The 72,089-nt window shown below is 34.5% G+C and overlaps 1 protein-coding gene and 1 long non-coding RNA gene across 2 annotated transcripts; one reads left to right on the forward strand and one right to left on the reverse strand.

Moving 5' to 3' along the window:
- The first annotated feature begins 30,451 nt into the window (after positions 1 to 30,451).
- LOC142628868 (uncharacterized) lies at positions 30,452 to 32,713 on the forward strand. Its single transcript, XM_075802903.1, has 3 exons — positions 30,452 to 32,052; positions 32,143 to 32,328; positions 32,488 to 32,713. Exons 1-3 carry the CDS (start codon positions 30,452 to 30,454, stop codon positions 32,711 to 32,713), a joined length of 2,013 nt encoding a protein of 670 aa, XP_075659018.1.
- Positions 32,714 to 65,696: 32,983 nt separating this feature from the next.
- LOC142629618 (uncharacterized) lies at positions 65,697 to 71,677 on the reverse strand. The gene is made up of 2 exons (XR_012843087.1): positions 71,302 to 71,677; positions 65,697 to 65,955 (listed from the first exon to the last, which is right to left on the reverse strand). It is a non-coding gene; the product is annotated as an uncharacterized LOC142629618 (long non-coding RNA).
- Between the last annotated feature and the right edge of the window lie 412 nt (positions 71,678 to 72,089).

Below are 72,089 nucleotides of genomic sequence, written 5' to 3' on the forward strand. Positions count from 1 at the left end.
ATTCTTGTTCTTGAACTTGTACCCTAGTGGAAAACCATGCAACTTATAACATTTGTCCACCGTATGACCCAATTTTCCACAATGAGTACACAAAGGCCTTTCCTTTCCCTTGGAATTGTTTCTAGAACTCTTGGTTGCGAAAGTAGTTGATTCAACTCAAATTGGATTGCCAACATACCTCTGCATTTCTTCTTGGATGAACAAAGAATAAGCCTTGTTGATTGAGGGAAGTGGATCCATCAACAATATCTGTGTTCTCACTTGAGAGAAGGATTCATTTAGGCCTATAAGGAATTTCATTATGGATTCCTTAGCTTGAAGATTTGCTAGCCTCTACTTAATGTTGCACACATTTTCCACAAGTGCAAAGAGGAAAAGGGCTGAAATTTTGTAGTTGTTCCCACAAAACCTTGTGCTGAGTAAAGTAATCAGTGAGTGATTGCTTTCCTTGATGAAACTCAGCAATTTGTTTCTGAATATTGAAAACTTTAGGTCCATTCCCTTGGCAAAACGTATCTTTAAGGTAAGTCCAAATTTCAAGTGTTGTGTCTCAGAATATAATGCTTGCTTGAATCTTTGGTGAATAATTTTCTCCTCCAATCAATGGTTGAAAAGTGAGAACAACACCTGGATTCTCTCCATGATGCAAGAACAAAGGGTCATTTTGAATTATACAAATCTTGTGAGGAAGATGAATGTTAGGACATATGTGAAACTTGTTAGAACATATGTTATATTAGATTGGTTAATCATTTGAAAAAACGCACTTTACTTATACTTGGGTGGATCTAGGATGGTTTAAGACTTCAAGAAACATGTTATTCAAGCCAAGTATTGAAACCATGAAGATTGGACAAAGAAATAAGTGAAGAAAAGCTGTTCATTAAAACTCGACAGAAGGTGGATAGAAGCTAGACAGAATCTTGACAGAAGCTCGACAGAAAATCTATCGAGATTTACGAAATCAGAATTTCCAGATCTGATTTTCGCCCATGTTGACATGTATGTGTAGAGTTTCTTTTCTCACAACCCTAGACATATATAAGACTTATTTTAAAGGCCGTTAGAGAGTAGAATACATAGAAAACACATATAGAAAGTGACCGAGTATCTGATTCTCTAAAAGAAGCTACTGCGTCTTTGCGCCAAAGGTTTTGTAACCAAGTACTTCTTGATCTTCATTGTTGATGAAGTGAAGAACTTTGCAACCAAAAATATCTTCAAGTTCTTGGAGTTAGTCATGTACTAGGAGCCGTGCATCATTGGTTCGTTACTTACTGAGATTCGTGTAAAAGGGTGGCATTCATATATTGAAGAGTTTAGAAGTTTTGAAGCGGTAGAAGGTTTCTGCTGTAAGTTCATCTACAGGGATTATAGAGTCTAGGGATAAGAGTTTTGTACTAGATCTGAAACTTCTCTTTACTATAGTGAATTGCTTTTCGCAAAGGTTTCCCCCTAGGTTTTTAACTGTGAAACTAGTTTATTTCATTGGTTTTCCTAGGTCATCATATCTTGTCTTATTTACTTTTCTGCTGTGCATGATATTGACATGATATTGATGTTTATTTGTTTTAACAAGGTTTATTTATAATAAATCTAATTAACAACTTGGGTTTAAAACTTGTTAATTCTATCAACCGGGGTCTAAATTTTCCAACAAGTGGTATCAGAGCGGGTACACTCTAATTGGATTAATTTCCTGAGTGTGATTCTTGACCCCCGTTGTCATGGATCGTGGACAATTTTTTTTGATTCCTCATTTATTTGATGACACTAATTATGCATATTGGAAAGTTCGTATGATAGTTTTTTGCAAGCTCTAGGTGAAAAAGTATGGCAAGCTGTTGAAGTTGGCTGGATTAAGCCACACGAAGCTTCGGTGGATTGGGATGAAGCAACAATCAAACCGGAAAATTTCAATAGTAGGGCCTTGAATGCTTTGTTTTGTGGGGTGATCAAGGAGGAATTCTAAAAAATATCATCCATGGAAGTCACCAAGGAAGCATGGACTATTCTTGAAACTATTTATGAAGGTACCAAGGCGGTAAAGACTGTGAAGCTTCAAAGACTCAATAGTAGTTTTGAAGAAATAAGGATGGAGGAGGATGAGACATTTGATGAGTTCTATGCTAAACTCAAGGATATTGTAAATTCTGCCTTCAACCTTAAAGAATCTATAGCATAACCCAAAATTATTAGCAAAATCCTTAGGTCCTTACTTGAAAGATTCCATGCCAAGATCATTGCCATTGAAGAAGTGAATGACATTAATCAAATTTCTTTGATTGAGCTTGTAGGGAACTTTCAAACCTATGAGATAAAATTAGATTTAATGGGAAAAGGTGGAAAGAGTAGAAACTTAGCTCTTAAGGGTATACAGGAAGAGATTGGTGATTCTGAAGAAGAAGATGAAAGCAAAAATGATGATGAGGATGAGGATGAGGATCTAACCTTTATAGTTGATGAGATTATCAAGCTTCTTCAATATAGGAAAAAAGATAAGGCCAAACCTCTTAAAAAATCTAAATCCTCTAAGAAGGGCAAGAATGAGAAATCCCTCATCTAATGCCATGAGTGCAAAGGTTTTCGTCATATGAGGATGGAGTGCCCAAACTATCTTATGAAGGAAAAGACCAAGAAGTCAAAAGATAAAGGTTGGTTGCTACCTGGAGTGATACTGAGAATGACTCTTCTGATGAGTATGTGGATGAATGTGATCACTTTATGGCCTTTGCTGCTACAACCAATAAGGTGATTGTAGAGAGTACTAGTGATAGTGAGGATTCTTTTGATGATAAAGTACTTAAGAAGTTGACCTTTTAGGAAACCTATGATAAGCTATGCAATGAATTTATAAAATCTGAAAAGACTTATCATATTTGTAGAAAAGAGCTTAATGAGGTAAAAACTGAAAAAACTGTTAGTCAAACTAGATGAGACTACAAGGTTAGTTGAGACTCTTGTTGTGGAGAACAATTCATGAGAAGAGAAAGTCAAGAATCTCGAGGTTGAGCTTAGTTAAGCTAGAACTAAAATAAAAAGGATGTCTAGTTCAAAGCTTGATGAGATATTGAGTACTTAAAAGCCTAGTTCTGATCAGATTGGCTTAGGATATGCTGTTTCCTCTGGCCCTTTCTCTTCCACGGCTTCTGGATCAAAGACTGCCTTTGTGCCCCAATCTGAGAAAGGTGACAAAGGTATGAAATCCATAACTATTTTTGTAATTCTAAATCCTTTGTTATACCTCACTCTAGGAAGTCTACTAGTCTTAAAATTGCTTATGTTTGTCACCATTGTGGTGTTTCTGGATACATTCGTCTTAATTGCTTTAAGTTGTATCCTCAAAAGTAAGTGTCCAAATAGTCACAGATTTTCTCTCAAGGAACTACATCTTTGTTTGGAAAGTTATTAAAAGTTTTAAGTTTTTTAACTCAATTTCAGGAGAATTATAATTCTTCTATGTCCTTTAATAGACATACTAAGACACATGCCTTTTTATCTTCACGACCAAAGACTCGTGCTGTGTGAGTGAGAAAGAAGCCTAAGACTTAATTGTCTTTTCTATTTGTCATCTTCTTTAATTCTTTCTATCTAAAGTAGGACTTTCTTGCTTGATTTCTTATCTGTTTTTGGAATCATTCTTTTATGCTTTTATATTGTTTGTTTGTTTTTGTTTGGTTGTTTAGTTTTTATTTTGTTTTGTTTTAAAAAAAAATCAGAAAAATACAAAAACAATGTGTGTTTGTATGTATTGGTACTTGCGTACTTTGGATGGCCATTAAAACAAAGATTTTTAAACTTTGTATCTTTTATAGCTTAGATGAGCATTTTAATGCACAATTAAGCAAGTTAGCTTTGTGGCTTGTGTTTGTGATGAGTATGATTAAGTAATCTCTTATACTTGAACACTTATATTACTCTTTTTGATAGGAAGGACTAGAATATCCTAAGAAAAATGTATAAATAACTATCTCACCACTAAAACCCGCCAATCATGAATAACATTGGTATGCTTGGGCATAGCAAAATTGTGATGTTTTGGCTTGCATAATTGGGTATTTCTTTTTTCTCTATATATGCCCATGGATGATATGCTCAAAAGAAAAAAAAATATTCAAAGAATAAAAATAAAAGCAAAAAGAATCAAAATGCTTTTAAATATGGTTGCAAGCGTGTTTCTAAGAGATGTGGGAGTTATAGGATTTACTTCGAAGGTGATAGTCCCCATCAAGCAGTTATGATTGTGTGTGAGTTAAATTGATTTTCTCATATTTCAAATTGTCATAACATGAAAAACTTGTGCAATCTTGCAATGTTTTCACACACAACACGCAAATTCTTTACTACTTTTGATACATGTGCAAGTACAATGTGATTTGGCCATCACAAGAGATACATGTGTTAATGTATACTCACTGAACTACCTTAACTTTTTTTTGAAATATAAAATTGGTTAGACTTGTTTAGTGCATGTGTGTGTTTTGGATCAATGAATGCTTTGCATTTTTTCTTGTTGAGAGATGCTTTTGAAAGCTTAACATGTTGATTGAATCTTTGGTTGAGTAGCTTGCTTGTTTACATTCATCTCTATGTATTTTTCCTTTCTTTGAAAAACTATTTTTTATCAAGCTCGACAATTTCTCGACAGATCTTCGACAGATTCTTATCTATCGAGACCCTCTTTCTTCTTGTCTTGATAGAAGTTAACGCAATCTCGATCCATCGAGCTTTTTGGACTTTGTCTCGATAGCTTCTTGATCCACCGAGAAACATTCTATTTGGCCGATATATCCTTGATAGTTTCTCGATCCATTGAGGTTGGCTTCTGTTTGATAGCAGCTTGACAGCTTCTCGATCTGTCGAGATTCTCTTTTATGCATTGTTTTTCACATGTTTTGCATCTTTCTATTATTTTGTCATCCATAACATCTTGTTTCATTACATTCATGCATTTATATGGATTCTTGTACCCCCTTAATCATCGTTGATCATCTTTATGTTTCTCAGGAGAAGTTTTATAGTTTCTTGTACCCTTTGTCAATCATGACAAAAAGGGGGAGTAAATGTGGTTTCTTTTTAAAATTCTATATGTTAGGGGGGAAAATACATGCCTTTGTAAGGGGGAGCTGTGTTTTGTCTTGTTAGGGGAAGTGTTTATCTCCTTATTGTTTTAGGAGCTTCTTTTAGCTTCTTGTATGCCGGTCTTGTGACTATATTTACATACATTGTGCTTGTCTTATATATATATATATATATATATATATATATATATATATATATATATATATATATATATATATATATGATGTTGTATGTTTTCTTCACTTATCTCTCCATGTGTCATTTTTTTTTCTCTTTATACATATGTTTTTTTTATGTATGCAATCTTTTATTTCTGTTTCACACTAATATGCCTTGAAGAGTTTTGTTTAAAGTGTTTCAGAAAGACAGGTTGTCAAAATCTATTATGCCATGAACTCTCTTCTTGCGAAGTTTTTCAAGAGTTTGTGTTAGGATTATATTTTATTGTATTCAACAAGTGATTATGAGTTTAGTGATTTATGACTTCTCTCATACTTCATTTTTTTTTTTTTTGGTGTGGTTTTGTCACGAATTACCAAAGGAGGAGATTGTTAGGACATATGTGAAACTTGTTAGAACCTATGTTATGTAAGATTGACTAATCCTTTGACATAACGCACTTTACTTGTAATTAGGTAGATCTAGGATGGTTTAAGACTTCAAGAAACATATTGTTCAAGCCAAGTATTAAAGCCATGAAGATCAGACCAAGAAACAGGTAAAGAAAAGCTGTTCATTAAAGCTTGACAGAAGTTTGATAGAAGCTGGACAGAATCTCGACAGAAGATCGACTGAAAATCTATCGAGATCTACGAAATCAGAATTTTTAAATTTAATTTTCAGCCCATGTTGACATGTATGTGTAGAATTTCTTTTCTCACAACCCTAGACATATATAAGACTTATTTTAAAGGCTGTCAGATAGTAGAATACATAGAAAACACATATAGAAAGTGACCGAGTGTCTTATTCTCTCTTAAAGAAGCTATTACGTCTTTGCGCCAAGGGTTTTGTAACCAAGTGCTTCTTGATCTTCATTGTTGATGAAGTGAAGAACTTTGCAACCAACACTATCTTCAAGTTCCTGGAGTTAATCATATACTAAGAGCTGTGCATCATTAGTTAGTCACATACTGTGATTTGTGCAAAAGGGTAGCGTTCATATATTGAAGAGTTCAGAAGTTCTGAAGCAATAGAAGGTTTTTACTGTAAGTTCATCTATGAGGATTGTAGTGTCTAGGGACAGGTTTTGTACTAGATCTGAAACTTCTCTTTACTATAGTGAATTGCTTTTCGCGAAAGTTTCCCCCCTAAGTTTTTTACTGTGAAATTAATTTGTTTCATTGGTTTTCCTGGGTCATCATATCTTGTCTTATTTATTTTTCCGCTGTGCATGATATTGACATGATATTGATGTTTGTTTGTTTTAACAAGGTTTATTCATAATAAATATAATTAACAAATTGGGTTTAAAACTTGTTAATTCTATCAATCGGAGTCTAAATTTCCCAACAATGAAGATTCAATGGTGGAAGTATTAGCTATAGCTATTGTATTTGCCATTGAGGAGCTTGAAAAGCTTGAAGAAAACGACTATGGTGGATGAAGGAAAGAGATTGAAAAAGCTTGAAGAAAACGAAAATGGTGAACGAGAGAAAGAGATTGAGTAAAATTCCCAAATTCTATCTGATGAACCCTAGAATTGGAAGAATCTAAAGGTTTAGCTGTGATACCATATTAGAAAACAGAATTGGGGGAAAGTAAATTATAATTAATTGAATGGTACAAGCCTTATATACAGTATCGGGTTAAACCTAGAAGAGAGGAAAAGCAAAACTAACTAACTAACCAAAACAGAAAATCCTAACTGACTCAGGCACGTGTGTACGTGTGAACACTTATGCAGAAAATAGAAATAAACCAAAGCTACATGTCGTATTTTACAAACTCAATAGAAAAACCTAAACTAAGTCAATTCTGATCTAACTCTTTCTCCTCCTTATTAAATCTGCTATTGCTACACTCTGCAATTGATGCTTGAAGGTGTTAAACTGATCTGCAACTGCAGTATGTAATTGCTAAAGCTTGTTTACTTTGCTCTGGTTCATGAACTTGCTTTGTATGTGAGCTATGTTGATGTAAACTGCCTTAATAGTAGCTGACACAATAATGCAGTGATGCTTTATCAGGCGTACATCAACAACAAAATTTTAGATGCTGAATAATGCCACAATTGAAGATTGCATTAAGAAGCTCCAGTTCACTCTCTCCATCTCTTGGTTGTGCTATCTCCAATCTTTTAATTGCAAACTCATATCCAATTACTAGCTACTACATACTTGTGAGGCTACCAATGAAAGCAGTGAATCATTGTCATATGAAAAGCTACACCAAGATCATATAACATTTTGTAGGATGAGGCACTTTGGTCAGTTAAAATTGGTACCAAACAAAAACAATTGAGTACTCATTTGTTTTCTAGGGAACCTCAAACTTATAGCACTAATTCCCCTTCTTACGAGCCAAAATTTTGATCACATTCATCTTGGATTTATGAAAAATACAGTAATGATTAGCATATACTAAAAAGATTCATTTTGGGTAGGAGTTGTCTTTGTTCAAACAGCTATATTTTTCCACATGAACATAAGACATGTGATGGAAAGGCATGCAAGAGTCCTAGAAAGCCTTAACCTAATCCTAATACCTGACTAATCCTGGAGATAAGAATAACGAGAGTCTTGTTGCCGTGCAGGAGAAGCTGTTGCAGAAATCTTAGGAGTTTGAATTCAATCTTATCTTTAACTTTAATTTATCTTATCCTTAGTTTAAATGTTGAAGTACTTGATTATTTAAATAAACGACGTAGGCATTAGGTTGATCATTGATGAATTTAGAATTGTCTTTTGGTTTGTCTTCCACCAAAAGGAAGTCATTTATTAATTCCATCTCTGTTCCATCAACTTGGTATCAAAGCATGGCCACCAACAAGGACTGAATTGAAAAATTGGAGTCAGACATACAAGAGTTGAAGGAGAGTTTGCAAAAGATCGATGACGACTGAGTCTCAAGATCAAGGCTCATTTGTACGTGAACTCAAGGAACTGTTGTTGAAAGTTTGAAAGGCTTGCTAATCTGGTTGATGGTTGGCCATAAAAGGCATTGGTGGGGGCATTTATGGGTGGATTGAAGGAAGACATTGCTTCAAAAATCCAAATGTTCAAACCAAAAACACTGTTTGAGGCCATAGAGTTGGCTAGAATCAAGGATGAGAGCAAGAACAAGCAACAGGCGACAACACAAGGTTGGCAACCTACAAACAAGCTTAACAACCGAATTAGTACAGAAGACCATATATTCTAGCACATTTGGACTAGCGGGGTGAGCAACTAGGACTGGGGGTATTGGATCTGGAGGTACTAGAAACATTTCTTGGGAAGAAATGCAAAAACGAAGAGAGAAAGGGCTATGCTTTAGTTGCAATGAGAAATACACACCCGGGCATCGTTGTGCAACCTCACAAGCTCTCCTTATTGAATTCTGTCCATAACAAAAATTCATAGAAGTGTCCTTTGACAAATTGGAGGAAGGAGTTGTGGAGGATCATGAGGACCATAAGGAAGAAGCTCCACTCATTTCCCTACACGAAATTGTAGGTTGCTTGAGCCCTCGAACCATGCGAGTCAAGGCTAGGATCAAGAAGAGAGAGCTAGTTGTCCTTATTAACAGTGGGTCAACTCATAACTTTGTGGATCAAAAGCTGACCCATTCACTTGGATTGGCTATCACGCTTATTACAGAGTTCAATGTGAAGGTTGCAAGTGGAGAAAGCCTAGTCTGCAAAGAAAGGTATGAACGAGTTTCCATTACTATCCAAGGATTTAAATTTTCCACTACTTTGTATTATTTACCACTCAATGGACTAGATTTGGTATTGGGTAAGGTTGTGAAAATCGGGATTTTACGTAGGATCATGAGAGGTAGGTGAGATCGTGGATTGTAGGATTGGATTACAAATTGTAAGATCCTACATATTTTCATATTCAAAGAAAAAAAATACATTGATAATGACTTTGTATGTTGAATAATCACGTAAATTGTGAATTTATCCATAAAAAAACAAAGATTTGCATTATATGATGTAATTTGCATGTCTTACATCGCTACGTCTGTACTAACAAAACAAATATATTTACCTTTTGACCCAATATATCTAAAAAATTCAATAAATGTTTAATTAGCAACCAATTACCAAAATATTTATCAACAATATGGAAATATTTTCCAAGTTCTAAGTTCCAAGTTCCAAGTTTAAAATCCAAAATAAGTAATCAAATGGAAACTAGCTAACTAAAATATGAAATCCAAAAGCAAGATTAATATTAAGGTGAAGTGAACATTTAGTTATTCTCATTATAGGGTTCTTATGACCACCGTTCTAATCATCATAAACCATTTTATCATCTATGTAGACATTGTATATTTGTATACTAGAGCTGCAAAAGGGATCAAGATACAACTTCACACTCAACTATTCAAGTTATACCATCTAGCAACAATTACAGAGCGTGCTCAAAAAAATCGATCAATTAATATACAAATACAAGCATACTAATAAAATTATAGATATAAGAAATTTTTTTTAGTAATATTATAACACAAATTAGTATATTGATCAAACAATTTAACAACATTATAGATTAAAATGTAGCAAAGCCAATATAAATATTTCATTTAGAAATAATGAAGCATTCCTTCATTTTTATTACAAGTGAACTAAAAACTAAAAAACATTTGCTTAGGTTAACATAATTATATAAAAAATAAAATTCAAAAGCCATACCATCACAACATAGAAAAACAAAAACCCTTCAAGCTTCATCAAAACCAAAAATGTATCCCATTAAAAAAAAAACAAAAACTAATGTTTTCATTGTTTTGGTAGGATTGGTAGGATCCCATACAACCCTACAATCCTACATGATCCTACATACGATCCTACTATTTTTATGATCGTAGTGCGATTCTATACGTTTTGGTGAAGTGGGATAGTAGAATCGTGTGATCCCACGATCCAGATCGCGATTTTGACAACCATGGTATTGGGTATACAATGGTTGGAGTTGTTAGTACTAGTAGAGTGTGATTGGAAAAAAATGACAATGAAATTCCTATGGGAGGGTGTGTCATATGTCATAACCTGTTAATGAGAAGTTTTTGCTAGTTTTCTTTGATGACATATTGATTTATAGCAAAGGGTGGGAGGAGCATGTAGCACAACTTCAAAAATTTCTTGAGGTCCTTAGTAGCCATCAATTCTTTATTAAGCCATCCAAATGTGTATTTGGAGCTCGTGAAGTTAAATATTTGGGTCATGTCATCTCACAAGAGGGTGTGCACGTGGACAATCAAAAAATTGAAGCCATACAAAGTTGGCCCAGGCCATGAAACATCACAGAGCTACGTGGGTTTCTTGGTCTCACCAAGTATTACCATAAGTTCGTATGGCATTATGGACTTATTGTAGCACCATTGACTGACTTGTTGAAGAAAGGGAACTTTGGTTGGAATTCAAAGGTAGATGAGGCATTTGAAAAACTCAAACGTGCCACGATGACGACTTCGGTGTTGGCTCTACCGGATATCACTGACACTTTTTATGGTTGAAATAGATGTCTCTGATTATGGGATTGGAGCTGTGTTAAGTCAAAAGGGATGACCCATCGCTTATTTGAGCAAGGCATTAGGTCCATGGTCGATTTATTCTAAGGAGATGCTGGCAATTATGGCGACAGTCAAGTTTTGGTGACCTTACTTGTTGGGGCATAAATTTCAGATATGGACTGATAAAAAAAACTTGAAGTTCCTATTGGAACAAAGATTTCGTACACTAGAACAACATAAATGGGTAGCAAAATTAGTGGGATCAACTATGAAATTAAGTATCGGCTCGGTAAAACCAACATAGCAGTAGATTCACTATCAAGGTTGACCGATGGACCGTTACTCGCTGCTATTATTGATTGCTATGAAGCAACCCAGCCATAGTTTGATATTTTGGAGAAAATCAAGCAAGCCAACACTGAAGAACCATACTTAATAGAACAATTTCGTATGTAGCAAGAAGCACCAGAGACCATGCCACACCACAAGCAATGAGCAGGAATCTTGTTCTACAAAAATTAAGCGGTGATTGTACCAATATCTTCACTAAAACAAGTGCTCTTAAAGGAGTTTCATGATTCAAAAATGGCAGGTAATTTTGGAGTGTTAGGAACCTATAGAAGATTGTCACAAAATTTCTATTGGGAAGCCATGAAGCAGGATGTTTGAGATTATGTTGCAGCTTGTGACTTGTGCCAAAGAAACAAGAGTGATTCACGTTCGCCCGCGGGCCTACTCCAACCTTTACCGATTCCATCTCAAGTATAGGAAGATATTAGTATGGACTTTATTGATGGCCTACCTGTTTTTGTAGGAAAAACTTCCATTATGGTAGTAGTTGATCGCCTAACAAACTACGCTCATTTCTTTGCTATAAGCCATACCTATTCAGCAAGTCAGATAGCTGATGCTTTTGTCTCTGGGGTGATGAAGTTACATGGGATTCCTTGATCTATTGTAAGTGATAGAGATTCCATTTTTATGAGTTTTCTCTGGCAAGAGTTCTTTAAGCTGCAAGGTACCTAGTCGAAAACTAGCTTGCCTTATCATCCCCAGACCGATGGGCAAACTAAAGTAATAAATTGTTGCCTTGAGCAATACCTTCGGTGTTATGTGAGTCAAAGTCCAAAGAAGTGGGACTAGTTTTTAGCTTGGGTAGAGTATTGGTACAATACAACTTATCACCACTCTACCATTGCCACTCCCTTTTAAGCATTCTATGGTCGATCCCCATCGGTATTGGTCAATTATTTAGTTGAATCATCTCTAGTGAATGAGGTTGATTGGAGTTTGATTGACCAAGACTAGCTGTTGAAGGAGCTAAAGGGAAAATTTCAGCGAGTAAATAATAGGATGAAGCAATATGCAGATGCCAAGCGTAGGGAAGAACAATTCCTAGTGTTTTTCGAAGAGCACATCAGAAGTTGGCAAGCAAGTATATTGGGCCATTTCAAGTCACGGCTAAGGTAGGAGCTACAGCATATTGTCTAGCACTACCTGTGGACTCTAAGATCCATCCAGTGTTTCATGTGTCATTGTTGAAGAGGAAGGTGGGCGACACCAGCATCTTGCCTCCATACTCTGAGGAGCACGGACCTTTGTGAGAACCTCTATACATTCTGGACTACAAGTGGGTGAAGCGAGGAACTAAGCTGTACACAGAAACATTGGTGCAGTTGAAAAATATGGTAGCTAAAGATTCAACATTGGAGGACGTTAAACAACTCTAGGAGCAATTTCCAGCTATTAACCTTGGGGACAAGGTTCCACTTCAAGGGGGGGCGAGTGATGGAAAGCCACACAAGAGTCCTAGAAAGCCTCAACCTAATCCTAAATACCTGGCTATTCTTGGAGATAAGAACAACAAGAGTCTTGCTTCTGTGCAGGAGAAGTTGTTGCAAAAATCTTAGGAGTTTGAATTCAAATTGCTTCTTATCATTTATCTTTAATTTATCTTATCCTTGGTTTGAATGTTGAAGTACTTGATTATTTAAATAAACTATGTAGGCATTAGGCTGATCATCGATAAATTTAGAATAGTCTTGTGGTTTGTCTTCCACCTAAAGGAAGTCATTTATCAATTCTATCTCTATTTCCATCAACACGCAAGATCCCTAGAGGCTTGGACGAACACATATTCTGTGACACGAAGAACCTTGAAAAGTTAGGACATGATATAGTTGAGATGCAATAACTAATTAATTTTAGACTCAATCAAGAACATTTTCAATAGTAATTGATACAGTAATTTTAAGGCTACTTTTATTCAGTCAACTTCTTCGTATGTATTGTAAGAGGAAAGGATAAAGGTTTTTTCCTGAATGTTTTTAGTCATGGCATTTTTCAGTCAACAACATGATATTAATTCAATTTCCCTTTGAGCTCAGCTTGGAGTGGAGGTGGACATTGAGTACGACAAGCACCGCATATGCATTGACCGTCAACACAGCAGTTCTGGTTTATATCCTTAACACACACAAGTGCAGTTAATCATTCTAGGCCACCGAAATTTTATTGCTTCCACCATTGGCACCTCCAAAAATAGCATGCCTGCGCAATGGTGTTCTACTATTAGTCAGCTTAAAGAAATGAATAACGTCTAGCTACAATTAAATGAGAGAGAGAGAGAGAGAGAGAGATACTAACTATTTGAATGAACAATACAACAAACTTGACTTGTTTCAACCCACTTTTCTCAAGGGTTGACTAAAAAGTGTCGAAACCATCACTAAAAAAATTTGGAGCGCATGGGCAACTTTGATTAGCTTTATTCCGAGGGTCATGAAAATCCTTGAAATAAACCTATACAACCCTCGGAATAATCTATTAAAATTAGGTAGGCTAGTTTTTACACTCCAGCGCTAATTTTACCTCCAAATTTAAACATTTTTCAACACATCCTATGGCAACTTTTGATAGAAGATATCTCAAAATTTCCAACCCTTTGAAATAAAGTCCAAAACTAAAATACAAAAGGGAAAATTCTCTCAAAATCGGAGCTCATCTCATCTCCAATGGGCTGATTTGCGGTGGTCGGCTATCTATCTCCGACGACAAGCGAGCATTTTCCGATTACAGGTTTGTCTTTCTCTGTTTATTTCCTGAAAAATTATGGAAATTACACTTATATTCGCTTCTACTAGGTATGATTTTCTACGGCTTTTCATTTCATTGCATTTCTATAGATTTACTCGGATTCTGTATTTGGAGAAATTGTTTGGAATGAACAGGCTTTGTTTGATTTTTTTATTTATTTTAATAGTTATATTTATTTCAGTTACTTTGAAATTCTAGCTCAATTCGTTAGCTTTGTGGTGGAATTTGAGCTCGATTAAATTTCTTTAGACTTGTTTAGAATATGTTTGGTTGTTGAGAAATCGTAGGAAAATAAATGAGTTTGCATTGTATCGGTTTTGTTGAGATTTTTTTTGTTGAAAATTTTTAGTTTTTATTTTTATAATTTTATTGTTGGTTTTTTCAATTGGTAAATTTTCTAGCTCGAATCCCTAAATGTTAACTTGTGCTGAAATTTGAGTTCTATTAAATTTCTTTGATTCATTCGAGAATCTGTTTGGTTGTCTAAAAATTGTAGGAAAAGAATGATGTATTATTGGAGAGGATTTTGGGATTGATTTGTACATTCTAGTTTGATTTGAGCTTAAATTATTGGTTGATTTTGCTATTTGGATTTTGGATGAAAAATAACATGTTAGAAATTGTTAGCCTAAAGATTGAATTGTCAATAACTGAGTTTGTGGCTGGCACACCTTAGAATGTTTTTCCTCCAAGAATATGTGTGTAGTCATTAAAGCCATCATCTAGGATCCTACAAGACGCACGCACACAAAAGGAGGAAAGGGAAACAAAGAAGAAAAACTTTAGACTCCATACCAATTGCACTCTATTGTTCTTGTTGGCCATTTTATTTATTATGTGGAGATGGGCAAAGGGAATTGTGTCACATAAAAGTATAACCTGTTGAGAGATTATAGTAGTAAAAAATCTGAAGAACAGGACAATGTTTTACTCAATGGAAGAGGGGAAAGAGTTTGAGTCATGACAACTGTCAAGTACATGGTGTAGACATGAGAGATCTCTAACATAAAAGTGTTGGTACCACTTGTAATGTAAAACTAATGTCAGTGACAGTCATTTTAAGTAAAACACTAACCAAGAGGTCCCAAGGAGGGCATAAGGCTACAACACCAGCAACAGGAACATTCTCTCCCTCCTCCCCAAGATATTTTACCTGCAAACAAGTATCAAATTAAAGGATTAAACCTTTAAAGTATAATGTCAAATATATATAATAAATTTGGCTCACAAACTAATGCTTCCAATTGTATACAGTTTCCAAGAGTGGCTATGCAGCACGTTGTCTATTACAAATCTATATTAGCAACTTTTGAGCAAACAGTGCCACATAAAGAAATTAAAACAATTCATCAAAACAACAAACAATGGTTAATAGACAAAACTCAATTGTTATATAAAATAAAAAGCAATTCAATTCCATATTGTAGCGAGCAGTTCATCTTGCAAAAGTTATAAATGACCAATCAAGAATATAGTACTTTCTTATTTCATGGATAAAGTAAGAAAAGAAGAAAACAACTATGACTCTCAATGAACACTTCTAGTACTCTTAATTGGTTTTCTTCGCATATTGATCCATGTTCTGCTATATGCATTCAGGAGGCTTTTGCAAAGAGGATTTCTCAGGAAAGTGCGAGGAATATATTGAAAGAAATGGAAGGAAGCAATATACAGCCTAGTTCGTTCTTGTTTAGTAGGATTTTAGCAAGTTATAGGGATGGAGGGGAATGGCAAAGATCGTTTCAGGTTTTGAAGGAAATGAAGAGTAGTGGAATAAGGCCTGATAGGCATTTTTACAATGTGAAGACTGATACTTTTGGAAAGTACAATTGTCTTAATCATGCCCTGTCCACATTCGAACAAATGTTATCGGAGGGGATTGAGCCCGATACTGGTATGTGGAACACGCTTATTGATTGTCATTGTAAGTTGGGATACCATATAGGGCAGAGGAGTTGTTTGAGGAAATGCAGCAGAAAGGGTATAAGCTGTGTACTACGGCGTATGATATTATGATCAGTTGTGGGGAGTAGCAGAGGTGGAAGGATGTGAAGGGCTTGTTTAGGAGGATGTAGAGTCAGGGGTTATTGCCTAATGTGGTTACATACACGACATTGGTTGATATTTATGGAAAGTCGGGGAGGTTTGATGACACGATTGAGTGCTTGGATGTTATGAAGTCTGCGGGGTTAAAGCCGCCTTCCACAATGTACAATGCCTTGATTAATGCCTATGCACAGAAGGTATGTTGCTTGTTGCCTTGATTAAGAAATTTACTTTGAGTGAATATATATATATATATATATATACACACACACACACTCTATTGCTTTGGCATGGCCATAATAGGATAAGATTATAGGCATCCTGCGTTATTTGTGTCCTGCATATATCAAAACGTGTTCATATTGTAACAACATCTTCTATACCTGTACCCTTTTGAGGAAGTGCTAGTAACCTAAGTCAAGTCAAACAAGCAGTAGCATTTGAGGTGATCATTGACACTCTTTGCCTTACAGTATTGCGTAAACTATGAGATGGCTTGAAGTCTTGACAGGAAGATTTTAATTGCCAATGTTGGTGACTCAAAGGCCCTTTTATGCACAAAGAAAATCCAGTCTGGTCAGGGTACTGGTTCTCTGATATCTCCCTTTTTTTGTTAAGTAATGATATTGATTATCGACTCTTTAACCAGTTGCATCCAGAAGATAATTGATCCTAATGGATGGGAATAAAGGTTTAGCTGATTTGAGTTGAAATTAGTTGTGTCTACTAGATATGCATAGCCTACAGAATCATATAAGAATTAGACAATGATATTGATAAGAGAGAATGACTTCAGAGAGAATAAAAAAGCGACGTATACTAAACTTATTACCGGATTATTAGTAGCTACACTACCATCAATAAGATTGAATTTTCTCACTCTTCTAGTTGAGTCTTTGTTATCAAAATTATGGGCAGGGAAATATGTTGGGGCAGCTGAGGTTCCAATGCATATATCTGAAAGTAAGGCATCAAAGTGTGCATGGTTCTTCACCTAATTAAGGCAAATATATGCTAGTTCTTTTTTGTTTATGTGAAGTTTTAATTCCTTCTCATTAGACTGGATTAATTTCAGGTAAAGTCAAGTTAGAAACTTGGATTAATTTGAAAACCTCATAGCTGGAGAAAATGCCTGGCTAGAGTTACTTGATGTCAAAGGTTGGGATTACCACATTGGTCAGTGTGTGGTGTAACTGAGTATTCCCTAGTTTTTCCTTCAGAAGGCTATGAAGATACTTTCCATCTTATTTTGGTCCTGTTATGGCTTTGATCAATTTTGTTGCTTGAGCAAATGGAGAACTGTTGCTTAAGCAGATTAGTATAGTGTTATTTAATATGGAATAAGACATAGTGATAGCATGAAAAACATTGAGGCTCAGTTGTTACCGATCTTGAGGAAAGATTTTAGGTCTATTATCAAAATAGAAGGCCTTGATGTCTTTTGCAGCATACATGGGGCATTTGTTTTTATTTGGTGCAGTTAGCATGGTAGTCACAAGACCTCCTGTGCTTGTCCCTGCGATCACATCAAAATAATCTGCAATTCTAGCTTTGGGGCCATCAATTTTCTGCTCCACAAGGTAAAAAATGTAAAAAAAAAAAAAAAACCATGTGATAAAAATAGTCCAATGTTGTGCTGCCGGAAACTACATAGTACCAATCTATTTATAATCCTTTAAGCTTTCTAGTATTGGTTAAGAATCAACATTTTCATCATTTTTATGGGACTAACAATGCTGTAATATGGACTATATGCATACATAGTGGTTTCTTCAATATGGTTTGAGTTGATATTTAGCTTTATCATTGACAGGAACAACAGAGGATTCCATTTCCTTATAGTGATCTTGCTTTAGCAAAGAAGAAATTGCATCTTAGACGCTACATATACAGGAATTTTAGTTGAGACTCCAGGAGAATTGCAGGTAAGAAGAATTAGGTGAAGTGATATCCTAATGGCACTCTTCAGACTACTGTTTTCTTGAATATATGCTGTCTAGCTTGTCAAATTTGCGTAAATGACGTAGACCAAATATTGAGGATATTCATATCATATATAAATGGGATTGGATTCTTTTTTTCTTTTTTATTTTTTGGTAGAAAAGATTGGATTCAATAATAAATAAAATTAGATTGAAACAAATAAATATTCTTTGTAACTATGAAACAGAGAATGGACTGATCATAGTCACACGACAATTGTTGCCAAGCCTTATTAAGTTCAAAACATAGTGGGTAAGTGTGTATACTTGTGTGTTAATGAACTATTCATGTCTATAGTTTAAATTGGTACAGTGATTTATATGCATCATTTATTTTCTTTTTCAGAAATATGTTACATTTTGAAAATCAAATGTCAATATGGACTTCATTGTATGACAATTTTTCAATCAAACACCTCAACTATTTAACAAGTGCATGATTAATTGATTTGTCTATTTCCTTGCAGTTCTTAATGCAAGGGAAAGTTGGTGGCTATGCATTAGTCTTTGAGAAGTACCAGGAGAATGCAGAATCCTTTATTTGAGACCCTTTAAATATTAGTACATCATGTTGTTTTGCATTGAAATAGAATAATATTAAGATTAGAATTTTGATCATGCATGGTTCTTGTGATTCATTTCTCTTCTTCTTCTTCCTTTTTTTCTCTCCTTTATCTAGTTAAAATACTATGTTCCTTTGTGTTAATATGAAAATGTCTACATAAACTTCAAGAATGAAGAATTTAGTAACTTGGAAAGCTAATTGAATTTTGTTTTGATATTTGTGTTATGGTATAATATATATTTTTTAATATGTGGTTCTTTAAAGTCTATGTGCATGGTTGTGGGTTTTTATTTTTATTTTTATTTTTAAAAGAGAAAAACCTTATTTTGAGGATTGGGAGTCCTTCAAAAAAAGGTTATTGTTCTCAGGTTGCCAATTCTTGATAAAGATAAAACATTTATTTTGAGAGTATATAGGCTGTTGAAATTTCAATTTCAAGGGTCACGAAGGCCGTAGAAATTTCCGTCTCAAGGGAATTTGTTTGAAAGGTCATCAAGGGTCAATTAAACCCTCAAAATAATATCTTTTGAGGGCTTTTAACACTTTTTTCAAGGGTTTTGACCCTCGAAAAAAATTCAACTTTGTTGAGTGGAAGTTTTCTACATCATTTTTTGGGTTATGCTGAAGTTGGAAATTCTAATTGCTATGCTGTTAATTCGCTATGTGGTCATGAAGATGCTCCAAGAAATATTCATAGGAAAGGGCAAGACTAACATTTGAGGCAAGAGAAAATCTAGAGATAATTTTGATATCTCTGGTCATATCACAAACCACTTTACGTGGAAAAAGTTTTATTAAATTTGTCTTTTTGTTGAAATTGGATAGTTATAATTAGATCTTTGTAACATTTGTTTTTGCTAAATTTTTTTGATATATAGGATAAGATTTGAAACTTATGGGTCTATTTCATAGTGTTTTTTTATTTTTTATTTATCATTTTATTAATTTAGATGCGATTCAAATACAAGTTTCTTATTCAATAATAAGAGGCTTCACTAATTTAGCTAACTAGAATCCACATTTCAGTATCTACAGGTTAAGAAAAAGGATGAGAAGAAGCTTACCAAGAGTGGTTTAGGTTCAAACAAGGCAAGACTGACCAAATGCTAGAATTTGAAGAAGGGACAAAGTGGCATGAAGACAGTAAAGCTGAAGTTCAAGAAAGGCCTAAATGACACAAAAGGTTTTGAAGGAAGAGTGACATCATTTAATGAAACGGCAGAGTTTTGGATTGAACAATTAAAGAAGCTGCTTGTTGTATTGAAAGGTTAAGTGAAGCATGTGAGAGTCATGTGAGTGTAAAAAAATTCAGTTCGGATTAGGATACTTGTCATAACTTTATTGGGTGCATGATTCATGGGTAGTTAATTTGATTCCCGCCCTTTTATTTAGGAGTAAGTTACTCTGTTTTCGTTGTATATAAACACAGAGGGTGTATGTGATAGGAACTGTATTTTTCATTTTTCTCAGTTTTGAGTAAAGAAAATTTTCTCTCATCTTGAATTCCTTCAGTTTTCTCTAGAATCTTCTTTCAATTTCTAGTTTTAGCATGGTATCAGAGCATTAGCAAGATCAATTCAGATTGTTTTTTCTTTTCTTTCCGCTTGAATACTCTGAAATTCTTCTTGTTTTCCTTCAAGCTTTGAAGCTGCATCAATGGCGTCCATTGAGGAAGCCTTGAACAATCAATCTTCTTCTACTATGAATGAAGATTATGTCAATCCATTCTTTCTTAGTAGCAGTGATAACAACACAGTTCAACTAGTGTCTAAGAAGTTGATTAGAGGAAAGAACTATTTGCCATGGGCCAGATCACTGATCATTTCACTCACTGCTAAACACAAGATTGGATTTCTTGATGGTACAATTGCAATACTAGATTCAAATTCTCCACAGTTCATCTTGTGGACACGATGCAACATGATAGTTCTGAGTTGGATCATCAATTCTGTCCCACCTGAAATTGATTCTAGCATCATGTATATAGATAATGCTAGAGCAATTTGGCTTGATTTGCGTCACAAGTTCTCTCAGAAAAGTGGACCTAGAATCTTTGAGCTTCAAAAGGAATCTGCCTATCTTGTACAAGGTCAATTTTTTGTGGAGGAATATTATACCAAGTTTAAGGCTTTGGTTGATGAGTTGGCTAACTACCAATCAATTCCTCACTATAAGTGTCCGTCCTTGCACTTGTGGAGCTCAAAGGACTACTGCAGATCTTAATGATCGTGATCAACTGATGAGGTTCTTAATGGGATTAAATGATTCCTATTCAGCTATTATTGGTTAGATTTTGCTATATGAGCCTCTACTTGACATCAACAAGGTTCTTTCCTTGATTTTGCAAGAAGAAAAGCAAAGGAGCTTCAAAAATGGAGATTTCTCTAGATCTGCCATGGTTTTACTCCAGGATTCAAGTTCAAGAACAAATCCTCGGCAAATCAGATTTCTTGCAACTAGATGCCATCTCCAGGGAATCAGTTTTGCATTCCGACCACTGAAGATTTAGCTCCGACATTTCCACAATGTCTAATTAGCAAGTCACAGTGTGAGAAGCTTCTTGCTTTCTTCAATTCTCAGCTAGTGAATGAGCATCCTTCTTCACACATAGTTTCTCCATAAGCAGCTATTATGACCAGTGTAGGACCAAGCACATCTCAACCCTTGGCCTTAAGTGCTTCCTCATCTGATTACTTGAACAATTTTCAGGTAAAGCTTTTTGTTTATCTTCTTTCTTGACTCCAAATTCCACTATTTTCACTACTAGAGTGGTAAATAGGTCTGCCTTTGTTAATACAAATTGGATCATTGATACAAGACCCACTTATAACCTAGGTTGCACCGACACGGCATTTTTGCCAACGTACCGGTGTCCGACACGTGTCGGACACTGGTACCGGTACGACTCACCGGACTCCGGTGTCCGAGCGGTGTCGTTGTTTTTTTTTTCTTTTTTTTTTGTTTTTTTTTTTTTTTAGGATACTCCGACACGGCGCCGACACGGCGCCGACGCGGTAGACACACCAGCAGTGGGAAAAAAAAAAAAAAAAACAGAAACCCACAGCCCAGAAACCCACCGGTGTCCAAGTTCCCTCTGCCCGCTGCTCTCTGTCCCTCGCCGGAGCTACATCAGACCGATCGGCGAGTCGGCGAGCTCCCTTTGTTCCTTCCGATCTCTCTCTCTCTTGGCGTGGATAGATCCGATCTTCTCTTCTTCTTCTCTCTGTTTTGCGATTTTGTTTTTCTTTTATCTGCTGACCCTTCACTTGGTGTACTGGCGTGCTATGTTATTAGTTATAACATCAAAACCTCTTTTTTTTTTTTTTTTTAAATCCCACTCACTGTTATACTTTACTGTATATATATATATATATATATATATATATATATATATATATATATATGTATATATATATTTTCCTTCTTTACTCATCCTTTATCTTATAAATTATAATGTTTATTATGAATTTAGTGATTTTTATTTTTGTGTGTCTTGCTTATTTCATTTTATGTTTTTAGTTTGATATTAAATGTAATCTATTTAAACTTTTGGTTTGTACTCTAAACATTTTATGTGTATTATTGTACTACTTTGGGTGTTAGTTTACTTATCTGTAATTAGTACATAATTTAAATTCTAGATATAAACATATTTTATGTCTAAAAATATTTAAAAATATGCCAAATATAAAATTTAATTAATTATTTAATTGCCGTGTCCACGCCGTGTCGTGTCTTTATTTTTCAAAAATTGCCGTATCGCCGTATCCGTGTCCGTGTCGTGTCCGTGTCCGTGCATCATAGCTGATAACATGGTTCATTCCATTTCTGTGTTTAGTTTTGTTACGTGTGTGTCCAATACCTATGTTTACTTACCTAATGGTGAAAGTGCTTTAGTGACTCATGTAGGAACTGTTCATCTTACAGAAAAATTGATACTCACTGATGTGTTGTGTGTTCCATCTTTTACTTTTAACCTCATTTCTATTAGTCATCTTAATAAATCCTTGACTTGTTATCTTATCTTTCTTGGTTCATTTTGCTTTATTCAGGATCTTGCTCTTTGGAGCACGATTGGTCTGGGTGGAGAGCAAAATGGACTTTATTTGCTGGACAACAAGTTCAAGATGTTATCTTCAGTTCCAGTTACTTCTTCTTTCTATCAGTCAGTTTGTACTCAGCTAGATATATGGCCTTTTGGTTTAGGGCATCCTTCAAGTGGTAAACTTGATATTTTGAATAAAGTTGTCCCTTTTGTACAGTGTAATAAAATTGTTCATTGTGACATTTGTCCAATTGCTTAGCAAAAAAGGCTGCCTTTTACTTCCACTACTCATGTTTTTGAATTTCCTTTTGATCTTGTTCATTGTGATCTATGGGGTCCCTTTTCCATTCCTACAGTGCATGGTTATAGATATTTTCTCACAATAGTTGATAATTTTTCTAGATGCACTTGGGTTTATTTGTTAAAAGCTAAGTCAGAAACTCAGTTGTTGTTATCTCAATTCTATGCACTAGTTGAAACACAATTCAACAAGAAAATTAAATGCATTAGAACAGATAATTGAATTAAATTTTTCATGAAAGATTTGTTTAAATCCAAGGGCATTATTCATCATTTAAGTTTTGTTGAGACACCACAACAAAACTCTATTGTAGAAAGAAAACACCAGCACATATTGAATGTTACAAGAGCACTTAGGTTCCAATCCAATATTCCTCTAAAGTATTGGGGAGACTGTGTTCTTGCAGCAATATATCTTATCAACAGAACACCATCTTCAATCCTTTTCAACAAAACTCCCTATGAGGTTCTTTTTGGATATCTTCCTTCCTTTTCACATCTAAGGGTTTTTGATTGTCTTTGCTATGTTTCTACTTTACCTTATAACAGAAATAATTTTTCACCAAAAGCCACTAAATGTGTTTTCTTGGGTTATCCTTTTGGAGTCAAAGGTTACAAAGTTATGGATCTTGATACACATTCAATTTTTGTTTCTAGAGATGTTCAGTTTCATGAGTCAATATTTCCTTTTCAATCTCTGAATTCCACCTGTTCTGATACTTCCTTGCTTGTTTTACCTACTCTAGCTAATGATCAAACCACTTCTCTTCTCATTCCTCATGTGGCTCCCATTAGCAATTCTGACATACCTATTGCAGATTGTACCAATTCTGCAGATCCTTCCCTTATTCCACCTATTGATTCTCTAGCTTCCAATCCTGAACCACCTACTGATTCTTCTTCTTTTCCCTTGAGAAAATCCACTAGAATCCATAAAGCCCCTTCTTACTTGCAAGATTATACCTATAATGTTCTTGTTAGTAAGCCTTCCCCTAGTGCTCCCTATGATATCAATCAATGCATTTCTAATGCAAACATTAGTGCTTCCCATAAAGCCTTTGTTTTTGCTGCCAGTGCTGAGATTGAGCTAGAATTTTTCCATCAAACAGTTGTCTCTAAAGCTTGGCAACAAGCTATAAATAAGGAAATTCCTGCCTTGGAGCTTAATCACACTTGGGATGTTGTACCTTTGCCTAGTGGCAGGACACCTATAGGGTGCAAATGGGTTTATAGGATTAAATATAACCCCGATGGTTCAGTGGAAAGATACAAAGCCAGATTGTTAGCTAATGGATATACTTAGGGTGAGTTTGGTTCAGCTTTTTGAAACTGGACTTTTTGAAAAAGTGGAGTTTTCAAAAAGTGCAGTATGAAATTGAACTTTTTTAAGAAACTGAGTGTTTGGTAAAAACTGTTAAAAATTGCTTTTTGAAAAAACTGAGTGTTTGGCTAGAACTTATATAAGTGACGGTTTGAGTTATAAATTACCAAAAAGGAAAATGTGGGGTTTATTTCATACTTAAATCAACTATTTAATAACACTTACTAAAAAAAACTACTTAATAATAATAATAATAATAATAATAACAACAACAACAACAATAATAATTTATTGTTAAGTAAAATTTGTTGTAAAAATATTTTTACAATATTTTCACAACAAATCATACATGGTAAGTTGTTACTAATTTTAATTTGAACACACCACTTAAATTATTTTTTTCACTAGTATTAGCTAGTAACAACTCGCCATTTAAGATTTATTGTGAAGATATTGTGAAAATATTATAATAGCATTTCTTAATTATAATTTTTTATTCTTTATTTTATTTTTCTCTTTATCTCTTTTTCTTTCATCCACGCGTTTGTTTATATTTTTTTTCCTCTTTTTTTCTCCTCCACTAACGAATCATTTGCTTCTCCCCATCTTCACTTTTGACTTTTCTTTATACTTTTCTTCTTCACCAGAACACACTAGAAGATCAAGCTTCTAGAATTCGTCCACTCTCATTCCAGAACACACCATTTCTTTTCTCTATCTCTCTACTTTCCTCCACACATTCAGCCACACAGCCCACACCTACGCACTTCTTCATCTTGATCTTCACAGGTAATTTCTCTTAATTTCACCAAAAATCTTCAATACCTCTGCCAGCCCACATCCACGCAAAGTGATTTTTGTGAGTCACAGTTTCCTTCTCGCGGTGAGGCTTCGCCTCATGGCTCATCAAGAATCGAGACCCACTTTGGCACCACCATTTGAGGTAGCTTTTTCATTGTTGTGTTGATCAGTGACTCCATGATTCTCATCAAGAATCAAGACGCAATTCATTTTGGCAGTACCCACTGTAGCAGAGAGATGAGATTAAGTTCTGGACCTGAGGATTGCTGATAGCGTGATCTGCCTTTTGAAACACAGTGGGCAATTTGGGAAATTCACAATAGCTTCCAATGGTAATATTGATAACGCGCTGTGGCTTTTTTCAAAAGCTCGTGCCCAGCTGCCGCACAAAAAAGTGCGAGTCTTTTGTATTTGGAAAACGGGCTTTTCTAAAACGCGCGTTTGCATTTCGTTACCAAACATGCTTTTTGGATTTCAGCTTGAAAACGTGCATTTTGGCTCCTGAAAGTGGAACCAAACGGGCACTTAGCATGATGGGTTAGATTACTCAAAAACTTTTTCCCTAGCGGCCAAATCTGTATTAGTTAGGTTGCATTTATGTATTACTGCTATGAAAGGTTAGAGTTTACATCAATTAGATATAAACAATGCTTTCTTACATGGGGACTTGGATGAGGAAGTGTACATGACCTTGCCACAGGGGTTTCACAGCGAGGGGGATTGTCTTGAATCTGGTAGGTTTGTTTGTAGATTGAGGAAATCTCTTTATGGCTTGAAACAAGCTAGTAGACAGTGGCATGCTAAGCTATTTGCCACCATCATAGCACTTGGTTTTGTTCAGTCTAAATCAGATTATGCAGTTTTTGTTCATTCCAAAGGTTCTTGTTTTATAGCTCTTCAAGTATATGTTGACGATATTATAATTACAGGGAATGATTCTATGTGTGTTGTAGATTTGAAGAAGCTTCTTGATACTAAATTTGGTATCATAGATTTGGGAGCTCTAAAGTATTTTTTGGGGCTTGAAGTAGCTAGAAGTGCAAAGGGCATAAGTCTCAATCAAAGAAAGTATGCTTTGGAAGTATTACAAGATTCTGGCATACTAGGGTGCAAACCTATGAAAACTCCTATGGAGCAGCATCTTAAGTTGTCCAAGGATGAAGGTGCATTGATTGAAGAGCCTTCCTTGTATAGAAGGTTGATAGGAAGACTAATGTATCTAACATTGACCAGGCTTGATATATGCTATGCAGTTAATAGGTTGAACTAATTCCTAAGTGCACCTAGGCAACCACACATGTTGGCTGCACAAAGGGTGTTACAATACATTAAAGGAACTCTAGATCAAGGGATTTACTTTCCACTAGATTTAGACTCTCAATTAAAGGCTTTTTGTGATGCAGACTGGGCAGGTTGCCCAAACACTAGAAAATCCTTAACTGGATATTGTGTTTTTCTTGGAAATAGCTTAATATCTTGGAGGTCAAAGAAGCAAACAGTTGTCTCTAGGTCCTTAGCAGAAGCTGAGTATAGAGCTATGGCTTCAACTTGCTGTGAGATCACTTGGCTATTTTACTTTCTTGAAGATTTTAAAATTCAACATACTAAGGCAGCACTCATATATTGTGATAACAAGGTAGCATTGCACATTACTGCAAATCCTGTGTTTCATGAAAGGACAAAGCATATTGAAGTGGATTTTCATTTGATTAGAGAGAAGATACAAGCAGGCATGATTAAGACTTTCCATGTAAGGATTGATCTTCAGCTAGCAGATATCTTTACCAAGGCACTCGAGTTGCCTGCCTTTACCAATTTGGTGAGTAGATTGGGTTTGATAAATGTTTTCAATACAAGCATTAATTATCCTAAACCATTCCAAGACTTAGTAGTTGTGCCTACTTCAGAAGCAGCTCTGGTCTTGAGGGGGACTGTTAAGAAAAAGGATGAGAAGAAGCTTACCAAGAGTGGTTCAGGTTCAAACAAGGCAAGATTGACCAAATGCAAGAATTTGAAGAAGGGACAAAATGGCATGAAGACAGTAAGGCCTAAATGACACAAAAGGTTTTGAAGGACGAGTGACGTCATTTAATGAAACGGCAGAGTTTTGGATTGAACAGTTAAAGAAGCTGCTTGTTGTATTGAAAGGTTAAGTGAAGCATGTGAAAGTCATGTGAGTGTAAATATATTCAGTTCGGATTAGGACACTTGTCATAACTTTATTGGGTGCGTGATTCATGGGCAGTTAGTTAGATTCCCGCCCTTTTCTTCTTTAGGAGTTAGTTACTCTGTTTTCATTGTATATAAACACAGAGGGTGTATGTGGTAGGAACCGTATTTTTCATTTTCTCAGTTTTGAGAAAAGAAAGTTTTTCTCTCATCTTGAATTCCTTTGGTTTTTCTAGAATCTTCTTTCAATTTCTAGTTTTAACACTACTTAAAGCAATACCTTCGCTTATGACTTTGCTTACTATGGTTGCATATACCTTAGCTAAGAGAGCTAGATTTTTGTTTTCGCTTTGAGTTGAATGGAGCATGTTCATGTTTTTCAATTTGTGTTAGTTGACTTTTCAGCAACTTGATCAATAAAGTTTATTGGTATTTTCTCTTAAAAAAATAAGAAGATATAATTTATTAAGAAGGCCTAGAGTGCAATTATATTTGCATAGTGATATTTGCTATATAATTAATGAAAATATTGGGTTTGTTAAGAATTGATAGAAAGACCGTAAGACCATTGTATCTAAAGTAGTATTTGTCCCTTTGATTCCTTCCCAAACCACATAATAAAGCCCAATTGGGTTAAATCAAAAGGCAATCTCAATTAGATAATCATTTTGTAATTTAATAATAGTTATTAAATAAAATAATTGCGTAGATAGTGAAAATAAAATTAGGATTAAATGGAGAGAAAAGAGTATTCTCTTTGATCTTTATTGAACACACTTCTCCATTAGAAAAAAAGAAAAAAAAAAGAGAGAAGAGAATGTACAAAGAACTCATTGAGAGACTCACACATTTTTGGCATCATGTGGAATTAGGGTAAAGATTGAAGATTTTATCAAAATGAGGTAAATTTTGGTTTACTACATCAAGGCAAATTTTATATTATTTGCTCTAGAATTAAAGGTTGCATGTTATCTCTTATGAATGAAGTAAATACTGTTGGGGTTTATACCCTAAAATCCAATTTATTGGCATGTCATAAAATTTTAAATTGTTTGATTATATGAGACTGTTTATAAATGAACTAATGGGACATTATCATAGTCCATGAGATGCATTGTATGTGGTTTATGTGAAAAGTCACAGAAGATGTAAATCACAAGTTCTTTATAAACTCAAAATGTAGTTCGTAGTCGGTGATGAAATTGAGTGTTTCATCAGCGAAGACTATAACACATCAACTAAGATGATTTGTCTTGATCATGGAAGTGGAGACTTCTAGTTGATGTGTCGATGTGTTGATGTGTTGATGTGTCTTAAGAGTTAAGATATATTGAGCTAGACCGCTGTGAGATTAATTATTCAATCAACAACTGTCACCTGAATAATTAATTTCACGACTTCTAATTTCATAGACTCTCAATCCTGAGAGGATAGTGGACCTGATCATGAAATGTAGGTTACTTTGATATATCAGGAGTGAGATCTAATATTCATGGTCAAAACCTCAGTATGTTGGGTTACCACACGTAGTGTTGATGGAACACATATTCTCAAGATGGAATCTATAATCTCTTTTATAGAGACACGAAATATCCTCTTGAGATAAATTTAATAGGAACTGGTTATTTAAGGCGCCCACTTTAGTAAGGAGTTACTAAAGCTTATATTTATTGAAATTGGATCTCAATAGATGTTAATAACTAAAAAATTAAACCGAGTACTCAAGGATAAAATAGTTGTTCACAAAGTGACTGTTCATTATGACTTTGTTCACTATGGATATTTCATGGAGGGGTCAAATGATATCATTAGAGTGTTGGGATATAATTTATTAATAAGGCTTAGAGTGCAATTATATTTATATAGTAGTATTAAATATAATTAATGACAACTTTGGACTTGTCAAAAGTTGACAGAAAAGCCCAAGACCTATTGGAGCTACAGTCTTATTTTTTCCCTTTGATTCCATCTCAAGCCACAAACTAAAGCCCAATTGAGTAGGCCCAAAATGCTAACTCAATTAGATAATCAGTTTTTATTTAATAAGAGTTATTAAATAAAGTAACTACCAAGGTAGTTAGTATGTACCTATGATGAAAAGAAAGAAAACAGTTTTTCTCTACAAGGAGAAGAAAAAGAATTTTTCTTTTGAGAATCAACGTGCATAAAGACTGATTGAGAGACCACACTTCTAGGGCACCATGTGGAATTGAGATGAAGATTAAAGGTATTCTCAAGTCTTGGTTTTGATCTTCACTGCATCAAGGTACGCTTTCTATTCTTTGTTCTAGAATTCAAGGTTATATGTTATTTCTCATGAATAAAGTAGATTCGTAATTGTTGCTTCCGCTGTGTGTTTTGTACTGGGATGCACGGACGCGGCACCGGAGGTGCCGCACCCGCGTCCGACGCGGCGGGACTCGCCGACGCGCGAGGGACGCCGCTGCTCGCGCGTCGGTGCGGCGTCCGGCCGCGTCGGCCACGTGGCAGATGGGTTTTCCCGCCGACTCGCGCCGACGCGGCGTGGACTCGGCGCGATTCGCGCTGACTTGGGCGGAATCTCGCCGAATCGGCCGGAATCGGCCGTATCGGCCGTATCGGGCGAAACCGCCGAAATTTCCGGTTCAGCCCGATACGGCCGATTCAGGCCGAAATTTAAAAAAAAAAAAAAATAGAAAGGTGCGAAACGCACCGTATGAACTAAACCTAAACCTACTTCAGCCAAAACAGAACACTACATTCTCACTTCACCAAATTAAAAAAAATCTCATCCGTGCTCTTATTATTTCATAGCTCTCTGCCTCTCTGCCTCTCTGCTCTCGCTCTCAGCTGTGTGCTCGCTCTCACTCGTGAGCTGTGTGCTCTGCCCTCCATCTTGGTCGTTGCCTTCAAGCTTCAGCCCTCCATCTCTGCCTTTACTCTCTCCGTCTCCCCTGTTCAAGCTTCAACCCTTCGGCCTTCACTTTCAAGTTTCAAGTTTCAATCTCTTTCACGCATTCTCAACTCTCTCTCACGCATTCTCAAGTCTCAACTCAGGTATTAATAAAGCTTTCACTTTCAATCTTAGTTTGATTTAGTTTGATTTGTGATTTGTGAATGTGATTTGTGAATCTTAGTTTGTGATTTGTGAATGTGATTTGTGAATCTTAGTTTGATTTAGCTTTCACTTTCAAATTCTTAGTTTTATTTAGTTAATAGTTATCAAATAATAGTTTGAGTTGAGAATAATAGTTTGTGAATCTGTAAACTTGGTTAATATCATGAACTGTGAATCTATGAATCTGTGACACTGTGAATTTGTGAACTTGGTTTGATTTATTCTAAATTTATTTAGTTAATAGTTATTATTTGTAGGTTAAATTCAATTTATTGAATTTGCAATGGACGAAGTTACTAGCACAGAAACTTCACCTTCGTCTAATCAAGAAGTGCCAAATGATGAATCTTCTCTTTGGCAGTATGTGACTAAAGTAGAAAAACCTGCTGGTGCATCTGTTAAATCAGGGGGAAACACATATTTTAAGTGCAATTATTGTGGTGTAGTTTATATGGGATCTTATTCTAGGGTTAAGGCTCATTTGTTAAAAATTCCTAATAAAGGAATTAAACCGTGCCCTAAGGTGACACCGAGTCATAGGCTGGAAATGCAGCAAATGTATGATAAAGTTGAGAATGATAAGTTAGAGAGGGAACGGAGAAGTCAAATTCCCTTACCCCCACCTCCCCCAGGCCGTGGGCCTATACCTATTTCCCAATTTCGGAGACATGAAAGGAGTGATAGTACAAATCCGATTGATGGTAAGAGGAGGAAGGTGGCTGTAAATAATACTTTGGAGAAAGCATACCAGAATAATGCTAGACATGAGTTGGATAGTACAATTGCTAGGATGTTTTACACCGCTGGGCTTCCGTTTAACTTTGCAAGGAACCCATATTATCGTAATTCCTATGCATATGCTGCTACTCATAGCATTCCGGGTTATGTTCCTCCTGGATACAATGCTTTGAGAACAACACTTTTGCAAAAAGAAAGAGCTCATGTTGAAGGACTTTTGAAACCAATTAAGGACTTTTGGCTTGAACATGGTGTAAGTATAGTTTCTGATGGATGGTCTGATCCACAAAGGAGGCCTCTTATTAATATTATGGCCGTATCGATGGGGGTCCAAAGGTTTATAAAGGCAATTGATGGGTCAGGTGAATTCAAAGACAAACATTATATTGGGGTGTTGAAGGATGCTATAAAAGAGATTGGACATGAAAAAGTTGTCCAAGTCATCACCGATAATGCTAGTGTGATGAAGGTCGGATCTCTTATTGAAAGTGAGTATCCTAAAATATTTTGGACACCCTGCGTTGTCCACACTCTCAATCTAGCTTTGAAGAATATTTGTGCAGCAAAAAACACTGAAAAGAATGAAGTTACATATGAGGAATGTAGTTGGATTACACGTATTGGTGATGATGCATCCTTCATACGTGTTTTTATCATGAACCATTCAATGAGGTTGGCAATGTTTAATGAATTTTGTCCATTAAAACTGCTCCAAGTTGCTGATACTAGATTTGCTTCAGTTGTTGTAATGCTAAAAAGGTTGAAGTTGATAAAAAGATGCCTTCAAGCCATGGCTATTAGTGACCAATGGGCTTCTTATAGGGAGGATGATGTTGGAAAAGCTCAAAAAGTGAAAGATCTGATTCTAAGTGATCTTTGGTGGGATAATATTGATTATATCCTTGAATTCACAGCACCTATTTATGATATGCTACGAATGGCCGACACAGATAAGCCTTGTCTTCATCTTATGTATGAAATGTGGGATTCAATGATAGAGAAGGTGAAAGCAGCAATATATCGGCACGAAGGCTTGGAAGATGATCAGCATTGCTCATTTTGGAGTGTGGTGTATGATATACTCATTGATCGATGGACTAAAAACTGTACACCACTACATTGCTTAGCTCATTCCTTAAATCCTAAGTAAGTACATTTATTTTTTATTTTCTTTAGTTCCCCTTTCTAGTAAAACACACCTTTTATTTATATTTGTTTTTTAATCTTTAACTCTAGGTATTACTCCATTGAATGGCTTTCGGAAAATCCAAAACGCGTTGCTCCACATCGAGATTATGAAATTTCTATGGAAAGGTGCAAGTGTTTAGATCGATACTTTGAAGATGGGAATGAATTAAGTGTGGTGAAGTTTGAGTTTGCAGCATTTTCAGGAGGGAGGTTTCCTTCACCGCCTGCCTTGACGTATAGGTGGATCTTACAACCTTTGGATTGGTGGCAATACCATGGTACCGCATTTCCAACTCTTCAAACCCTTGCCCTTAAGCTTCTTGGACAACCTTGCTCATCCTCATGTGCTGAGAGGAATTGGAGCACATACAAATTCATTCATTCCTTAAAAAGAAACAAAATGGCTCCTGCACGTGCTGATGATTTGGTATATGTGCATTCTAATCTTCGACTCTTGTCAAGGCGCAATGCGGAGTACATACATACCGCAACAAAGATGTGGGACATTGGAGGAGACTCTTGGAATGAGAGCGACATACATGGAGGAGCTGAATTCTTGAGAGTGCAACCCTTACTCTTGATGAGCCGAGTTGGAGGCCATAGTTATTGGGAATGTTAGCACTAGTGCTACTACTAGTGAAAGTGAAGTTCGAAGTGAAGTTCGAAGTGAATCTATTGATCTTGATGATGAAGATGTTGGGATTTGATTGTCTTGTTGATTGTCTTTTATTTAGTTTTAGTTTCAAACTTATGAGTTGTATTCTAATTTCTGAACATCTTTAAATGTTTTAGTTTCAATCTTGTGGGTTGTATTTAATTTATGAACATCATGTTTTAGTTATTATCTACTGTTGTTCTTAAATTTGGTATATGTTTATATAATGTGAAAAAGTATGCTTAGTAATATATTAAAAATATAAATAAATATATTTTTAATAATTTTTTAATCGCCGAGTCCCGCCGCACCCGCACCCACCTTTTTCAAAAATTGCCGAGTCCCGCACCCGCACCCGCACCCGTGCTTCATAGGTTTTGTATGAGATGCAAAACTAATTTTTCCAACAGATACTTGGTTTACTTTCCCAGTATTCTTTTTGTTTGTGTTGAAAAATCATATTTCCTAGCAATAATTACTTAATTCTAGACTTAATCAAGCACATTTTCAAGAGTAATTGAAAAAGTAAATTAAAGGTTATTTTTATTCAGTCAACTTCTTCGTACATATTCTTAAAGGAAATGGCAATCGTTGTTTCCTTTAATTCAATTTTCCATTGAGCTCAGCTAGCGGTGGAGGTGGACATATAGGAGTACTGCTACCCTCACACATGCATTGACCGTCAACACAGCAGCTATTGAGTCCTTGACACACGCTGGTGCAGTTAATCATTCTAGGACATCGAAATTTTATTGCTTCCACTGTTGGCACGTCCAAAAATAGCATGACTGCACAATAGTGTTCTCCTATTAGTCAGCTTATACAAAGAAATGAAAAACATCTAGCTCCACATGAGAGAGAGAGAGAGAGAGAGAGAGAGAGAGACAGAGAGAGAGAGAAACCAGATGTGAGAACCATAGAGACGACCAAGATAGTTTGCAAGTTAAATGATGTTTTCTGCATCGTGTTTCGGGTTGTGCTGAAGCTGAAAACTGTAATTGTTGTGCTTTTAATTTGCTACGTGGTCGTGAAGATGCTACTAGAAATACTTATAGGAATGGGCATGCTTGGCATTGGGGCAAGAAAAAATCTAGAGTTAAATTTGATATCTCTGGTCAGATCACGATCTGCTTTCTATGGAAAGAATTTTTATTACCTTTGTCTGTTTGTTGAAATTGGATAGTTATAATTGGATCTTTGTATTAACTTTTCTAATTGTTTTTTTCATATGTCGGATATGATTTGAAACTTATGGGTCAATTTCAAAATGATTGTTTTTTTATTTTAAAATTATAGTAATTTAGACAAGATTCAATTACGACTTACAAGTTTCTTATTCAACAACATTCTTCACACATTTGGCTAATAAGAATCCACGTCTCAATATCAACCTAAAGTAACAGCTTCTTTTATTACTTTATAAGTAAGTTTGAAGTAGAACAAAAATATACATTTTCTTTTTGTTTTAAATTTTTTTTTCCCGTTTTCTCTTTCCTCCATTCATAATGAAACAAGTTGAATGTTATAATTATTATTTTCTTCTATAATTTTTCTACACATTATAAAAATTTAAATATTATTAACTCTAAAAAACATAGGTTACACGTTATTAGTATGAACAAAATGGTGTATTACACTTTTTCAACAAAAAATTTCACCACATTTACAATTTTCCTTCGCCTTCAAACTATCCATGCTTGATTGAGACCCTAATTTTGAAAGAATTTTATAAATGTGACCATGATATCTAAATCAGTGGTTAAATGTCACGCAAATTGGGTCCAATTAGAAATTATCCTCATTTTTTGCAATGAAACACTCTCTTTTTGAGTGTAACCAATATCGTATTTTGTCAACTAAGATGGTTTCTTTAAATCATGGAAGTGAAGACTCCTAGTTGATTTGTTGTTGTGTCTTAAGTGTGTAATACACATTGTATTGAACCGTTGTGAGATTAATTATTCCATTAACAATTGTAATCGAAATAGTAAATTTCACGACATCTATTTTAATGTACTCTCAATTCTGAGAGGATTGTGAATCTGATCAATAAATTTAGGTTTCTTTGATATATCAAGAGTGAGATCTTATCTAATAGTCAAAACTTAATATGTTGGGCAACTACACATAGTGCTTAGGGAACACATATTCTCATGATGGAATCCATAATCTTTTTCTAGCGACACAAAATATCTCTTGAGATAGGTTTAATGGGAACTTTTTGTTCAAGGTGCTTGGCCAGCCATTTAGGAAAGAGTTACTAAAGCTTTTATTTAATAAAATAGGTTAACATAAAATATATGAATAACTAAAATATTAAACTAGGGAATTAAGGAATAAAATAGTGAATTACAAAGTAGTAGTGAATTATGACTTTTTTCACTATGGCTATGTCATGGAGGGGTCAAATGCTATTTTGAAAATTATTTGGATATAATTTATTAAGAAGGCCTAGAGTGAAATTATATTTGCATATTGGAGCTTGTTATATAATTTATAACAACTTTGGGTTTGTCAAGAATTAATTGAAAGTACGAAGGCTGTTGTAGCAAAAATCATGTTTGTCCTTTTGGTTCCATCCCTAGCCACATAGTAAAGCCCAATTGAGATAGCTCAAAAGGAAATCTCAATTAGATAATTAGTCGGATATTTAATAATAGTTATTAAATAAAATAATTTCCTAGATAGATAAAATGTGTGTACAATTAAATGATGAGAAAATGATATTCCCTTTGATCTCTCTTGAACCCACTTTTCTGTTAAAATATAGAAGTGAAGGTATGGAGAACTCATTAAAAGACCACACATTTTTGGCATTAGGTGGAATTGGGATGAAGATTGAAGATGTTCTTAAAATATTATATACTTCTTGTTTTTGAACTTCATTCCATGAAGGTACATTTTCTATTCTTTGATTTAGAATTCATGGTTGCATGTTATCTCTTATGAATGAAGTAGATCGTTGGGTTACTTTTTCGATATTGTTTTGTATATGATGCAAAATCTTGTTTCCCAACAATAATTACTTAATTGTTGTACATTAGACCAACTAAGGCATGGGGGATTGTATATGTGGTTGGATCTGGACCGTACACGTGGAGTGGTTATGAGCAAAGGAAGATGAAGCGTTGGCTAAAAAATCCTATCCTTGGTCTGCGCCAAAGGCTTGACTGCCTTAGGAAAGAAGTAAGATATGCACTGACTGTTAGAATGTGTGCCCTTAAATCCTATTATATGATGCTATGTATTTTATTATGTATGACATTATGTATGACTTAATGTTGTGTTTAATAAAGTTGTTTTGCTATTATCTAAAATAATTGTAACATGAATATCAGGACATTATCATATAGTCCATGAGATGCATAGTATGTGATTATGTGAAAAGTCACAGAAGATATAAATCACAAGTTCTTTGTAAACTCAGAATTTTAGTTTGTAGTCGGTGATGAAATTAGGCATTTCATCTATGAAGACTATAACATATCAACTAAGATGATTTGTCTTGATCATGGAAATGGAGATTTCTAGTTGATATGTTGATATGTTTTAAGAGTTAAAACATATTGAACTAGACCGATGTGAGATTTATTATTCTCCTAAAGACTGTCATATGAATAATAAACTCACGACTTATATTTGCAGGAACTCTTAATCCTGAGAGAATAATGAACTTGATCATGAGATGTAGGTTGCTTTGATATATCAGGAGTGAGATCTAAAGTTACGGTCAAAACCTCAGTATGTTGGGCAACCACATTTAATGTTGATGAAACATATATTCTCAAGATGGAATTCATAGTTTCTTAACGGAGATACAAAATATTCCCTTGAGATAAGTTTAATGGGTTTGTTATTCAAAATGTTAGGCCTAACTACTTTAGTAAATAGTTACTAGAGTATATATTTATGAGATTAGATTTCATAAATATATGATGAATAACTTAAAGGATTAAACCGGGTACTCAAGGATAAGATGTAGTAATTTACAAAGTGGCAGTCTACATTTATGACTTTGTGTTACTATGAATATTTTATGAAGGGGTTGCATGTATAATAAAGTCTTGGAATATAATTTATAGATAAGGCCTAGAGTGCAACTATATTTATATAGTGGTATTAAATATAATTAATGGTAACTTATTCTCGATCGATCGAGAATCTGTCAAGGATCGATCGAGGACTGTGGATTCAGAATTTTTTTTTTTCTAAGTGTTTTTACATATATAAAGAGCAAAGCAATGTGTAATTAGTTTATGCATGTTTTAAATTTAAAAACCTTTATCTTAAAACATCTAGTGGGAGAGAGATACAAGGGTTGCATCTCACAACCTCCATTGTTGGTTCATAGTAGTGTGAAATATATACTTTGTCTTTGCCTAGAGCTTAGCATTCCATACGGAGAGTATTTATTTCATGGTCCTACAAGATTGGATTTCTTGGTTTATAGTGGTTTGATCAGATGCCTTGTCTTAGTTTTGAGCTTTGCACTCCATGCGGAGGGTGTTTTATCATGGCACTGCAAAATAAACCTGTTAAAGGGATGAAATGTGGGTACACATGATTCTAGACAATGGTATACACTAGACTAAGTATTATAGTATCCTCTATGCTGAGTTCTTACTATTATTACTTGGAGGCTAAATTTAAAAAAGGCATATTATTAGTGTTTGATAAGAGTTATCATGATAGCACTAATAATGAGAATAATTCTCAATCAATCATAGTATTTAATATTCACTTTATGCTGAGGAATATTGAATATGAGATTGGGTTGTCGTTGCATATATTATGTTATGGTTTTATTAAAGTTCCATACTATATGTTTATATGCTAAATTGATAATGTCCAGTTTACTTATTGTATTCATGTTTATTATTTTCAGATTTGTACATGGCATCATTTAGCCCACTTGTTTCTATTTTTAATTAAAAAAAACTTACTGGATCCAACTATGTTGACTGGAAAAGAAATTTGGACATTGTTTTAACAGCTGAAGAGCACAAATATGTGCTCACTCAACCATATCCTAGCTTTCTTTCATTAGATGCTCTTCTTGAGGAAAAACAACGATATGATTGTTGGCAGAAATCTAATGAAATGGCCAAGTACTATATCTTAGCATCTATCTCAAATGTTCTACAGCATCAAATGCAGGATGTAGAACTTGCTTCGGACATTATGCATAGTCTGAAGGAGATGTTTGGTGAGCAAGGCCGTTCAGCAAGGCAAAAAACTATGAGACAAATTTACAATACCAAAATGGCTAAAGGTACTCCAGTGAGAGAGCATTGTCTTACAATGATCTCTAATTTGAATACATTAGAGATTTTAGGTGCCGATATTGATGGAGAATCCCAAGTGGATATGATATTCCAGTCACTACCGAAATTATTAAAGGAATTCAGACTGAATTATAATATGAACAAAAAGGTTTATTCCTTGTCTGAATTAATGAATGAATTGGTAGAGGCGGGAGGCATCCTTGGTACTTCTAGTGTTGAAGCCAATGTTGGTGAAGCTTCTACTTCTTAACCTAAGTCGAATGGCAAGGGTAAGAAGAAGAAGAAGAAGAAGAAGAAGAAGGACTTCGCTAAACAAGAGGGTAAACAAATTGCCTTGCGAGTTACCGACAAAGGAAAGAAGCTCAAAGGAAAGTGTTTCCATTGTGGTGAAAAAAGACATTGGAAGAGAAATTTTCCAAAGTTTAAGGTGTCAGATTAAACATGGTTTGCATCTCATACAAAACATATGCAGCGAAAATTTAATAGATCTACTTCATTCACAATCGATAACATGCACTATGTAAGTTTTAGAATTCAAGAACAAGAGAGCGTACCTCGGTGTGGTGAATTTCAAAACAAAAATCGGAAGGACTTGGGAATACTTTTAATCTTCACTCCAATTTCACTTTACGCCTAAGATGTGTGGTCTCTCAATCAGTTTCAAAGAGAGAATGATAGAATGTCTTACTCTCATATATGTCTCATACAAAAATCTCTACAGAAAATTCTGTGTATTTCTCCCTTTGTATCTAACTGATTATCTAATTAAGCTGGCCTTTCGGGCCATTCCAATTGGGCTTATGTATGTGGCTTGGAGTGGGACCAAAAGGGTTCAATAAGACATTAGCTCTAATGGGCCTTGGGCTTTTCTGTCAACTCTTGACAAGTTCAAGGAAACCATTAACTATATTTAATACCATTATATAAATATAGTTGCACTCTAAGCCTTATCTATAAATTATATGCCAAGACTTTATTGTACATGCAACCCCTTCATAAAATATTCGTAGTAATACAAAGTAATAAATATAGACTGTCACTTTGTAAATTAATACATCTTATCCTTGAGTACCCGGTTTAATCCTTTATAGTTATTCAACGTATATTTATGAAATCCAATCTCATAAATATATACTTAGTAACTTCTTACCAAAGTGGTTAGGCTTAACTCTTTGAATAACTGAACCCATTAAACTTATCTCAAGGAAATATTTTATATCTCCGTTAAGAGACTATGAATTCCATCTTGAAAATACATGTTCCATCATGAAAATACATGTTCCATCAATACTAAATGTGGCTGTCCAATATACTGAGGTTTTGACCGTTACCTTAGATCTCACTCCTGATATATCAAAGCAACCTACATTTTATGATTAGGTCCATTATCCTCTCAGGATTAAGAGTTCATGCAAATAAAAGTCGTGAGATTTATTATTTAATTAACAGTCGTTAGGAGAATAATAAATCTCACAGTTATCCAGTTCAATATGTCTTAACTCTTAAAACATATCAACACATCAACTAGAAGTTTCCACTTCCATGATCAAGACAAATCATCTTAGTTGATATGTTATAGTCTTTGCAGATGAAACACCCAATTTCATCACCGACTACGAACTAAAATTTTGAGTTTACAAAGAACTTGTGACTTATATCTTCTGTGACTAAATCACATAAATAACATACTATGCATCTCATGGACCATATAATAATATCCGAATATTCATGTTACCATTATTTTAGATTATAATAAAACAACTTTATTAATCACAACATTAAGTAATACATAATGTCATATATAATAACATACATAGCATCATACAATAGAATTTAAGGGCACTAATCCTAACATAAGGCAGCTAAGAACAAGGGTATGACAACTTCCTTTCTTCTTGAAATATGTTTGGTACAGAATCCCACGGATTTCGGGTGTGTGGATTCAGGTTGTACAAATCATATCTGCAATTCTTTGCAGGGGTTTCAAGAGACCAGAAAGTTGAATGAAGGAGAATTGTTTATTACCTTAGCGGATGGGAGTAGAGTTCCAGTTGTAGCTGTTGGTGTTGTTAATTTGTGCTTTGAGTGTAGGGTTTTAATATTGGAAGACTGTCTATTTGTACCTAATGTTCGTAGGAATTTAATTTCTGCAACTTATTTAGGTTAACATGGGTATTGTATTATCCTGAAAGACAATGTTGTAATAAAGAAGGATAAAATATTTATCTGTTCTAGCAATATTGTAGATGGTCTTAATATTTTAACTCCTAATAAGCATGAATTATATAATTCTGAATTAGATAATAATTCACATGTGAAATCATTAAAGAGAAAGTTTCCTTCTACTAGTAAAGCATATCTTTGGCACTTGCGTTTAGGTCATATCAATTCAAACAGAATTCAAAGACTTATCAAAGATGGACTCTTGGGGTCCATGGACTTTGATGAATTTTCAGTTTGTGAATCTTGTTTGAAAGGGAAAATGGTCAAACGACCTTTTAATGCAAAAGGTAGAAGAGCTCAAGATTTGCTAGAACCAGTACATTCAGATGTATATGGTCTTATGTCAATCCAAGCAAGAGGTGGTTATGAGTATTTCATCACCTTTACTGATGATTACTCTAGATTTGGTTATGTGTACCTAATAAAACGAAAGTTCGAAGCTTTTGACAAGTTCAAAGAGTTTAGGGCTGAAGTTGAGAATCAATTGGGTAAACGCATAAAGGCCATTCAATCTAATCGAGGTGGCGAATACCTTCTTGGTGATTTTAAGGATTACTTGACTGAAAATTGGATTATATCCCAATTGACTGCACTTGGAACTCCACAACAAAATGGTGGAGCAGAAAGAAGGAATAGGACTCTTTTAGATATGGTTAGATCCATGATGAGTTATTCAATTCTACCAATTTCTTTTTGGGGATATGCCTTATGTACTGCAATGTATCTTCTGAATTTAGTACCTTCGAAGTCTGTTCTTAAAGCACTTGTAGAGTTGTGGAATAGGCGTAAGCCTAGTATGAGACATTTCCATATTTGGGGTTGTCCAGCACATGTGTTAAAAGGAAAGTTTGACAAGTTACAGTCTAAAACAGAAGTGGTTTTCTTTGTGGGGTATCCAAAAGGAACAGTTGGAGGTTTATTCTATAGTCACAAGGATAATAAAGTGTTTGTTAGCATAAATGCCAAATTCTTGGAAAATGACTACATGAATAATTTTACTCCTAGAAGTAGAGTTGTCTTGGCTGAAGTGAATGACCCTGTAGTTAAACAACCAATGGATGAAACTAGGGATGATGTGGATGTATTGGATACACCACAAGATACTTTTCATGAGATGTCTAGTACACAAGTGCCTCATCGTAGTGGGAGAATTGTTCAGCCTCCTGTGAGATTCATAGGTTTGGGAGAAACTTATGAAGCTATCTCAGAAGAAGCTGAATCGGATCCCTACACTTAAGATAAAGCAATGAATGATATAGATGCACATCATTGGGTCCAAGCTATGAAATCTAAATTAGATTCCATGTATTCCAATCAAGTTTGAGATCTTGTAGAGGGACTTGATGGCATTAAACCTGTTGGTTGCAAATGGGTTTACAAAAGGAAGAAAATGATAGATGGAAAGGTTGAAACCTTTAAAGCAAGACTTGTGGTGAAATGGTATACACAAAAAGAAGGCATTGACTATAATGAAACTTTTTCTCCAGTAGTCATGCTTAAGTTTATCAAAATTCTCTTATCCATTGCTGCTCATTATGATTATGAGATTTGGCAAATGGATGTCAAGACTGCATTTCTTAATGGCAATCTTGAAGAAGAAATCTATATGTTGCAACTAGAAGGTTTCATAACAAAGAACCAGGAGCATATGGTATGCAAGTTGAAAAGGTCCATTTATGGACTTAAGCAAGCATCTAGGTCATAGAACATCAGATTTGATCAGGCAATCAAATCACTTGGTTTTGAACAAAATCTTGATGAACCATGTGTGTACAAAAGACATCAAGACAAAGTAGTAATGTTCCTAGTGCTTTATGTAGATGACATTCTACTCATTGGAAATGATGTAGGGGTAATGTCATCGGTTAAAGTTTGGTTGTCAAGCCAATTTGATATGAAAGACTTGGGCGAAACTAACTATATTCTAGGGATCAAGCTTTGGCGAAATTGAAAGAATAGGATGTTAGGTTTGTCACAAGCTAGATATATAGATAAGGTTCTAGAACGGTTTAGCATGCAAAACTCCAAGAAAGGATTACTTCCTTTTAGACATGGAGTTCCTCTGTCTAATGACCAAAGGCATAAAACTCAAGAGGAAGAAAACATGATGAGACAAGTTCCCTATGCTTCTGCTGTGGGAAGTCTCATGTATGTCATGCTTTGTACTAGACTAGATATTTGTTATTCAGTTGGCATCGTCAGTCGATATCAATCAAATCCAGGTCATAAACATTAGCAAGTTGTAAAGCATATTCTCAAGTATCTAAGGAGAATGAGGGATTATATGCTTGTTTACCGTTGTGAGGATTTGATTCCCATTGGCTATACAGATTCGGATTTTCAGTCGGATCTAGATTTCAAAAAATCCACGTCGGGATGTGTTTTCACCTTGAGAGGTGGAGCCATAAGTTGGAGGAGTGTTAAGCAATCTTGTATTGCGGACTCCACCATGGAAGCCGAGTATGTTGCTGCTTGTGAAGCAGCAAAGGAGGCTATTTGGCTCAAGAAATTCCTTTTTGATCTTGGTGTTATGAGAATTGAGTAAGTTCCTATTACATTGTTCTGCGACAATAGTGGAGCGGTTACACAATCCAAGGATTCAAGGAATCACAAGAAAGGAAAGCACATAGAGAGAAAGTATCACATCATTCGAGACATTGTTGCTCGTGGAGATGTGGTAGTAGCAAAGATTGATGGTGCATAGAATCTAGCGGATCCCTTTACCAAAGCCTTGCCCTAAAGGACTTTCGAGTCACATTTGGAGGAGATGGGAGTTAGATTAGTGCACAATAGTCTTTAGTACAAGCGGGAGATTGTTAGAATGTGTGCCCTTAAATCCTATTGTATGATGCTATGTATTTTATTATGTATGACTTAATGTTGTGTTTAATAAAGTTGTTTTGCTATTATCTAAAATAATGGTAACATGAATATCGAGACATTATCATATAGTCCATGAGATGCATAGTATGTGATTTATGTGAAAAATCATAGAAGATATAAATCACAAGTTCTTTGTAAACTCAGAATTTTAGTTCGTAGTCGGTGATGAAATTGGACATTTCATCTGCGAAGACTATAACATATCAATTAAGACGATTTGTCTTGATCATGAAAATGGAGATTTCTAGTTGATATGTTGATATGTTTTAAGAGTTAAAACATATTGAACTGGACTGGTGTGAGATTTATTATTCTCCTAAAGACTGTCAAATGAATAATAAACTCACGACTTATATTTGCATGAACTCTTAATCCTGAGAGAATAATGAACTTGATCATAAGGTGTAGGTTACTTTGATATATCAGGAGTGAGATCTAGAATTACAGTCAAAACCTCAGTATGTTGGGAAACCACATTTAATGTTGATGAAACATATATTCTCAAGACGGAATTCATAGTCTCTTAATGGAGATACAAAATATTCCCTTGAGATAAGTTTAATGGGTTTGTTATTCCGAATGTTAGGCCTAACTACTTTAGTAAATAGTTACTAGAGTATATATTTATGAGATTGGATTTCATAAATATATGATGAATAACTTAAAGGATTAAACCGAGTACTCAAGGATAAGATGTAGTAATTTACAAAGTGACAGTCTCCATTTATGACTTTGTGTTACTGCGAATATTTTATGAAGGGGTTGTATGTATAATAAAATTTTGGGATATAATTTATAGATAAGGCCTAGAATGCAACTATATTTATATAGTGGTATTAAATATAGTTAATGGTAACTTTGGACTTGTCAAGAGTTGACAGAAAAACCTAAGGCCCATTAGAGCTAGTGTCTTATTGGTCCCTTTTGGTCCCACTCCAAGCCACACACTTAAGCCCAATTGAAAAGGCCCAAAAGGTTTGTCCAATTAGATAATCGGTTAGACACAAAGGGAAAAACATACAGAATTTTCTGTAGAGAATTTTGAAAGAACACCATTGTGAAGTGGTGTATGTAAGTATTAGATACTTTGACATTCTTAGTGGAATTGGAGTGAAGATTGAAAGTGTTCCCAAGCGATTTGATTTTCAGTTTTGAAATTCACCGCTCCAAGGTACACTCTCTTGTTCTTAAGTTCTGAAACTTATTTAGTACATGTTAACTTTTATAAATGAAGTAGATCCGTTATTGTTCCGCTGCGCACATGCATATTTCCTTCACTGACATGGTACTAAGCACTCACAAAAGGGAAGATAGTGACTTTCTAAGTTCAGTAGCTATGAGAACACTCCTTATTGGTTGAATGCATGTTCCACTTTAGAGATACGTGTATCATTCCTAGTACTCTTGATGTTTCTCTCATTGTCCAAGGGTTGTTTCCCAAGCAGTGGCAAAGTCACCTACCTATAGGCCATAGTGCCACGTTGGCGCATTCTTTCTCCTCTAGTCACCAAATAATATCACAACTGTAAAAATGTCCAAAATAAGAAAATGATGACTTGACACATATCTTTGTGTTAGGATATATGTGATTTGATGTTAGGAACATATGTCAACATTTTATGTATTGGTTAATCTTTTGACAAAATGCACATTACTTGTAATTGGGTACATTTATGATGTGTTTAATACTTCAAGAAACAAGGTTTCAAGTTCAAGTGTTAAAGCCATGTAAGTTTGTTCAAGAATCAAGTGAAGAAGTTCTAGATTTTAAATCTCGATAGCTAGTATCTATCGAGGTTTAAAAGCTGTTGAAGCTCGTGACTCAACAGCTAGCTCGACAAATGGCTATCTATCAAGGTTTATGAAACTCGGTATTTCAAGACTGTTTTCATCCAATCCTTGAGTATGTGTTTGGGCTTTCTTTTCTCACAAACCTAAACATATATTAGGATTATTTTAAGGTTCGTATCCGGTTACACAGTAAAGAGCACAATTGCACAAGAGCATAATTCTACAAGTGTGACCGAAAACCTAGTTTGCCCTAGTTCTTGAAGAAGTTGCTGTGTTTGTACACCATAGGATTTTGTGACCAATCAACTTCATGATCTTCATCGTGTGATGAATTGAAGAAATTTGCAGCCAACATCCTTCTCAAGTTAGTGATCAAGTCGCGTATTGGGATCCGCGCATATTTTGGTTAGTCACGTACGGGGATCCGTGCAATATAAGGAGAGATTGTCACTACAGAACAAGTCCAATTGGGTATTAGGGTAAGGGTTCAACTGTAGGTTGATATAAGGTACTGGGATTCCTTTACTTGTAACCGCTTGTTTTGATAATAGTGAATTTTCGAGAGTGGTGACCTTAAAATCACCTGGTGGGGTTTCCGCTGCATATTTAGTTATTTGGTGATTTGTTTGTGATACCACACTCATTGCATGTAATTGAACCTAATTAATTCACTTGGCTAATTAATTGGTTAATTTATCACAATGGGTCAATACATTTTTGGCTTATCATTTTGTACTTAGCCATATTCCTCAGATTATAAGAGGAATTTACATCTGGATTTTAAGGGCAAGAACCCAAGTAGATGTTTTGAGAAGAAAGTTGATAAGATAGGAAGGTAGAAAACAAGGTCTCTCTTTTTAAGGAAGAACACCCTTATTGTACAAGAGTTACCTCTTCTTCCCACATAATACAAAGCTTAATAGAGCTTAAACTATGGTTTTTCATATATATCTTGTGTCCTTTTTACATTCTTGCTATCACTTTCTTCTTATCTAACCTTTGTCATGTCAAAGCTTGTACTTTTATCATTCCTAAGCTTTGACATGTAGATGTATTGTTAGATAACTTATTTTATTTCCCTATATAAGCTCAAATCTAAATCAAATCTAATTTGCATGTACATTTTTGGTGACTTCACTGGGGAATCTCTGGTTATCCCCCTTTTAAGTGAGTTTTCTGTTGATTTGTATACTTCTTTTTTCTTTCACTTTCTCCATGCCTCCAAGGAAAAAAGTTACGGGGATACTAATTGGTTTGGGTGAAAACCAGCAAGCAGAACCAAGTGCAGATCACATAGCCATGCATTCTGAAGGCATAGAGTCCTCTGGTGAGGCTAGTTAGCCTGAGAACAGGAATATTGCGGCTGCCATTAAAGACCTTCAGCATTCTTAGGTTGCCATGTGGGCAGAGTTCCAATCTTTACATCAGAAGACATCCATACCTCAAGCCCCCCAAGGTGGTCAAGGTCCTTAGGGATCTCCTTACCTGACCAAGGAGGATATTTCTGCTATTTTGTTCGAAGCCAAGAAAATGGAGAGTACTGTTTATGTTGATACTAGACCTCCCTATTCTAAAGAGATAGCTGAAAAGCCTTACACTGTTAATTATACTCCTGCCGTCTTTCCCAAGTATGATGGCATAGCAAGGAATACTAGAGAGCACATTAGGCAATATGTAGATGTAGTGATAGCTCACTCCCATGACCATGAGTTGAGGCTCAGGGAGTTCTCTAAGTCATTAGAAGGCCGTACCTTTGCTTGGTACACTAGACTTGGACCAAGGTCGGTCCTTAGTTGGAACGACCTAGCAATGCAGTTCATGAAAAAGTTCTTTACTTTGGAAGAAAAGCTCATGTTGTCAAATTTGCAACATGAAAAGCAAAGGGTATTTAAAGGGTTGCTAGGGTATATTTGCAAGTTTAGAGACCTTTTGTTGTTATGCTATGACCCTATGGAGGAGGAAAAGCTAGTGGATGTTTGTATCGCGGGTATGCTGTATGATTATCGGCCTTATCTTGAGAATTTGCAAGTTTCCAGCTTTACAAGGCTTGTAGAAGATTCAAGAAGAACAAGTACTTCCATAAGAAAACTTTCAAAGGGCTCGACTGTTAGGATGTGTGCCCTTAAATACTATTGTATGATGCTATGTATGACATTATCTATGACTTAATGTTATGATTAATAAAGTTGTTTTTATTATTATCTAAAATAATGGTAACATGAATATTTGGACATTATCATATAGTCCATGAAATGCATAGTATGTGATTTATGTGAAAAGTCACAGAAGATATAAATCATAAGTTCATTGTAAACTTAGAATTATAATTTGTAGTCAGTGATAAAATTGGGTATTTCATCTGCGAAGACTATAACATATCAACTAAAATGATTTGTCTTGATCATGAAAGTGGAGACTTCTAGTTGATATGTTGATATGTTTTAAGAGTTAAGACATATTGAATTAGACCGCTGTGAGATTTATTATTCTCCTAACGATTATCAAATAAATAATAAATCTCATGACTTCTATTTGCATGAACTCTTAATTCTGAGAGAATAATGGACCTGATCATGAGATGTATGTTGCTTTGATATATCAGGAGTGAGATCTAAAGTCATGATCAAAACCTTAATATATTGGGCAGCCACATTTAGTGTTGATGGAACATATATTCTCAAGATGAAATTCATAATCTCTTAACGGAAATATAAAATATTTCCTTGAGACAAGTTTAATAAGTTTGGTTATTCAGAGTGTTAGGCCTAACCACTTTAGTAAGGAGATACTAAAGTATATATATTTATGAAATTGAATTTCATAAATATATGATGAATAACTTAATGGATTAAACCGGGTACTCAAGGATTAAGATGTAGTAATCTTCAAAGTGGCAGTCTACATTCATGACTTTGTATTACTACAAATATTTTATGAAGTGGTTGCATGTATAATAAAGTATTGGGATATAATTTATTAATAAGGTCTATAGTATAATTATATTTATATAGTGGTATTAAATATAATTAATGGTAATTTTGGACTTGTCAAGAGTTGACAGAAAATCTCAAGGCCCATTGGAGCTAGTGTCTTATTGGTCCCTTTTGTTCTCACTCCAAGCCACACAATAAAGCTGAATTGGAAAGGCCCAATAGGCCAGCCCAATTAGATAATCAGTTAGATATAAAGAGAGAAACATACATAATTTTTTTATTAAGAAAAAGAGAGAGACATCATTGTGAAATGGTGTGTATGTGAGAATGAAGCCACTCGATTATTCTTCCTTGGAAACTGATTGAGAGACCACACTTCTTGAGCGTAAAGTGGAATTGGAGTGAAGATTAAAAGTATTCCCAAGTACTTCTAATCTTTTGTTTTGAATTTCACCACACCAAGGTACGCTATCTTGCTCTTAAATTCTGAAATTTACATAGTGCATGTTATCAATCACGAATGAAATAGATCCATGTTTGTTACTTTCGCTGTGTGTTTTGTATGAGATACAAAACCAGATTTACCAACAATTGGTATCGGAGCCAGGTTTTCATATCATGATTGTATAACATGTGATTGGTTTTTAGAATTTAAGAAAACCGTTATCTTGGTGTTTTAATTTTCTGCAGTAAAATTTTCTACATTATTGTGTCCTTGAACGTGTTCTTTTCTATAGACATGGTTTGATAATCATGGTTTTATGAATTAATGTTATTAGGGTTGGAATTCATATGCCATGATTCATTTATGTGATATATAGATTGAATTTCCATAAACTTCTAGATGATTTATATATATATATATGTGTGTGTGTGTGTGTGCACCAAGCCACAATACTTATTGAATAGTGCCGTGTCTTAATAGTTGTAAGGATATGTTAGTTATTGAATGTAACAGTTTTGCACCGATTGCACTACTTGGACTTTCTTGCACCGCTTGGCTTTAAAAGACAATTTAATATTTATAGCCTTGATGGCCATTTTGCATGTGTTAATTGAAAGTTATTGGCTTGATGGCCATCTTGTATATGCTAATTCTTTATGGCCAAGGATATATAAAATTGTTAGATGTAATTGTCAAGTGCGCTTGGCTTTGGTTATTGAATCTAAGTGAAATAACGGTCATGTGCATGCACTTTGACATTGCACCGATTGGACATATTGCCTTGGATGTAGAATCCGTATATATATGTATGTATACACACACACACACACACACACACAAACATATATATATATATATATATATACACACACACACATACGGATTCTACATCCATATATATGGGTTTATATGCAAATTTGTTTATATATTTATATATATTAACGCTAGGATTAAAGTATTCGTTTGATAAAATTTATTCCTAATGAGATTAGAATTATGTTTTCAAGGTTTCTAGCATTATTATGGTTCTTGATCTTAAAAACCTTTAATTCAAAATATCTAGTGGGAGAAAGATACAAGGGTTGTATCTCACGGCCTTCATTGTCTGTTCATAGTAGTATGAAATATATACTTTGTCTTTGCTTCGAGCTTAGCATTCCATGTGGAGAGTATTTATTTCATGGTGCTACAAGATTGAACTACCTAGTTTATAGTGGTTTGATCAAACACCTTGTCTCAGCCTTGAGCTTAGCATTCCATGCGGATGGTGTTTTGTATCATGGTACTACAAAATAAACCTGTTAATGGAGATGAAATGTGGCTACACATGATTCTAGACAATGGTATACACTAGACTAAGTATTATAGTATTCTCTATGCTGAGTTCTTACTATTATTACTTAGAGGCTAAATGTAAAACGACATATTATTAGTGTTTGATAAGAGTTATCATGATAACACTAATAATGAGAATAATTCTTAATCAATCATAGTATTTAATATTCACTCTATGCTAAGGGATATTGTATATGGGATTGGGTTGTCGTTGCATATTTTATATTATGGTTTTATTAGGTTCTATACTATATGTTTATATGCTAAATAGATAATGTCTAGTTTACTTTTTATATTCATGTTGGTTATTTTCAGATTTAAATCATGGCATCATTTAGCCCACTTGTTGCTATTCTTAATCAAAACAAATTGACTTGATCCAACTATGTTGACTAGAAATGAAATTTAGACATTGCTCTTACTGCTAAAGAGCACAAATATGTGTTTACTCAACCACGTCCTAGCTTTCCATCATTAGATGCTCCTTTTGAGGAAAAACAGTGATATGATCGTTGGCACAAATCTAATGAGATGGCTAAGTGCTATATCCTAGCATCTATTTCAAATGTTCTACAACATCAAATGTAGGATGTAGAACTAGCTTCGGACATAATGCTAAGTCTGAAGGAGATGTTTGGTGAGCAAGGCCACTTTGCAAGGCAAGAAACTATGAGGCATATTTATAATACCAAAATGGCTGAAGGTACTTTAGTGAGGGAGCATTGTCTTAGGATGATCTCTAATCTGAATACATTGGAAGTTTTAGGTGCCGATATTGATGGAGAATCCCAAGTGGAAATGATACCCCAGTCACTACTAGAATTATTTAAGGAATTCAGACTTAACCATAATATGAACAAAAATGTTTATTCATTGTCTGAATTAATGAATGAGTTGGTAGCGGCGGAATGCATCCTTAGTACTTCTAGTGTTGATGCCAATATGGCTGAAGTTTCTACTTCTCAACCTAAGTCGAAAGGCAAGGGTAAAAAGAAGAAGAAGAAGAAGAAGAAGAAGAAGAAGAAGAAGAAGAACTTTGCCAAGAAAGATGGTAAACAAGTTGCCTTAGGAGTTGCCAACAAAGGAAAGAAAACCAAAGGAAAGTATTTCCATTGTGGTGAGAAAGGACATTGGAAGAGGAATTGTCCAAATTTAAGGTTGCCAAGAATAAAGGTATGAAAAGTACAATCCTTCTTGAAACATGTTTGGTACAGAATCCCACAGATTCTTGGTGTGTGGATTCAGGTTGTGCTAATCATATCTGTAAATCTTTGCAAGGGTTTCAAGAGACCAGAAAGTTGAATGAAGGGGAAATGTTTCTTACCTTGGCTGATAGGAGCAAGATTCCAGTTGTAGCTATTGGAGTGTTTAATTTATGTTTTGAATCTAGAGTTTTAATATTAAAAGACTGTTTGTATGTACCTAATGTTTGTTGGAATTTAATTTCTACAACTTATTTAGGTAAACATGGATATTATGTTATCCTAAAAGACAATGTTGTAATAAAAAAGGATAAAATGTTTATTTGTTTTGGCAATATTGTAGGTGATCTTTATATTTTAACTCTTGATAAGCATGAATTATACAATTATGAACTAGATAATAACTCTCATGTAAAATTATTAAAGAGAAAGTTTCCTTCTACAAGTGATGCATATCTTTGGCACTTATATTTGGGTCATATTAATTCAAACAACATTCAAATATTATCAAAGATGGACTCTTAGGGCCCATGGACTTTGATGGTTTTCTAGTTTGTGAATCTTGTTTGGAGGGTAAAATGACCAAACGAACTTTTAATGCAAAAAGTAGAAGAGCCCAAGAGTTGCTAGAATTAGTACATTCAAATGTATGTGGTCCTATGTCAATCTAAGCAAGAGATGGCTATGAGTATTTCATTACCTTCACTGATGATTACTCTAGATTTGGTTATGTATACCTAATGAAACAGAAGTCCGAAGCTTTTGAAAAGTTCAAAGAGTTTAGGGCTGAAGTTGAGAATAAATTAGGTAAACACATAAAGGTCATTCGATTTGATCGTGGTGGCGAATACCTTCTTGGGGATTTCAAGGATTACTTGACTGAAAATGGGATTATATCCCAGTTGACTGCACTTGGAACTCCACAACAAAATGGTGTAGCAAAAAGAAGGAATATGACTCTTTTAGATATGGTTAGATCCGTGTTGAGTTATTCAACTCTACTAATTTCCTTTTGGGGATTATAAATATAGTTGCACTCTATGCCTTATTTATAAATTATATCCCAAGACTTTATTGTACATGCAACCCCTTCATAAAATATTCGTAGTAATACAAAGTCATGAAAGAAGACTGCCACTTTGTAAATTACTACATCTTAATTCCTTGAGTACTAGGTTTAATCCTTTGAAGTTATTCATTATATATTTATGAAATCCAATTCCATAAATATATATACTTTAGTAACTCCTTACTAAAGTGGTTAGATCTAACTCTCTGAATAACAATCCCATTAAATTTATCTCAAGAGAATATTTTGTATCTCCGTTAAGAGACTACGAATTCCATCTTGAGAATATATGTTCCATCAACACTAAATGTGGTTACCCAACATACTGAGGTTTTGACCGTTACTCTAGATCTCACTCTTGATATATCAAAGCAACTTACATCTCATGATCAAGTCCATTATTCTCTCAAGATTAAGAGTTCATGCAAATATAAGTTGTGAGTTTATTATTCATTTGACAGTCATTGGAAGAATAATAAATCTCACACAGTCCAGTTCAATATGTTTTAACTCTTAAAACATATCAACATACCAACTAAAAATCTTCATTTCCATGATCGAGACACTAATCCTAACAAATACTATTACACACAATATCAGCATCAGGTACTAGACCATAATAGTTGTCTAAAGTGCGAACACTACTTATGAGATTTTGTCCATATTCATCTAGCACAAGATATTTTCCTTTAGAAAATAGTACCATAAAGTCTTGATCACATATCGGACTAATGCTCAACAGTTTCACTCTCAGACCTTCTACATATAGTACATTTGCAATATCTGGCATTCCAGGTAAAGAGATAACTCCCTTTCCTTTAATCTGTAATTTGCTCCCATCACCGAAAGTGACATTACCACATTTTTTAGACTCAAAGACCTTAAAGAGAGAATGATCTCCTGTCATGTGTCATGAGCATCCACTATCAAGGTATCACAAACATGTATCCATTACCTTGAATGCAGACTTCCATCATAAAGCACACTTCATGCTTTGATGATAGACCTGTAGGAATGGTGTTTTCTTTTATCTGCCATTACAACCAAGGCCTTTAACCATCACCCTTCTCAGATGAACTCCTCTACACATTTTCATTCTGAGGCAGTCTAGTTTCTTCTTTGTCATGTTAAGATTTTTTTTAACCATCATCATAATGGATTTCAAATAATTTTTAGACTTGTATTTTCTGAAACACTCAATTAAATAGAGAATAGAAAAAAAAGATGTATTTGAACTTGTTCTGTAGTGACAATCTCTCATTTGAAAACACGACTCCTAGTACGTGACTAACCAATTGCACGAATCCCAATACGCGACTTCAATCACCAACTAGAGAAGGAGGTTGGCTGCAAAGTTCTTCTGTTCTTCAACACATGAAGATCACGAAGTTGTTTAGTCACAAAATCCTATGGTGTACAAACACAGCAGCTTCTCAAGAACTAGGGCAAACTTGGTTTCCAATCACACTTGATAAATTATGCTTTTGTGCAATTGTGCTCTCTGCTGTGTAACTTGTTACAGCCCTTAAAATAATCCTTATATATTTTTAGGGTTGTGAAAAAAGAAAGCCCAAACACATACTCACGGATTGGATGAAAAACAGTCCAGAAAAGCTGAGTTTCATAAACCTCGACAGATACCCTATCTATCGAGTTGCTGTCGATCCACGGACTAGAACAGCTCTTCAAGGCTCGATATTTACTAGATGTCGAGCTTTAATGAACAACACTTTTCACACTTGAATCTTGGACAAACTTGCATGGCTTTAACACTTGGTCTTGGAACAAGGTTTCTTGAAGCATTAAATACATCCTAGATCTACCTAAATACAAGTAAAGTGCGTTTTGTCAAAGGATTAGCCAATTACATAAAATAGTAACATATGTTCCTAACATGTGAAACACATATGTCCTAACATTTGGTACTGGGACAAGAGATAAATTTAATATTTCTGTTCAAATCACGATTTGCTTTATATAGAAAGAATTTTTAATAAATTTTTTTTTTGTTGAAATTGGATATTTATAATTGAATCCTTGTATCAATTTTTTTTTTCTAATTTGTTTATATATATGATAAGTGTGGACACAACATAGGAGTCCTCATCTAGTTTTTGCAAAGGTCTAAGAACCATATATATAACGTCCTTCTGAGGAAGGACCATTGATCTTACTACCAAAAATATGGATTCGGAGTTTAGGTATGTTCTTGGGAAGATGTTAGGCACCCAAGATCCCCCAACCCTAAGGTTGGCCTCTCATCATTGTGTCTTACGTCTTAACCTCGTTAAAATCATGTTCACTACTTGTATTCTAACTCACACACTCACGCTAGCAAACATCTAAGCATACAACATGGCATCATCATCCCCAAACACATACATATCCATCCATAAAGCATAAGAAACCAACCCACACATATACGACCCTAGCATTCATCTAACATGGCATTAAAGCATATTCAACACAACACCATGTATAATCGAATTAAGGTAGAAGCATAAGCATAAGAAAAGATCCAAGCAACATGTGATTTATCCAAACATTCACATTCATCTCACATCACAAATGCAAGAACATTTCCAATGCATGACTTACCTCTTACTTACCTTGCAACAACTCAACACCTATGGCATTTATACGTGAGCATGTGAATGCATGTTCATGTCATCAAAACAAGGAAAACACTAAACAAACCCTAATTCTAACATGGGATAGCAAACCAAGCAATTAAACATGTAAAACATAGGCATTGAAAGCATAAAGGCATGGGAAAAGAAGCTAAACAAACAAACATGTGAAAGTAGAAGAAAAATAAAAGAAATAAAAATTAGGGTTTCTAGGCAGCAGCTTGCGCACGCAAGAAAAAACTTGCGTACGCATAATCAAGCTTGTGTACGCAGCTAAGATTATGCGCACATGGGTTTCAGCACAGAAACCCTAGCAACACAGAAACTAAAGCAGAGCTTCAAAATGATAAATCTAACATCCTAACATGCTTTTAATATAAATCTAAACAACCTAAACTAAGAACAAATATATCAAAGATAAACAAAATAAAATATACTCCTAAACATGCATTGGATCTAACAACAAACAAGAACAATATCAAAACATGTTCATCAATATATCAAATCATTTAACTTTTCAATCAAAACAAGATGAGAAAAAACAAAATAAAATCAAACAAATGAACACGTATTTCTAAACATGAACAACATATAAATTAGCTAAAAGCAACCAAAAAAAAATTATTAAAAAACCAAATCAAGGAAAAGCCATAAAGAGAGACTTACCTTGCTATGGAACACAAACTTATTTGATATTTAACTGACCCGTCAGTGCCCACACAACAAGATTGAATGTAATCAAAGGAATCAAATATATTAATAGTTCATTAGTAATCACTACTCAAAATAAAAAGATATTCTTAAAAAGATTGTTTGAAAAAGGTTTTGAAAGAGATTAGAAAAAATTTTGCTACCTTAGAACTAACTAAAGTGAGGTTTTATTTTGTCAAAGATGTGCAAAGGGGCTGCCTTATGGTTTTCAAAAGAGAAAATAGGGTTTCAGAGAAGATGGAGGCCAAAAAATCACTCTCTCTGGCTAGGGTTTTGATTAGAGGCATAAGGTGAGTATTTATAAGTAAAAATTAGGGTTTTTATGGGCTGTTTAATGATCTTTGGACATGCTCAAAGGTATATGGGCCAGCCCACATCAAATAATGATGTCTTGGGCCCTTAAAATGTAGTTTTGAAACCTAGAACATCGGATTGCCTAGTTGGCCCAATTTCAAACAATCATAACTCGCTCAATTTAAGTCCAAATTAGGTAAAATTTATGTTTAAATTGAAGAATAGGATGTCTAATTTCTAATGAGACAAACCTCACTCAAATATTTGTGGATCAAAAGTTATAGTTGAAACAGTGAGCAAAGGTTATTTTTCAGTATCGATTTCAAAGCGATTTGAGCACTTTTGAGTTGCGAATACTTCCAAACTATCAAAATAACTTCAATTAACTTTTGTAGATGTGTTAAACTCATCATTGGGACTGGGGACTAAAGTTTATTAATCGGGTACAAAATGAGGTGTCTACAGATGCCCCTCTTTTAGCTTTACTCGCTCCGCAAGTGTAGTCAAAAGCATGAAGAGATGAACCATTTTGTAGGTTAATAAAATTTAAGTCCACACACACACACACACACACACACAACACAAACACGCAAACATGTAAGCAAACAAGGGGCATGGGTGCAAAATCCAATCACTGAATTTTGCAGTCCCTATTCTCCTTGGTTCGTTATTTGGAACCTTGGGTAAAGGGGAAAACAAACAAAATCAGCTACTATCTCAAGCCAAAAAGAAAACTCATCATATCATACCATGTTATTATCACATCAACAACACATTATGAACATAACAAGAATGGCTACTATCCTAAGCCAGCAAAAACACATCAACACATCATAAACACAACAAGAACACAACATCATGAACACAACAAGAATGGCTACTATCCTAAGCCAAAAACACATCAACAAATCATCAACACAACATCAATGGCTACTATGCTAAGCCAAAGAACACACATCATAAACAAATCAACACAACATCATAAGCATATCAACACAACATCATAAGCACACCAACGCAACATCATATCATCATAAAAAAAGCTTAAAAGACTCATCATCACATGTCAAGGAAATCATCATTCAAGACACACATCATTTATTTCCAGAAAAAAATCATTATTTAAGGAAATCAAAATCATTTAAGAAATTCATCATTCAAATCCATCCATCTTTGAAAACTTCCTTCCATTTTTGTAATCTCTCTTGGATTTTTGAAACTTGAAATCTTTATTTTGAAATTCTCCTTAATTCATGACTTTCTTCTTAAGTGCCAATCTCTCTCTTGAATTTTTGAAAGCCTCTTTCAAACTATGAATTTTTCTTCTTAAGCGACATCCTTCTTGAAGTTTTGAACTCCTCTTTGGAACTTTGAGAGTTTTTGAATCTTTTAAAATTTTCACAACAATTAGGTCACATTAACATAACAAGTGACATCAGGTTTGATCCAAACGCATTAGGACGGAACCAATAACAGTGTTTCACATCAGGTTAGGTCTAACACATTAGGACAGAGCCAATCACAATGCTTAACATCAGTTTTGGTCCCAACACATCAGGACAGAACCAATCACAACGTTTCACATCAGGTTTGGTCCGAACACATTAGGATTGAACCAATCACAACATATCACATCATTCCTCTTAATCTCCTCTTCATTATTTTTTTTCACCATTTTTTTCTTCTCTCTCCATTTATTATTCTATTCTCATCTTTATTTGTTTTCTTTTTCTCTTCCATCTTCTTTTCTTTTATTCTCTCTTTTCTCATCTTCATCTCCGTACCTTTTTTTTTTTCCTTCTCTCATCTTCCAATTTCTCATTTCTTTTTGGATCTTCATCATTCTTTTTTTCTTTCTTTTTTCAACATCTCACATTTTTTTTAAAATTTTCTTTCCCATTTTTTTTACTTCTAAAAAAGCCTTTTCTCTTTAAAGCATTAGGAAAGAAGAGTTGATCAGGCCATGGGTTCATTGCATTCTTTTCTTTTTATGGAGGCACATACTCAACACATCATTCATTCATTTTTATTTTATGTACCTTTTGCCTTTGGATGGCCATCAATTCCCTAAAATTCCAAATACCTTTAGACAAAAGTCAAAGATAGTTAAAAGAGACTCTAGATCAATGAAGTTCTAGTCGCGACACAAGTTTGAGACAAATGAGTATTTGTGAGCACAACAAGTTGGAAGAAACTCTAGGCAAAAGAAGTTTCAAGCACGACTAGAGTTTAGAGATAGTAGAGCACAACAAAGAGGACCTTGAAGGAAACTTGGAGGAGTTGAATAAAGGACGTAACAAAACAAGGGATTATGGATCCAGATGATTTTGCATATCATTGCATATTCTCTTTGAACTAGTTTTGCATAAATTAACTACCATCTTCATTGATTAGTCCAAATATGAATTTAGAATTTGATCGCCTCTAGTAAAGCCAATCATTGTCCTTGTTTGAACATGCACACCTCATTTCTCTCACATCCCTCTTTTTGCATTCTCCTAAATCAACTCATCTCTCATCTATGGTCACTTTTCCCTTCATCATGGTTGCTTTAGCTTGGAGCTAGTCTCATCTTCCCTTGTATGTTTATTCCTTTGTCATTTCCATTCTTGATTTGCCCCTAGCTTGGAGTGAGTTTACCATTTTTCTTGTTGCTCCTCTTCACTACTTTTCAATGCGCCCTAGCTTTTGCCTAGGCTGCCCTTTCAGATTTTCAACCTAGCAGACCTTTCTTCTTTCTTTTCTTTTTTTTCCCCCTTTCTTTTTCATTTTTCTTTTCACAACTAAGGCTAGGCTTTCCAAAATTTGTAGGGCAAAATAATCACAATTGATCAAAGGGACTTGTTTATGGATCGTAATAAGGCTGGGATTCTAAGGATTAAGAAAGAAATGGTATATGAGGCTCAAATTCAATTTTATTCTTAGGGTATCCTAATTGCCAAGGATTACTACCCACCTCGTACTTGCATTGTTTTCTTCTTTTCCATCCATTTTTCCATGTCCCTTTTGATTCTCAATTCCATTTCTTTTTTCTTTCTTGTTTTCTTCTATCTTTTACTTTCCTTTTTTTTTCTTTTTTTTTTCTTTTTTTTTCCATGCCCTTTGTTTGGAAAAGGGGTGTCTTTTCACTTATAAATCATCTCACATCCCTCCATCATTCATCCACAAAATTTGCCCCCAATATATGGTTGATCCTTTCCAATATTAGAGTATGCCCCTAGTGTTAAAGGTAAACCTTTCAAATCACCATCTCTTAAGAACATGCCCCTTGTGTAGGGGTAATCTCTTGGCATGGGTATAAAGAAGGAATTTATATAGGCTCAACGGAGTTAGTAAGTGGAAATAATCTCTCATTGTAAAAAGGGTAGCAGAAAAATGGCCTCTCATCCCTTTCACCTTAACTGCTTAGCCTTTCCAAACCTAGGTTAGTCTTTTCATCTCATCAAGCTCTCATCACTATAGTGTCATCCATGTGAAACAAGGAGTTATTCATTTGATTTTTCTTTCCCATCTTTGTACTCACTCATCTCTTGTGCTTCAAGGAATCTCTCACCATTCATCCTTCTCATTCTTTTGTACTCTCTCACTTGATTGAAGTCTTTTTTTTTTTTTTTTCTTTTGTACGCTCTCTTTATCTCTCGCCCTCTTTATCACTTTCATGCTTTCTCTTTATGATCGAATGAACTAAGACAATATTATCTCTTGATTCCTTATTTGGAGTAACCAATGTCTTAGGTTTAAGGTGATGGATATATGCATGTATGCAACGGAAAATTTACGGATCTACTTCATTCACAATTGATAACTTGTACTATGTAAATTTCAGAATTCTAGAACAAGAGAGCGTACCTTCGTGCAGTGAAATTCAAAACAAGAATCAGAAGTACTCGGGAATACTTTTAATCTTCACTCCAATTCCACTTTACGCCCAAGATGTGTGGTCTCTCAATCAGTTTCAGAGAGAGAATGATAGAGTGCTCACTCTCACATGCACACCATTTCACAATGATGTGTCTCTTTTTCACACCCAAAAATTATGTATATTTATCTCCTTAAAACTGATTATCTAATTGGGCTGGCTTATTGGGCCTTTCCAATTGGGCTTTAGTGTGTGGCTTGGAGTCAGACCAAAAGGGACCAATAAGACACTAGACTGCCACTTCATAAATATTCGTAGTAATACAAAGTCATGAATGTAGACTGCCACTTTGTAAATTACTACATCTTATCCTTGAGTACCTGCTTTAATCCTTTAAAATTATTCATTATATATTTATGAAATCCAATTTCATAAATATATACTTTAGTGACTTTTTACCAAAGTGGTTAGGCCTAATTCTCTAAATAACTAAACCCATTAAACTTATCTCAAGGGAATATTTTATATCTTGATTAAGATACTATAAATTCCATCTTGAGAATATATGTTTCATCAACACTAAATGTGGCTGTCCAACATACTGAGATTTTGACTGTAACTTTAGATCTCACTCCTGATATATTAAAGCAACCTACACTTCATGATCAGGTCCATTATCCTCTCAGGATTAAGAGTTCATGTAAATAGAAGTCGTGAGATTTATTATTCATTTGACAGTCCTTAGGAGAATAATAAATCTCATAGTGGTCCAGTTCAATATGTCTTAACTCTTAAAATATATCAACATATCAACTAGAAGTCTCCACTTCCATGATCAAGACAAATCATCTTACTTGATATGTTATAGTCTTCGCAGATGGAACACCCAATTTCATTACCAACTACGAACTAAAATTTTGAGTTTACAAAGAACTTGTGACTTATATCTTCTGTGATTAAATCACATAAATCACATACTATGCATCTCATGGACTATATGATAATGTCAAAATATTCATGTTACCATTATTTTAGATTATAATAAAAAAACTTTATTAATCACAACATTAAATCATACATAATGTCATACATAATAACATACATAGCATTGTACAATAGGATTTAAGGGCACTAATCCTAACTTAAAGATTCATGCATTTCAAAACTAGCAAAAGGAGATCATATGATACATGTCATATTTGAATGACCATCTTTCTTGAAAGTAAAACAGCATTGATTTGAATATTCAAAGGAATACGACTCAACAACATAACATATGGAAAGACTCAACAACACAACATGGAGAAAGACTCAACAACAAAACATCGAGAAATGCTCTGATAGACTTGACAAACTGAAGACACGACAATTGAAAAAGACTCAACAAAATTGAAATGGCTCATCCTCTAGCAAAGGTATTCTCATGGATCAAATCTCTTAAGCACATCCCTTGATTTGATCTTGCTTCATCTCTAGCATCTTGGGTTGGCAATCGCTCCATCATCAATCAAATCTTGAATCTCATGCTTCAACCTGAAGCAATTATCTGTCTTATGTCCTAGCTTTTAGTGAAAAGCACAATACTCATTCATGTTCCAAGTTTTTGGGATTGGAAATTGAAGAAGAGTAGGTTCAAGCGGCTTGAGGTAACCCTTTTTAGATAAGATTTCAAGGGCCTCTGATAACGATATGTAAATGTCATCAAATTCCCTTTTCCTTTTGTGGTTGTCATTGGCAATAACTTTATTTCTTTCTTTTGACTTGCCAAAAACATCCTCGGCTTGTGGGCCATGTATTCCTTCAAGCCTTTGTAGTCGATTGCTTACATCCTTCATTAGCTCCTCTATGCGAACAAGTGCCGTGTTCATGATGTTGATACTTTCATTCATGTTCTTCATTGCTTCTTGGTATCTTCCTTAGTGAGTAAATCTTGACAAGATTGGGGATGTGCTTTGAGATTATCTTAAGTGTCCCTGAAAATGAATTTGATCAAATAAACATGTGCTCCCAATGCCTTAAAGTTTTGGACCCAATGTCTTAGTCCAATAACAAGTCACTCATCTCACCCTCTCAATGTCTAAACATGAAAAACATATAAATTAGCTAAGAACAACAAAAAACACAAATTATTAAAGAACCAAATCCAGAAAAAGCTATGAAGAGAGACTCACCTTGCTATGGAACACAAACTTGATTGATATTTAACCGGCCCCTCAGTGCCTACACAACAAGATTGAATGATAATCAAAGGAATCAAATATATCAATAGTTCATTAGTGATCACAACTCAAAATAAGAAGATGTTTTTGAAAAGATTGTTTGAAAAAGGTTTTGAAAGAGATTAGAAAATAGTTTGCTGCCTTAAACTAACTAAACAGAGGTTTTATTTTGTCAAAAACGTGCTAAGGGGCTGCCTTAGGGTTTTCAAAAGAGAAAATAGGGTTTTAGAGAAAACGGAGGCTAAAAAATCCCTCTCTCTAGCTAGAGTTTTGACTGGAGGCATAAGGTGAGTATTTATAAGTAAAAATTAGGGATTTGGGGCTGTTTAACGATCTCTGGACGTGCTCAAAGGTATAGGGCCAGCTTACATCAAATAATGATGTTTTGGGCCCTTAAATGAAGTTTTAAAACCCAGAAAATTGGATTGCCCAGTTAGTCCAATTTCAAACAGTCATAACTCACTCAATTTTTAAGTCCAAATTAGGCAAAATTTATTTTCAAATTGAAGCCTACGATGTCTAATTTCCAATGAGACCAACCTCACTCAAAAATTCTTTATGGATCAAAAGTTATGGTCGAAACACTGAGCAAATGTCATTTTTAGTATCGATTTCAAAGCATTTTGAGCACTTTTGAGTTATGATTACTTCCAAACTATCAAAATAACTTCAATTACTTTTTGTAGGCATGTCAAGCTCATCATTGGAACTGAGGACTAAAGTTCGTTAACTAAGTACAAAATGAGGTGTCTACAATAAGATTTGATATTTATGGATCAATTTCAAAATGAATGTTGAGTTTTCTTTTTTAAATTTTAAAATCATAGTAATTTAGACAAGATCAAGGTTTTCGGACCCGGACTGGACCATACGATCCGACTCGATTAACCTCGAACCCCTCACCATCACTATTCTTTTAACCACTAAAACCGTTCTATACCAAAAAGTTAGGAAATTGTTCGAACCAGGGTTGAACCTCACTATTCCTCCCACAAAGATCTTCACTAAAAATGGCCGGTGGCTGGGCTCATTCATCACAAACAAAAACTCAAACCTTGCATAGATGTTAGATCTACCATTGATAGATCAGTCAAAAATCTCTGATTTCTAACATTGGATCGACAGAGTTTGCACACCCCCCCCCCCCCACAGAGACTGAGAGGTGAGATTCTAAAAAAAAACAAAAAAACAAAAAGAGAGAGAGAGAGAGAGAGAGAGAGAGAGAGAGAGAGAGAGAGAAAAGAAAGAGAGACAAAGAGTAGGGGAGAAAGATAGACTGAGAAGAGATCCAATGTGTTTTGTTTCTTATCTATGTGGGGGAGGAGATAAAAGATGAGATATTTTTTTATTTTTTATTAAAAAATATTCCACAGCCACACACTTTTTTTCATGTTACTTTGGCATGTATTTTAGTTTTGAGATATGTGTTTTAGACGTTTTTAGACTTTTAGTTGAATACCTGCTACAATTTCAAACTTTAATATATGTAGTTTTTATTTTTAATGAAATAAACTTTTCTTTTTGAAGGCCTTTGAATGTATATAACTTTAATACATGAAATGTAATTTATAGTTTCAACTCTGTGCTACAGATGAATATTTTTTGATTGTTTGCTATGGATAAATTAAATAAACTTTAAATGCATTAGTTTTGGGTAATTATATTAGTACATTACAAATTTAATAGAATATCTTAAATAATTAGAGGATGTTTATTAATCTTTATTGTAAATTATGAGAAATATATTCTAATCTTTAATCAAGATATATTTTAACATCTTTAAATACAGTTTTTGTTAAGATTGTTAAAAATTTTATAATGATTTTATTTATTATAATATTAATTAATTATTAAATTAATTATGACATTATCATTGTTTGACCTCGATCCGACCCTGGTTGAACCTCAAAAATCTTGAACCTCTTCCTTTTGCAGTTCATTAAACAGTCCTGGTTTTAAAACCATGGACAAGATTCAAATACAAGTTTTTTATTCAACAATAACAGATTTCACAAATTAAACAAACAAGAATCAACATCTTAGTATCAACCTAGAGTGACAACTTCTCTTATTACAAAAATATATCTTTTCTTTTTTGTTTCAAACACAATCTATAGAAAAATATTTGCTTTTCCGCTTTCTCTTTTCTCATCCATAACGAACCAAGTTGAATATAATGATTATTATTTTCCTATACAATTTTTCTAGACATCATAAAAGGAATTTAAATATTATTAACTCTAAAAAACATAGGTTACCATTTAGTATGAACAAAAGGGAAAATTACACTTTCTCAACCAAAAATTTCATCACATTTACAGTTTTCCCTCCCCTAAAAACTATCAATTTTTTTGATTGACACCCTAATTTAAAAAAATTGTATTAATGTGTCTATGTTATCTAAATTAGCCACCAAATGTGAAGAAAATTAGGTCTAATGACAAAATTATTTTTATTGTTTGCAATGAAAAACATGTAGTTCTAGTTTGAGCAATAGTAGAAGCAAAACATAATCAACCAAAATTTTTGAGATGAGAATAAGATGGAGGTTAATGAAATAGGAGTTCAAAAGGTGTTTTGTGATTAAGAAGTGGAAATGGAAGTCTATTGTTCATGTAGACAGCAGTCAAAATACAATCTTCCCAAAAATAAAGTGGAAGATTGGATGAATTTTCAATGCCCTAACCACAAAGAGTATGTGTTGGTCTTTTCTCTCCACAACTAAATTTTGTTGTGAAGTGTAAACATAGCTTTGCTGGTGTATGATACCCTTAGAGTTATAAAAAACTCAACATAAATTCCAAATCATTGTTTGATGTTATTGATTTGATTTTAAGTCTAAATTGAGTGTGGACCATAGTATAAAAAGAAAGTATTAAGGTTATAACTCTAGACTTGGATTTTATAAGGAAGATCCAAATAGCTCGAGTGGCATCATCAACCACTATTAGAATATATTTGAAGCCCTCTGAAGTAGGAACAAAACAAGGACCCCACACATCCATATGAATCAAATAAAAAGATCAATTAGACAAGTTGTTATTAAATGGAAAATTTAATCTTTTTTGCTTGGCCAAAGTACAAACAATACAATCTTTATTACAAGAATTATGCAGAATAGGTAAAACATGACTTAAGGAATGAAGTTTAGAGTCAGGTGGGTGTCCCAATCTAGATTGCCTAAAAATGAATTAGATGTTGCAGAAGCAATTGAAAGATAAGTAAAAGCACCAATGTGATGTGTAGACAAAAAAATAATTAAAAGAAGAAGAGACTTGAGATAGGTTAGAATGTTGTTGCAAGTAGAGACTATCAAGAACTTGTTCTTCTCCAATCGTTTTCCAACATGTAGGGTCTTGAATGAAGCAATATTAAGAAAAGAAAAAAGGCAACATGGATGTGATTTGATAGTAGTACTAACTGACAAAAGATTAAAAGAGAAAGAGGGTACACATAGAACATTTGTGAGTTTCAATTTAGAGGAAAAAGTTATGGTTCCAACGTGTGTCATCCTAGTTGTTTCTCCTATAGGCAGTTCTACTACAGTTTATGTAATAGCAGTAATTGTTGTTAACAAATTCATAGAACAAATAATATGGTTAATTGCTTTAGTGTCCAAGACCCATCACTACAAGAAATCCATACTATTGAGGCAGGTCAAAACCACCGCTAAAGCCCAGAAAAGCGCTGCTAATGGTACATTTGACCTTTAGCGGTAGGTGCTATTGCGGCAGTTCTTCCCGCCACTGTTGCGGTGCCGCTATAGATCTATTGCGGCGGTAACAAAAGGCGCTGCAATAGATCTACCATTTAGCAATGCTTTTGCTTTATTGCGGCGGGCTGAAAACCACCATCATATAAGGTTACCACTCAAGTCAAGTGACCTTTTAGCAGCGGGATATGCGCGGTGCTATAGGTGACAACATTTAGCGACGGGCAATAAGCGCCGCTATAGGTTAATTTTTTTCCCCTAGGTTTTAAAACCACAATCCTATTACAAACAACCTGTAATAATTTTAGCTCTATTGAAACAATACCACAAATGTAACTAATTAACACCACCACAAATGTCTCTAAACTAACATTATATTAACATAGAAATATATTATCAAATACATAACATTGTCGATATCCATCATCATAGTTCCAAGCTAATACCACAATCAAAGTTCCAAAGTATTTAAACAAATCCTTCAACACTTCCAAAAAATGCGGTTGTTCAAATGTAGTTCTTTGTACACAAAAAGCCATCAAAAAATTATAGCAACTTTAGTATTGTAGCACCATCATTAATAATTGTCATGTCTCCAATATCATCAACAAGCATCTGAAACCATTAACCAGAAAGCAAATCAAAATTATACCCTATGGCAGAACGACATAGTCCAAATAAAAGCTTAGTAATGAAAAGGGAAAAAAAAGGCATGTTACTAACACCTCCATTAATTAAAATTGAAAACATAGCAATAACATTGAATATGCTTAATTTCAAAATTAGCAATTGAGGCACTGGTGGAAAAGAAAGAAACATAAAGCTTGAACATGTTGACTCAACAGCAAAAAAAGTGAGAACTACACAGACAAGGCATTGCACAAAATCTAGTACCTAATTCTCTCTTTTCAAATTAAATATAAGCCAAATTCTCATAGCTTTATTTATAAACTGATTAGTTATTTATTATATTTTAAAAAAATTATATTAAACATGCATTAATTTAAAGCTTCGAAACCTTATGTGTCATAGTTTTGGAGTTTACAACTTTTTAGTTACAAACAGACCTCTAAAAATGTGGACACACTTATCTTTGCTTTAGGTGCCTCAATCAATAACTAAACCCAAAATTTTCAAACATTCTGAATATCACTTATTTGCATACTCCATGAATCCCAAACAGTAAAATCAAATAAACGCACATGCAAAAACCAGTTTCTTCCTCTCTTGTACAATTTTTTGCCTTCTAAAAACAAAATGCATTATAAATATAATAGAGTATTTAATTTTTCCCTCGCCATTTTTTCCTTTGATAATTATAAACCAGTCCATCCTATTACCTTGTTTCCAAAAACAAAGACCATTGCTTTCCTATAACAAACAATTTAAATGCACTTTTTTTAGTACATCCAGCACTTGCATTCAATAAAATGCAACATTGAATATTGAAGCAGTACGCTTAATTTCAAATCACATGAACAATAATAGTTTCAAAAAATTAGTCCAATCTTAACACAGTCAAATCTCAAATAATTGTATTAGAACATAATGAATTCTTTTAGAAAAAACACACAAACATTAAGATATAATTTTGAGGAGAAGAAACTAACCAGAGAGAGGTTTTGAAACTCTAATCATTAAGGCAAAATATAATGAGTGATAACAAAAGTATTAACTACACTCATCATCACTAGACTCATAATCATTGGAATCATCATCATTAAACTCATAAACATCATCGCTAAGCTCTTCATCATTGATAAAGTCTTGTTCAAGTAATTCATCCTCACTGATCAACGATGTATCATAAATGGTTCCTTCTTCATTAACTCGAGCCCAAGCATGGCTATCATTTGCATCATCACTTGCATCATCAGTAGTTATATTGTAAGGGACATTCTCAAGATAGGTACCCACTTCATCATCATCATCATCATCATCATCATCATGTGAAGTATTAATACCAACATCAAACACCTCCCTAGGTTTTGTTTTGACCACCACCGCCCAATCTTTATATCTCACATCTTCCACGTAAAAAAATTGTAAAGCTTGAGATGCTAATACATAAGGCTCGTTAATCAATCGATCACCCGTGTGTATCAATCGTGAAAAATTGACAAGGGGAAATCCAAACTCATCTTTTTTGCATCATCTTCTACTGATGACGTCAACCTATTAACATTTGAATAGTACATATCGGTACTTGTCAGAGTAGTTCAACTCAATAATATTGATTAGTACACCATAATAAGTAGCACCACCTTCAGTAACAACACAAACTCCATTGTTTTGAGTTTTCCTAGTTGCCTCAAAGTTATTGGTGTGAAACTTCAAACCATTTATAACATAATGCTTGAACTATTTTGCTTCATTATCTGGATATCGAGCAAGCTATATGACTTTATTAGAGAGTTTCCTTTTCTCAGATGCATCCATTGACATCACATATTATAGACAATGACGTTTATTATAAGTATGCTATCTAAAGTGTTACAACCAAGTTTTATATATAGACATTGACATCACCTATTATAGACAATAAAGTTTTATATATATGCTTTACTTACATAGTCCCTAAACCAGTTGCAAAATTTCTCCACGTGCTGCTTTTGAATAACATCATTAGTTACATGAAAAGGGAAATCAGCCTTGATCTCCGCTATGTGTACACTATGTAGACAAACGTATTAGTTTTAACTTAGAGTATTGTACTTGAATTCCATGAAAGGATATGCAATGACTTATTACTTACTCGCGAAACAGGGTGATTTCTTCACAATTGAATAGCACATAATGATGGGTTTGGATCCATGAATTTGAATCTAGTGTAATGCTCACCACCACACCCATGGATTCATTGACATTCCTTACAGGCCGATTGAATGCAGTTTCAACAAATTTAAGAATGCTAAGCATTCCTCTGCTATATACGCTTCTGCAATAGAGCCTTCTAGATAAGTTTTATTATGCACGTAAGACTTAAGTCTTCACAAATACCTATTGGAAAACCCAAGAACAACAACGGAAAATTGATAAGTTAAACAAAACCAAATAGACCAAGTTACTATATATGTTACCTCTCTATGGGATACATCCAACGATAATGAACTAGGCTAGCAACTTTGGCTTCACTTGTAAAATGCACAACTAGATGTACCATCACTATAAAGAAAGAGGGAGGGAATATCCTTTCCAACTCACACAATGTCACTGCAATTCTCTTCTCAAGAGCCCCAAGTTCCTCCACATTTAATACTTTGGAACAGATCTCCCTAAAGAAACAAGATAAGTCAATTAAATGCCTACTCACTTCAAAGGACAAAGATCCGCTTATTGCAATCGGAAAAAGTTGCTGCATTAAGATGTGATTATCATGGCTCTTCATCCCACTAATCTTGCGTTCTTTGAATTTAACGTAACGTGATATGTTTGAAGAATATCCATTTGGCACTCTTATATCCTTCAAAACTTGCAGAAAACCATCCTTTTCACTAGCATTCATATGGTAGTAGGCATATGGCATGCATGTCTGATCATTTCCAACCTTTTCCAAGTGAAGTTCACTTCTTATACCCATATCCATTAAGTCTTGACGTGCTATCAAGTTATCCTTTGTCTTGCCATCCAAGTTCAACAATGTGCCAATTATATTATTGGCTACATTCTTTTCAATATGCATCACGTCAAGATTATGACGCAACACATGGTCCTCCTAATAAGGCAAGGTGAAAAATATAGTTCTCTTCTTCCACACAGTTAAGGTTTCCTCCCTTCTTTTTCTATTATTGGGCAAATTAACTGTTTTCTTCCCAAACACATAATCGGCTACAACATCCGTTTGTAACTTGATTTCCCCTCCAAATACTGTAATAGGAGCTGATTTCATATCAACATGTCCATCAAATGATTTTTTTTGCTTGCAGAATATATGATCAATATCCAAGAATCGCCTATGTCTAATGTAATTAAATTTCCTTCCATATCTTAACCAACGAGACTGACTATCATAGTTATATGGGGTACATGCAAGAGCACATTTGGTACTCCAACCCGAGATATCACCATATGCAGGAAAATCATTTATGGTCCATAATAAAGCAGCATGCATTTGGAATGATTTTTTGGAAGACATATCAAATGTTTCTACTCCAACATCCCATAACTCCAGTTTTCTACTAAGGGTTGTAAGTACACATCTATATCGTTCCTGTGCTAGGTTGGACCGGGAATTAATAATGATAGCATGAAAGAATACCTTTTCATGAACATCCATGGAGGGAGATTGTATGGGATCAAAATGACAGGTCATATACTATGAGTACTACTCATATTTCCATACAGGTTGAATCCATCAGCTACTAATCCAAGCCTCACATTACGAGGCTCAAATGAGAACTCTATGTACTTAGAGTCAAATGATTTCCAAGCTTTAGAATCAATAAGATGCCTCATTAACCCGTCATTCACACAACTATTGGCATGCCACTTCATATGATTGGCTATTTCAGGAGACATAAATAGTCATTGCAATTTTGGCTTTAAGGGGGACCACCATAGGATCTTTGCAGCTTTTTTTTTTTTTTTTTTTTTTTCTTTTCTTAGAGGGAGAATTAGTACTTTGTTGACCTTTAGACTCATTACTTTCCCATCTTGAAAGGTTATAGTTTGGACAAGCTTCAAGGTTATCATTCTCCTTCCAATATAAAATACAATCTTTAGGACAAACATGAATCTTCTCATAGCTCAAAGCCCAAATCCTTAATAATCGTCTTAGCCTCATAACAATCTTTTGGCAACTTAGCATTTGAAGGAAGAAAATCAAGCAAAAATTGTGACAACATGGTAAATGATTTGTTGGTCCAGCCATTAAGAAACTTCATGTGTACAAATGCACAATGGATGACAATTTTCTAAAATGCTTACAACCTTCACAACAAGGTTGATTAGCATCTTCAAGCAATTTCATAAACCAAAGTGCATCTTCATTAGGGCCTTCTGTGGGTTGTTGCACAATAGGAACTTCTTCCATTGGCCCAGATGCCATATCTTGTATGGGGAACATGTTATGCAACATGTGATGAAGATTGGCATATTCTATTGCGTTTTCTTGGACATGACTATTAGGAATTTCAATAGAAGTCTGTGCAGATGATGATTCCCCATTAAAAACACAAGGGTTATTACTCCTACAAATCCATTTTGACACTAAGTGAACCTTTACAACATCTATAGGCCACGAATTTGTATGCATACATTTTCTACACGGACTTGAAATTGTTCCATCTAGGTGTGCATGGTTAGATGCAAATTTTAGAAACTGTTCGACTCCATCTAAATATTCTCGCGACCTTCTATTGGTAATTTTCATCCAACTTTTATCCATTGCTATAAAGTGGTTTACAACAAATACCTATAATGTGATTTTATGAAGCACAAAGCAAGAGTTAACACACATTTCACTTACACAATTTCACTGTAATTTAAGAAACAAATCATCTTTAATCATTCACTTTCAACTATGTTCCTAAGAAAACAATGGATTTAAACGCATAGAGAAGTTATCAATACATTTGGTAACTATAACATCATTACTAGCAATAGTCTTTAGGAATGGACATCTCTTTAAATATCCAATTCTATTCTAGCATTCCACATGTGTGAAAAAGATAGAGAAAAGCCCCTAAAATGAATTAATCAAATAAAAAAACTCAACAAGAATCATCCAATATTACACAAAACAGTCAACACTTCCAATATCAGCTAAAACCACATTATTACTCCATGCAAGCCACCTTCTTGCCCCAATTTAACAACCCACCACAAACACACACACACACACACACACACACACACACACACACACACACACACACACACACACACACAACGAGAGAGAGAGAGAGAGAGAGAGAGAGAGAGAGAGAGAGAGAGAGAGAGAGAGAGAGAGAGAGAGAGTACCTTAAGTCTTTCACCAACTTCACTTATTTTGATCACATGAAATTAGATGTGAAAAAGTGGACCCGATAATAAAATATTCAGGTTTAAAACATAGAAAGTAAAAGTAAAAAAGTAGATATGAGAGTATCATTCTTAATAAAAGTAGTGTTAATGAAAGATTGACGTGAAAGTAAAATTGCTCCAGCCACAAGTTAATGAGTTACTACTTTAATAAATTATGAAAACTTTGTTGGATAAACTGATTTTGTATCTTATAAAAAAACACATAGCGGAAGCAACAAACAATGATCTATTTCATTCATAATTGATAACGTGCACTATGTAAATTTCAGAATTTAAGAAGAAGATAGCGTACCTTGGTGTGGTGAAATTCAAAACCAAAGATTGAAGTACTCGGGAATACTTTTAATCTTCACTCTAATTCCACTTTACACCCAAGATGTGTGGTCTCTCAATCAGTTTTTAAAGGGAGAATGAAAGTGTGTCTCACTCTCACATACACACCATTTCTTATATTACTAATAAAAATTTTGTATGTTTCTCCCTTTATAACTAACTGATTATCTAATTGGACTAGCCTATTGGGCCTTTCTAATTAGGCTTTAGTGTGTGGCTTAGAGTGGGATCAAAAGGGACTAATAAGACACTAGCTCTAATGGGCCTTGGGCTTTTCAGTCAACTCTTGACAAATCCAAAGTTACCATTAATTATATCTAATACCACTATATAAATATAATTGCACTCTAGACCTTATTAATAAATTATATCCCAAGACTTTATTATACACG

The sequence above is a fragment of the Castanea sativa genome, chromosome 3 (genome assembly GCF_040712315.1).
Source record: "Castanea sativa cultivar Marrone di Chiusa Pesio chromosome 3, ASM4071231v1".
Taxonomy (NCBI): domain Eukaryota; kingdom Viridiplantae; phylum Streptophyta; class Magnoliopsida; order Fagales; family Fagaceae; genus Castanea; species Castanea sativa.

Excerpts from the sequence above, each read along its gene's own strand:
- LOC142628868 (XM_075802903.1), top strand. The coding sequence starts at position 30,452 with ATGGACGAAGTTACTAGCACAGAAACTTCACCTTCGTCTAATCAAGAA. Across the intron at positions 32,053-32,142 it reads GCTCATTCCTTAAATCCTAA|GTATTACTCCATTGAATGGC; the intron begins GTAAGTACATTT and ends CTTTAACTCTAG. Across the intron at positions 32,329-32,487 it reads CCTTCACCGCCTGCCTTGAC|AAACAAAATGGCTCCTGCAC; the intron begins GTATAGGTGGAT and ends TTCCTTAAAAAG.